General features: G+C 46.7%; 4 protein-coding genes, 1 long non-coding RNA gene and 1 other non-coding gene across 7 annotated transcripts; 5 read left to right on the plus strand and 1 right to left on the minus strand.

Moving 5' to 3' along the window:
* Positions 1-6,524: 6,524 nt before the first annotated feature.
* On the plus strand, positions 6,525-11,091 carry DUSP2 (dual specificity phosphatase 2). The gene is made up of 4 exons (XM_053401498.1): positions 6,525-6,970; positions 8,051-8,193; positions 9,257-9,476; positions 10,186-11,091. Exons 1-4 carry the CDS (start codon positions 6,583-6,585, stop codon positions 10,398-10,400), a joined length of 966 nt encoding a protein of 321 aa, XP_053257473.1. The 5' UTR covers positions 6,525-6,582; the 3' UTR covers positions 10,401-11,091.
* TRNAA-UGC (transfer RNA alanine (anticodon UGC)) lies at positions 9,974-10,046 on the minus strand. The gene has a single exon. It is a non-coding gene; the product is annotated as a tRNA-Ala (tRNA).
* An 11,214-nt stretch (positions 11,092-22,305) lies between the features above and the next one.
* On the plus strand, positions 22,306-33,148 carry ASTL (astacin like metalloendopeptidase). Its single transcript, XM_053401963.1, has 10 exons — positions 22,306-22,309; positions 22,653-22,760; positions 23,778-23,839; positions 25,091-25,181; positions 27,584-27,701; positions 28,719-28,900; positions 29,293-29,374; positions 30,077-30,222; positions 31,442-31,615; positions 33,015-33,148. The coding sequence occupies exons 1-10, from the start codon at positions 22,306-22,308 to the stop codon at positions 33,146-33,148; spliced, it is 1,101 nt and encodes a 366-aa protein (XP_053257938.1).
* A 1,311-nt stretch (positions 33,149-34,459) lies between these two features.
* On the plus strand, positions 34,460-39,214 carry LOC128420365 (MAM and LDL-receptor class A domain-containing protein 1-like). Its single transcript, XM_053401964.1, has 4 exons — positions 34,460-35,047; positions 36,112-36,234; positions 37,253-37,380; positions 39,089-39,214. Exons 1-4 carry the CDS (start codon positions 34,465-34,467, stop codon positions 39,212-39,214), a joined length of 960 nt encoding a protein of 319 aa, XP_053257939.1. The 5' UTR covers positions 34,460-34,464.
* Positions 39,215-50,762: 11,548 nt separating this feature from the next.
* LOC128420085 (uncharacterized) lies at positions 50,763-53,570 on the plus strand. 2 transcript variants are annotated; one of them, XR_008331965.1, is made up of 2 exons: positions 50,763-50,956; positions 53,462-53,570. It is a non-coding gene; the product is annotated as an uncharacterized LOC128420085 (long non-coding RNA). The 2 variants fall into 2 exon arrangements; XR_008331966.1 differs by lacking the exon at positions 50,763-50,956 and adding an exon at positions 51,480-51,568.
* Positions 51,568-53,570, plus strand: ADRA2B (adrenoceptor alpha 2B). The gene has a single exon (XM_053401500.1). The coding sequence runs from the start codon at positions 51,670-51,672 to the stop codon at positions 52,999-53,001; it is 1,332 nt and encodes a 443-aa protein (XP_053257475.1). The 5' UTR covers positions 51,568-51,669; the 3' UTR covers positions 53,002-53,570.
* Positions 53,571-69,766: the final 16,196 nt, after the last annotated feature.

A 69,766-nucleotide genomic window follows, 5' to 3' on the forward strand; every position in this document is an offset into this window, starting at 1 on the left:
GAGGGACATAGTTCAGAAGGCAGAAGCTGGGAAATACTGGATGGGGAACAACTAGGAGAAGAGACACTGGGAGAGAGAGGGTTAACAGATTCACCGCCTCTGGACAGCATTCAGCCCCCTTCTCCAAAGAAAGGAGAGCTCAGAAAGTGTTAGAACAAAAAGCGCAGTGGGTACAAGCTCAGATTATAAGACCTAGGAGTGACGTAGCTTCATAGGGACGGAAGCGGGTGTATTCCTTAACTGGGAGTACCGCCATTCTTTGTTCTATTGCTGTGATTATTAAAGTTTCTAACTGGTAAGAAGACTCCTTTTCCTTTGCCCTGCTTATCTACTGCCATGGGGGGGAGGAAGCCAATTCCCTGAAGCCTGACACTTGCTAAACAACTGTGTTCAATTTATGGTGTTTGGATTTGTTAAGCTATGCAGGAGGTTGTGGATTCTCCTTCATTGGAGGTATTTAAGGAGAGGTTGAATGGCCATCTATCATGGATGCTATAGAAGTTGATATTTCATTGCAGGGGGTTGGACTAGATGACCCTTCGGGCCCCTTCCAACTCCACAACTCTATGATTTTACACTCTCTTTCTCAGCATGAAGGGATCTAGCTTACATAAGATGATGGAACTTTCATGATGCTCAATCAGGCTGACTGTGCTGGGCATGAGGAAATCCAAATTAATGACAAGGATCAATTATTCCAATTCAGCTCAGAGGTAGAGTGGAGTTTGGAATCCCACATTTTGGAACCTTTTGCACTTTAAACGACACTTTGCTTCCAGAAAAAGTTGGTGAGCTTCTCTTGTAACACGGGGACATACACTTTGTGCAAAAAAACGAAAGAAAGAGAAGAAAAAAGGTTGGCAAAGGTTGACATGTAGTTAATGGAAACCAAGGGGGTGGGGAGAACTATAAATGGCAGAAGGAATTTATTTAAAATTGGCAGTGGAAGTGTTGCTAGCAGGAAGCAGGTGGGTAAGATTAATCTGAAAGCTGCAGAGGCTGGAACTGGGTGGAAGTGCAAGAGAGTCACTGCGGCTGTGAAAGGAGGAGGGGACAGGAAGGAAACCACAAGCACAGGTGGTACCAGAGATGTGTTTTAACTTGGCAGTGGGGGCGATGAGACGTCATCACTGGAGTTTTGCATTTGAGCTGCTGCTCTTTGCCCTTTATCTCTTCTCTCTGCTTTTGGGGGCAATAGGATTGTTTTTCATGGCTGAAGTGTTATAAAAAGGTGGAGCACAAATGTTTTAAACCATAAGTAAACAAGCAAGCAAATAGGAACAGAGGCAGCCCCTGATATTTTCCAACCCTATCCGAGAACACACACCCCCCCCACGCAACCCCACCTCATTCCTGCTCATCTTATGAGTGTCATGGAGCAGGCTTTAGAGGGAACATAACTTTAAAAGGAGGGACACGGGTGGTGCTGTGGGTTAAACCGCAGAGCCTAGGACTTGCCAATCAGAAGGTCGGCAGTTCGAATCCCCGCGACGGGGTGAGCTCCCATTGTTCAGTCCCTGCTCCTGCCAACCTAGCAGTTCAAAAGCACGTCAAACTGCAAGTAGATAAATAGGCATCACTCCAGCGGGAAGGTAAACGGTGTTTCCGTGCGCTGCTCTGGTTCGCCAGAAGCGGCTTAGTCATGCTGGCCATGTGACCCGGAAGCTGACTGCGGACAAACGCCGGCTCCCTTGGCCAGTGGAGAGAGATGAGCACTGCAACCCCAGAGTCGGCCACGACTGGACCTAATGGTCAGGGGTCCCTTTACCTTTACTAACTTTAAAAAACTATTGGACAAATTCATGGGAGAGGGCTCTGCCTCCACTGTCCAAAGCAGAAATACTTCTGGGTACCATTTGACCAGAAAACACAGGAGGACAGAGAGTTCTTATGCTCACGTTCTGCTTGCTGGTTTTCCACAGGCATCTGGTTGGCCACTGTGAGAACAGGGTGCTGGACTAGAGGACTAGTAGTAATTCATTTATACCCCGCCCACTCTGCCACTCTGGGCAGCTTCCAACAAAATATTAAAATACCGTAATGCATCACAAATTAAAAGCTTCCCTAAACAGGGCTGCCTTCAGGCGTCTTCTAAAAATCTGGTAGTTGTTGTTCTCTTTGACATCTGGTGGGAGGGCGCCACTACCGAGAAGGTCCTCTGCCTGGTTCCCTGTAACTTCACTTCTTGCAATGAGGGAACCGCCAGAAGGTCCTCGGTGCTGGACCTCAGTGTCCAGGTGGAGACGCTCCTTCAGGTATACTGGAACAACTGAAGAAGGCCTGGTGCAGTGAGCGAGAAGAGAACGAAATTCCATTCATGTTTCATTTAAGCCAAATTGATCAAATGTGCAGTTTCTGAAGCAACATGGGAACCAAAATACAGCTATTGCCCAAAATTTGCACTTACCTAAATTTTGCAATGCAGTTTGCCAACCAAACAATGAGCTTGGCAACACTTCCGCTTGTCCCATGCCTAGAACCATAGAATTATAGAGAGTTGGAAGGGTCCCTGAGAATCATCTAGTCCAACCCTCTGCAATGCAGGAAGCACAGGTCTGAGCAATTTTTCACTTGTTCCATGCTTTCTAGGCATGGGTCTAAGCCATTTTGTATTTGCCCTGCAGCTTTCCCCTAGAAAACACACTCTTTACAGCTGAATTGGAACAAACAGCAATCCTTGGAAAACCCAAATGACTTTTGCTCCAATTCAGTGTAAAGATGGGGAAAGTGCACATAAAAATGAATGTATTGGTGAAAATAGCACACAAAAATGCATTAAGTTAGGAAGTTGCTTGCAAAAAAATGTGTACATAAGTTAAAACTGTACATAAAACATGTCTATTAGAAGAATTTGGTATTAGAAGAATGCTCATGAGTTTTCATGATTCTTTTTTTTTTATTACAAAATGTGAAGAACTGAATTTAGGACTGGAGCAATTAAAAACTGAGAGGACCAAAATTGACAGATTCTTCCATCCCTTGCCTGGACTGAAATGACTCAGGGTCAGATAAGAAGTGGCATTTTGACACACCATTTCCCCTTGTATGGTAGGTTTTGTTTTCTGTTTTTTTAAGAAATAGGCACCAAGAGACCTTTTCTTCACATAGTGAATAGCTGGTGCTGAGCAGAGGGACTGTGATAGAGACAAAGGTTTAAGCTTGCCCTCCCCAGGTCATGGTCCTTATCCTGCTCGATTTCCTAACTCCACCATGTGACAGCTTTTGTTTTTTTCAAGGGCAAACTATAAGACATTTCACCCCCTGAGGCAAAGGGCAAGATGACAACTTCCCATGTACAAAAGTCAACTGAACTGGTAACTGCATCTTCCTTCCGTCTCTGATGGAATAGCACCTCCCACCCCATCTATAGCAGCCACTGACAGCTGGTTTAGGGTGGCCAGGACAGGGGACAGCAGAGGGGGCCAACCAGGGAAGAAAAGCCATGGGGCTCTTGCCTTGGATAACGGTCGGGACAGTCCTAACTATACGGCAAATGTAACATATTGTTTGACTCTGAATGGCCACTGGGAAACAGATACAGTCATAACTCAGGTTAAAGACGCTTCGGGTTAAATCTTTTAGGTTGTGTCCCGCGGCGACCCAGAAGTAACGGAACGGGTTACTTCCAGGTTTTGCCGCTTGTGCATGCGCAGATGCTCAAAATAACGTCACGCACATGTGCCGAAGCAGTGAATTGTGACCCGCAGATGCAGGTTGCATTCTGCTCAGGTTGCGAACGGGGCTCCAGAACGGATCCCATTCGCAACCAGAGGTACCACTGTATGGCTTTATATTTGGCTGTAGGGTGGCTAGTTGTAAAGTGATTTGAATTTAGCCTCATAGGCTTGTTTTGAGTTGTGTGCATTTGCCCTTCCCTAGGCACCAGGTTCATGCTCTTCCTCAAAGGCCACTGTGTAGGCCTGCCTGAGTGTTCATTCAGTGCATCACCAGCTTCTCATGGAAATCAGCTGAGCATACATTCACATGACCTTGTGTGATTCCTCGAAATGCATTTTATTGTCCTTCCTTAGTCCCTATTGCGCAGACCAGGCAGACATTTAAGAAGCAATATAAAAAGCAGCAGCATCACCTGATCTAAAAACATGGATCGGAAAATATTCCAGTTCAGGATCCAATTTTGCTCTATATCCTAATTGATTAAGAAAAATGAACAAGGAGTCTCCATTCTGCAGTTCCAAGTTGTGTTTCCAATATCCTAAATGCTACTGTGGAATTCCCTATAAAAGTCAGAGGTTGCTTATTAAATGGTACTCAATACGTACGATATTTATAACCCTCATCAAAACCAATAAAGCATGTTGTTTATTGCCTTCAGTTTCCGGTATACAAGAGTTAAGAACTCCACACTGTAGCTACCAGTTTCACCTCCTTCTCTTCTCTGGGATGATGGAATTCACATTTGTTCATTAAGTCTTTAGCTTAAGCTTTTAGTTCTTATTCTCAGCTGAAACTCGCCCTCAGGACCTGAATCTGCTCATATTCCTCCCTTCTATTCTGTCCCTTGTTGACTGAGCCCCACCTCCCAGCAGATTTGGAATAGGCTTCAATACAGCAATTTACAGTGGAATCTTGCACTTGTCTACTCAGAGCACCATTGAGTGCCCAGGGCTGTAGTCCTAGGCTGTATACACATTACTGTTTACTCTGGCTCCAGTGTGCTCCCCCACTGGTGTTTGAAGCGGAGTACACGTAACATTTGCCACAATCCGTGTCTGTTCTGTAGTTTCTTATGGAATACTGCTGTTGGATGCATTTCACCTCAGTCCAGCTTTTATCTGAAATAACAAAACATAAGAAGCCACATTCACTTTGCAGTTAAGCTGAGGTGTGTACATTTGGGAGACAGCTGTTGTGTATGTTCAGGTGGCACAGCTTCATTGAACAGGAGTTCAGGAGGGCTGCAGGTTGGGGAACACATATCAGGTAATGCATATCAGGAGAGAACATCCTAGATTATTTTGCAACACTGCTGTGTCTTAATCTCTTGAGAAGCATATCCTTGGATGACTGAATCACTTAATGACTGCAGCACTACCTGCTGGCAGGAGGAGAGGATGATCCTTTTGGCTGAATTCTTTCTTCCCATGGAGCCTGTACAGTGGTACCTCAGGTTAAGAACTTAATTCGTTCTGGAGGTCCGTTCTTAACCTGAAACCGTTCTTAACCTGAGGTACCACTTTAGCTAATGGGGCCTCCCACTGCTGCCACGCCACCACCGCATGATTTCTGTTCTCATCCTGAAGCAAAGTTCTTAACCCGAGGTACTATTTCTGGGTTAGCGGAGTCTGTAACCTGAAGCGTCTGTAACCTGAAGCGTCTGTAACCCGAGGTACCACTGTATGTGCTAATTTGTTATGACAAAGCAGACAACTAGCGAAGGTGAGGAAGGGGAAATAATTCCCAAGCATAATGTTTACATGATTGTGATATGGTGGGGGCACAGGATGGAAATACAATTGATGGACATCTCTCTCTCTCTCTCTCTCTCTTTCTCTTTCTCTTTCTCTCTCTCACACAAACACTCCTTTTGTGTGATCAACTAGGCCCAGCACACCAAAAGAAAAAAAGAGACAAGACTTTATCAGATTTCTTGACAACAGTTGAGAATCAAGTAAATAAATAAAAGCACTTAATTATCCAAATATCTGAAGGGTTGTCCCATGGAAGACGGAGCAAATTTGCTTTCTGCTGCTCTGAAGGGTAGGACCCAAACCAATTGATTCAAATTGCAAAAAAGGAAATTCCAACTAAATATGAAGAATGTTCTGAGGCTAGGAGCTGTTTGACAGTGGAAGGGACTGCCTTGGGAAGCTGTGGGAAGCATTGGAGGTTTTTAACAGCGGTGGGGGTGGTCATCTGTCAGGGGTTTCTTAGCTGTGATTCCTGCGTTGCAAGGGCTTGGAACAGAGGACGCTCGGGTCTCTTCCAAGTCCACAGACAGTTAATTGATTGTTGGCTGCTAAACGCAGTTCACCGAAAAGAGCCCTTTGAGCTGAAGGAAGGAAATATGCAAAATGTTTCTGTAGTGTATGATGCCTACAGTGGCCCATTCACACATACATGTAGTCCTTTAGTGTCTTAAGGGAACTATTAGGTGCAGATTCCCGTTCTCAGGGGCCAGGCTGATCCTCTTAGCAGGCGAGTCTCGAACTTCCATCTGCGGCTGCTTTGAGGTCTGGTGACGGAAGAGATTGGCACGAAAAGGAAACAGTTCCTCCCCAATATGGGCCAAGGCGGATAATCTCATTCCGTCTGGCTGCCTCCGGATCCACCGCCGCGGCCCGAGCGCGGCTCCTCTCCCTCCACGTGAGGGGGAAGGGCCCGGCCTGGGAGTTCCTCGGTGACGCACACTTCCATATATGGCAGCCCGGGGAGGAGCGCCGCCCGCGAGCGGCGCGGTACTTAAGCTCCCGCGCGGAACTGGGCTGCAGACTGGGACCAAAGTAGGATCCTCCGCGGCTTTGCAAGAGAGGCATCGCCGGGACTGTTGCGCAAAAGCTCGCCCGCTTCCAGCCACCTTTATTACTATTGTTTGCAAGGATTTCCTGGGCCAGTGCAAGGATGGTGATCGAGGAGGTGGTGCCCCTGGAGAGCTCCGGCCTGGCGGCGCTGCTGCGGGACCCCCGGGAGAGCGCGCGCACGCTGGCGCTGGACTGCCGGCCCTTCCTGGCCTTCTGCCAGGCGCGCCTGCTGGACTCGCGGCCCGTGCACTGGAACGGGCTGCTGCGGCGCCGCTCCCGCGGCCGGAGCGCCGTCAGCCTGGACTGGCTGCTCCCCGACCGGGCGCTGCTGGCCCGGCTGCGCAAGGGCGAGCTCAGCCACCTGGTGGTGCTGGACGAGGCCAGCCGCTCGCCGGCCGCGCTGCGCCCCGACAGCCTGGCCCGCCTGCTGCTCAACGCGCTCCTGCGGGAGGAGCGGGCCGGCACCTCGCACATCTACCTGCTGCAAGGTGAGCACCGCCGCCAGGTGGGCTTCCGGGGGGGGAGGGAGGGGGGAGTCTTTCGGATCGGGCTTGAAGGAAGGGAGGGGCCTGTAGATTGTGGCCCCCGGAAGGGTTCAGGTCCCCACGCAGGACCGAAGCTCGCTAGGTGACGGTGGGTCAGTCACAGCCTCTCTATTTGCCCACTCTACATGGACATACATGATAGGTTACATCAAATGCTAGGCCTACTCGGAGTAGACCCATTGGAATTAATGGACATTACTGTCTCAGGCCTATTAATTTCAGGAGGCCTGCTCTAAGTAGATCTTAGTCAAGAGGCAATCCATTTATATTTATTAAACTTTTATCCTGTGCTATTTTGGGATGGAGAGCAGGATAACATTAATAATTATAATTATTTTGGGGTGGAAAGGAGTTGCTTCAAGTTCAAACACCCCGCTTTGACTTGATAGGAAAAAATAAAAAGCCTTGATGTATTACGGCAATCTCTCTAGAGGCTTTAAATTGCCAAGACAAGTTTACACTTAGCTGAGTTCCTCACCTTTTCCCTTTGAGTCCGACCGCATCTTTAATTGGGAGAACTGAAGAAAATTCAGTTTTAGGGGGGATTTTTTTTTTTTAGTTTAATTAGGAGGCATTAACATAAAGCCAGGATAGCCCTGGAATAGAATTGCTGTGTCCCAAGCAGACTCATCCCAGCTGTTCCCAAGGTTACTTGCAGCTAAGTCTGACTGCTATAGTGGTAACTAAATTGGAAAACACAATGCCAGATACCAAATAAATACATTTGTTACTGACAGCAGTAAATCTGGGCCTATCCATGCATAAAATAATCAATCATACAAGATAGCACAAACACAAGTTAAAGTTTGTGGCCACAATAGTGGTGTCACTGCAGGTACTTTTAAATGAGTACCTGGCAAAGTAAAGGCAAAGTAGATTAGTCACTATTATGAATAGATCTGAATGAAATGTGTGGGCACTATAAACTATTCCAATCCGATATGTCCTTAGTGGTTGCATATGTATAACATTCATCCCCAACTGAGATACACACTAAAAACTCTCCATTCGTCTGATGTTTAGGTGGCTTTGAGAATTTCCAAGCCAGTTTTCCAGAACTGTGCTTGACGTCGCCAACACCTGCTACATCGCCTCCTTCTCCATCTCCTGCTCTCCAAAGCCCTGAAGACAACAGCACAGAAGCAGTTACTCCCTTGTATGACCAGGTAAGTTCATGTGAATCTGGAGACCAAAGCAGCAAGAAGCCGAAATACCAATTCCCCCCTCCCCCATATTACTCTAAGCAGATATTTTTTAAAATTAATATTCTGGGCCATTTAATTGCACTGTCTAGACTTTGCTGTGTGAGTAATCTTAGTAAAATTACTGCTCACATGACAAAATACAGTTGAGACGGCATAAAGGTATATTTATTCAGGTGTTCTTGTCCATCCTCTCCCTGAGGCTTGGAGCTGTCGTCTACTTTAAGGATTTCACCTGATGCACTGTCTGTCTCAAGTGTGCTGCCTTGCCCCCGCATTTGAGGGGGCCGGTACCACGTGACGTACGCAAGTAACACCGGCATGTTGTGTGATGTGCTGATGTCAGTCGTGCGACATGTTAATGTGTTGTGCACATGCTGCACAGGCTCCATGATTAAGGCAAGCATATCACACAGCATGCACACACGGCAACTGCAGATTTTTTTTTTTAGGCCCAGCTCTTAAGCATTTTGGGGGGCCCCCAGCCCCCCTTGTTGGTGCCTGTGGTCTGTCTAGTAACAGATAAATTAAAAAAAAAATTTAATCAGTTATTCTTTTTTACGATTGCATATTACCAAAACCTCAATATAGATGGTTGTGAAGATATCCAAGGAAGTCCAAGAGTTTATAGTTTAATCAGCAAAAGTTTTGTTAGAAGGAAGGGTTATCTGTAATGGTTTTTTCTTTCCTCCCCTTTGCAGACACATACAAGACTCAAATAACCTTTTTTTAAAAAGCCGAAGTGTCTTCATCTCAAAGCTCTTGCCCATTAACCAACTAAATGATAGAATCATAGAAATGTGGGGCTGGAAGGGACCCTGCGGGTCATCTAGTCCAACCCCCTGCAGTGCACAAATATGCACGGGGATTGAACCTTTGGCATTATCAGCTTCGTTTATTAATCTGCTAATAAACCTTGATAGCATAATAGTAACAGTACTTGATTCATCCCTACAATATTCACCATCAATCCTATTTTGGCACAAAGGCTGATGGGTGCACTCTCCTTGTTCTTTCTCTTCTGCAGGGGGGCCCGGTGGAGATTCTGCCATTCCTCTACCTGGGCAGCTGCTACCACTCCTCCAACCGGGAGGTTCTGGAGTCCCTTGGAATCACTGCTGTGCTCAACGTCTCCTCCAGCTGCCCCAACTACTTCGAAGGCCAGTTCCTGTACAAGAGCATCCCAGTGGAAGACAACCACATGGCTGAGATCAGCGTGTGGTTCCAGGAAGCCATTGACTTCATTGGTAAGTGCAGGTGGCCAGTCAGGCAAACCTTTTCTGCACAAAGAACTCTCGTTCCCTGATGGTGAACTTGGTTGTCTGCACCATCTTGCCACTTTGTAGGGAGGGTTTTGCCACAAACGGGGGCAGATGTGTGGTAGAGAAACTGTCATCCATACCTGCCTCATATTCCAGAGGATTAAGTTATCCCTTGTGATAGTGGAAGAGATTTTGAGAGATTTGCTATTCCCATGGCATACTGAGATGCTTTGAACCTCTATTTTGCTTAATATTGTGAGTGACAAGATGGTTTTGTAGACGGTTGGGGGTTGACCTCCAAAGCTGTACCACACAGAATGCCAAGCAAACACACAGATGCACACCCCCCCCACCCTTCTTTTGAGAAGTAACTTGGTAGAAGATTCCCCTTCTTATAGATTAGGAACACCAGCAAGCTGCCTCATGTTGGCCCATCTAGATCTATATTGTGCACACTGGCTGGCAGTGGCTGCAGCCCTACCTGGAGATGCCAGGGATTGAACTTGGGACCTTCTGCATGCAGAGCAGATGCTCTACCACTAAGCTACATCCTCCTACCATGCAGGCAACAAAAATGCCCCCCCTTGCCCCATAAATGCACTTGCTCCTTGGATATGTCTGCTTCTGGCTCTAGGGCTGCGCTGCTCTTGTGGGCTGTCTCTTACGTGGCTCTTCTTGCTTGCTCCTCCTGCAGATTCGGTGAAGAACAGCAGCGGGCGCGTGCTGGTGCACTGCCAAGCTGGCATCTCCCGTTCGGCCACCATTTGCCTTGCCTACTTGATCCAGAGCCGCCGGGTGCGGCTGGAAGAGGCCTTCGACTTTGTCAAGCAGCGCCGTGGGGTGATCTCTCCCAACTTTGGCTTCATGGGGCAGCTCCTGCAGTTCGAGACGGAGGTGCTGTGTCATTAGCCCAGCCGCCCCACAGACCCAGCTGGGAGGGTGGGGCAACCTTCCTCTCTGCGGACAAAAAGACTAATAATGTGTGTTTTTGTTTACATATCCAAGCGGGTGCTGCAGCAAAGGACAATGTTGTGGTTTTGGTTCATTTGTTTTCTATTGCACTAAATCCTGACTTCAATCTCATGACTACAAAAGCAAAACAAGAGTGTATCAGGAGTGAAGAAAAGAGGGTGGCTCCAACTGTGTGTTGGGAAGCTGTCCTGTCCCTTTGTTGGGGAAGAGCTTTAAGGCCAGATCTCTTCAGGTGATGCATTCTCTCCTTCTCTGCTACAGTCCAAAGCCAGTGCTTATTGATCATTACTGTCCACACACACCCCAAACGCAAATAATTGCAGCTTAACACTGTGGCATCATATCCTAGCAATGGCAATGCAGCTGTGCTGCAAACTCCTGATAGTATTGTCAGAAGGTTTTCTTTTTTTGAGGTTGAAGCTACTTGGGGAAGTGGGAACTGATTATCGTAATGCAATGATATTGTGCTAATCCAGCCTTCAGCCGTCTGGTGTTCTCCAGATGTTTCGGACACTGGGGGAGTTGTAGATCTGGAGGACACCAAGTTAGCAAAGGCTGGGTTAAGCCATTGTACCCTATATGGTATGCTGATGTCAAAGTGAAGTATAAAATGTGAACAAGCCAGTGAGAGGCTGTTGCTGGTGTGTATCTCACCCTTCCTTCGTGGAGCTTAGGGTGGCATGAACAAGGCTCTTCTCATTTGATCCTCACAACAGCTTTTGAGAGAGAGGTTAACCAGAGAGGGTGACTGGCATCTAGACACCCTCTAAATTCCATGGGCTGAGTTGGCCTTTGGGAACCTGAGTCTGCCTTGCTCGTGTCCCAACAGTCTGTTCACCATTGTGCCATCCCTTCAGCTGGTGCACTGGGAATCACTGCTGGGTTGTGGCTTGGCCAAAAGGACAAAACAAGTATGTCCCTCAATGCTTGTTAGGAATTAAGGTGAGTCCCAGGTTTGAAAAAGCTGAAGAAGACTTAACTGCAACTGGCCTAATTCTCCCTTCAGCCTGAGAATTCAGGTTGAATGGAGGTGACTTTATAGTCCTATGGCTAAGGCACTCCAGAATCCCTCCTTTTCTACATCTTGATCAGCTGGCCCTATGCAGGAATTGATAGCACACTTCCCCATTTAAAGGCTTCTCTCTGCCTTCTGTCAGAAAAAGTGAAGCTGTTTCACTGAAGCTTTAAAGACTGAGTAATATGTGAGAGGTCCTTTTAAAAAGAAGCTTGGTTGGCTATCTTCACCTGACTATCCTCAAGTCAACTGTAGACCAGATTTTATTTTAAGCATAGGAAGTAAGATTATACACTTGAACTACTGTATCTCCATTGTCCAAGTGGTACGAGCTGCTTGCCTCTGGTCTCCAGCCTTATGCAGGTCAGCCATAGATCGCCAAGCTCCATCCGTAACGGATTGCTCGTTATTCATATATGCTGTGAAACTGGGAGTCAATAAGCTTTATTAGGGTGAGAGTTGGGTTCCGCATCCCCAGATCAAGAGGGGAGAATTCACTGCCAATTGTACAGCTGTCCCCCTCCCCCAGCCCTGGGGGAAGAACAGGCAAGTATCCTGCCTTCTGGTATGGAGGGGCGGTAGGGGAAGGGGCTCCCTTCTGAATGCACTGAGAATGGACAACACCCACTGCAGCCAAATAAACCCCTCCTTCCCTTCCCCAGGGTGTTGTCGTAAACTCACTGGGCTGTCCTGTGTACCTCCCACTCATTTCAATGAGGCTTGCACAGGCAAACTTTCTGGGGGATTGTGCCCAGTGACCTCTTCCCCCTCCCCCGCAATATACAGTTTGTACATTTGTGAAAGAAAGAGGAGACCCCTTTCTTGACTGACATTGATCGTAAATGTCTTTTGCACTTTATATTTATTATTACCTGTTGCAATAAACAACCAGTTTTTATATTGCTTCTTGAGTCTCTTGATGCTTGGTGTTGTACACACACACACACACACACACACACACACACACACACACACATTTTGCCCAGCTGACACAACTTCTTGAACCCTGGAAGGCAAGGCAAGCCCATTTAGCAAAGGCTAAAGTAGGATGCTCCTGCCAACCTAGCAGTTTGAAAACACATCGAAGTGCAAGTAGATAAATACCGTATTTTTTGCACCATAACACTCACTTTTTTCCTCCTAGAAAGTAAGGGGAAATGCCTGTGCGTGTTATGGAGCGAATGCATGCAGATGGCGGGGGGGATCTGCTGCAGTCGTGAGCAGAGGATCCATGGTTCCCCTTCCTTCCCTCCTCCATGGCTTGCTTTGCAACAGCAAAGCGGGAGAAGAGCCGCTGAGTGGGGAGGAGAGAGGGACAGAGAGCCTGCTTGCTTTAAAGGAGCAAAGCGGGAGAGGAGAGGAGCCTTCTCCTCTTATACCCCTCTTCTGCATTATTAGCAGCATCCTTCTCCACCCACCCCACGCGTGTTCCTTGTCCCTTGAGTGCTTTTCCTTCCCTCCCCACTTAAAACGTGGTTACAAAGCACGGATCCACATGGATCCTCAGGATTTTTGCACTGGGTCACCCCAAATTCACCATCAGATCACATAGCATGTCCATGGCTACAGCTTGCACCAAAAAAATCACGCACCCACTGTTGCCTGGGGCTGCAGTGGTGCAAAAACATGGTTACAAAGCATGGATCCACATGGATCCTCAGGATTTTTGCATTGGGCTACCCCAAACTCACCGTCAGATCACATGTCTGTGGCCACAGCATGAACCACAAAAATCATACATCCGCTGTTTCATTTAGAATATTTTTTTTCTTGTTTTCCTCCTGTAAAAACTATGTGCGTGTTATGGTCGGGTGCGTGTTATAGAGCGAAAAATACGGTAGGTACCACTCTGGCGGGAAGGTAAACGGCGTTTCCGTGCGCTGGTCTGGTTCACCAGAAGCAGCTTAGTCATGCTGGCCACATGACCCGGAAGCTGTATGCCGGCTCCTTCGGCCTATAGAGTGAGATGAGCGCCGTAACCCCAGAGTCGGCCACGACTGGACCTAATGGTCAGGGCTCCCTTTACCTTTACCTTTAAAGTAGGCTGCATCCACACTGCAAGTGGTCTCTTTAAAAAAAATAAAACCATTCAATTTGTCAAAAGTTCTCATCAGTCATGTCACCAGTCCTGAAGAGCTTATGGCTGCAGTGAGTCTAGCTCAGATGCTTCGTTGCTGTTCAGCGCTAGCTGCTTAAAATAATATTGGTGTTCCTTTGGTACAGAACTTTGATTTGATTACAGAATAAGCTCGTGGAAGCTTAGCTGTGGCCATGTGGCTTGACCTTACCTCTGATGTTTTTGTCAAGGCAGCTGGCAGAGAAAGATTGATGCCCCCTTCCTCGCAGAGGCCGAGAGCTTTAGTTGACCTCTGCTTGCCCTCAATCAGTCTATCTCTGGATCTTGGCAAGTTGCCCTGTCTAGACCAGAACCATCCCTGGGGGGGGGGGGGCGGATCCAGGCTGTCAGCAGGAGGAATTAGCTGTGAGTGGCAGGTGGGATATTGAGATGGAGGGGAGGAGGGGGAAAGAGTACATTTTCTAATCCTTCCCTCTTCCAGGAAAAAAAACAACTGATACAGGACCATGGGCATATCACAGACAGCTGCCACTAGCTGATCAGCGGAGTCCAGCAGCTAAGGTCTGGTGCTTTGAAAACCCACTGACATCCTACCTTGCGTAGAGGCAAAGCTACACCTGCAACCTCCATTAGTCTCTCAGCCATGGTTTAAGATCTCCTTCCCAAATCTGGGAAAGCACTAACTAGGCTTTGGGAAGGAGGCAGTGTTATAGATAAAATAGGGGGATTGGCTTTTGCTGTCCAAGGGACTGAGTCCCCTAAGTCCATGATCAGTTTGAGATGAATGGATGGAGACAAGATCCATAGAAAACAAGGCAGAGCTTTATTTTTCTGTCACAACAGAGTTCCCTCCCCTCCTTACAAGAAGGCAGGAGAGACCCAGAACAATGGTGCACAAGCCCCTATAAAGACTTTTGAAATTGCCCACACCTCTAACCCAAGGCCACCCCCAAAAACATCATACATACATCACTGAAGGAGGCAGTCTCCAGCAGAAATTTGAGAGTGTTGCTTCTCTCAGGTTTGCCAGGATACCTGATAATACCTTACTTGGTTGCATTTTCTGGGTAGCCTGGCCATTCCTTTGAGATGGTAAATACTTTAGTTCCTGAATCTCTTACCCATATTGATAGTTTTCTCATCTTAACAGATACTTGCCAGACTGTATTTGCAGGGAGGTGTAAGCCTCTACAGTCCAAAGACAACTGGAAGGCTTTTCCCATTTCCTTCCTCCTTGCAGAGAAATATTTGAGGTCAATTTGGGAGAGCCAAAATGGCTTCAGGATTGCTCTCCTGTACTATTTCAGATATGTGATTTATATACTTACATGTCTGTTTGCTTTGTACATTTATGAACATTTATTCTATATTTGAGAACTTAGAATTCTTATATCAGCAGGATAACTCTAAGACCCTGTCAGTGCTTTGCGCCTCCTTCCCCAAGCCCAGTGCCTCACGGACTGGGCTTGGGGGGCATCAAATGTTACCAAAGGCCGTTGAAAAAGGCACCAAGGGCCATGCGTTTGGCTATCCTGGGTTAGAGTGGCAAACTATGCCCCAGAGACCAACAGGGGCAGCACATCCCGTTTCATCACTGGCACCAATTTTGGGCAAGATTGTGCCAATTTGGGGTTTCCATTTCCTCCCCTGCTTTTTCCTCCCCTGTGCCTTTTTAACAGCAGCACCAGAGAGAGAGAGATTAAGATTACGTACCTGTGTGTGGTCTTTCACATATCTTGCCAGGAAGAGATTCACCCATTTAACTTCCGTATGTCAGATTATAAAGGCACAGGGTCAGGGGCAGTAAAAGAAAATAGTTAGCAGCCCTTCTCAGATTTGGGAGATCAGAAGTTATAGTCAGGGTGAAGAAAAGGAAAAAGCACCCTAGAACCTTCTCAAGAACTTTCATTTTTTGCTATTTCACCTCCATCAGAAATACCAATGGACTCTGTCTTCATGTCATAGGAGCCAGCTGTAGGGGCCACGAGGGCTTCAGCCCCCACAATAAAATATCTGAGGGGGCTGGGCCCCGACAAAGTTGATGGGCATTCCCATTCAAATGGTATGTGTGCACCATGTAATGTGATGTGCACACACATATAATGTGATTGTGCAGGGCAGGACTTACCTGGCGCCCCCCCCCCCCACATATTTTATTCAAGTTGGCAGCCCTGCTCTATGTGTCAGTTACCCCCCCCCCCCCAGCCAGAAACATTCTGTTTGCACTAAATTTACCCAGCAGAATTACTTCATCTCAGCCCACTCACCCAAAACAGCCACGTTGAGCTAGAAAATCCCCGCCACAGATGTTCACTCACTTGTGGGCACCAACACAGGCCCTAAAGATAGCCATGGCACATTCAGATATTCTTTCATGCTGGCCTGCTTACGCATGAATGCGTACACACAGTTCATTGCCCTCATGTGTGCACCTGGCCCCTATTTCCCTTGAAGGCAGCAATAATATACAATGGTACCTCTGGATACGAACGGGATCCATTCCGGAGCCCCATTCGCATCTAGAGGTAAATGTATCTAGCGACGGCACATCTGTGCACGCACGCGTCGCTTTTCGCCGCTTCTGCGCATGCGCGTGACGTCATTTTGAGCGTCTGTGCCTGTGCAAGCGGCGAAACCCGGAAGTAACACACTCCGTTACTTCTGGGTTGCCACAGAGTGCAACTCGAATGCGCTCAACCCGAAGCGCATTCAACCCGAGGTATGACTGTATTTCAAAGAACATTACATACCACATCGCGATCATTTTCTCAACCACACAAGGCCAGCATTATAAACCTCCATGAGGGCTTGAGACTGATACAACAAGGCACTCCCAAAGGCTACTGAGGCAAGTGAATAGCTTAGGCGAATTTTGAACTTTGAACTTGTGGGATATACAGTGGTACCTTGGAAGTCGAACGGAATCCGTTCCAGAAGTCTGTTCAACTTCCATTTTTTAAAAAATGATATTTATTAAGATTTTTCCATTATCAAAAAATCAAAGAAAAACACTAAAAAGAAAACAAAACAAGAAAAAAAAATTAAATTTTTTTTAAAAAAGACATGAAATTCAAAGTCCTTATTTTCAATAACATATTTTCCTGACTTCCCCACACCTCCCCCTCTTGTATTCCAGTTCAAATTGTTGGTTCAACAAGTTCTTGTCCCCAATTTTTAACCTTTTTATATTTCAATCATTTTAGAAAAACCAATTTTAACTTTTAAACTTTTAACTTATAAACTTATAGCTTATAAACTTCAATAATTATACATCTGTTCTTATTCTTAAAGCCTTTTTCTAAAGTCGACCTAAATTCCCTTCCACGATTTCCTCAATTCTCATACAAATAACAAAACAAAGTAAAAGCAAAACAAATTATACTTATACACCCTTTGGATTCCCAAGCTCCACCACCCCCTTTCCCGGTTCCAATCCCCAATAATCGTCCATCAGTCAATCTACTATCAGCCTGGAGACCTCACGTCCGATGCTCTTAATTCTCTCTCAATTCCTCTCTGCTGGCTTTTTGGATAGTCCTTAGTATTAAACACCAAATCTCGGAGAAGCTCTAGTCCAATAAAGTCCATATTTCTTCCAACCAGACCTCCATACTCAAAAGTGGAGCCTAAGTCATGTTTCTTACTCTTTTTAAGCCCAAATGTCCCGAAAGCTCCAGCTTCCACCTTAATCAGATTTATAATCCTTAGGTCTTCAGATCTCCACACAAGAAGATCTCTCCATTCTTCAGTCTCCAATTCAAACCAAATTTTCACCATCGAGTTCTTATTTTCCTTTGCAGCCATCATGCCAGGCCTCTGGCTCTCCTTTACCATCTGTAAAATTACAGCTCCTCCTTCATTTTTCTCAGAAACACCATATATCTCTTTCTTCCCACTCTCAAAGCTCTCAAGTTTCTCTTCTTGTTCAGCTGCATGAGCTTCCTGAGTCGGTTCCTTGTCAGATTCAATGAATTTGTTTACTGTTAAGTCCAGAGTTGTAACATTTGTAGCCAAAACATCAATTTGGCCTTGTAACTTTCCCAAGAGAACAAAGACTCTGTCCAGTTCAACTTGAATTTCCCCTCCTTCAGCCATTCTTGTAATGTCCCAAAACCCCCTCTAGAGGGATTTTGGTTACTTAGTGTTCTTTCCAGTTCAAATCCAAAAATCAAATTAGTTTGTACCAGTTCTTCCTTGTTTTCAACAAAATATAGTCAAATTGTAACAAGTATAGCCAGCAGAAGCAACAGAAACAAAGTTCTCTTTTTCCGTCTGACAGCTAATTTGACAGCTGTCAAACTCTTCCAATACCTTCAACAGGCTCTCTCGCGGATCACTCCCGGGTCCGGGGGTGGCGGCACTTCAACTCCCAAAATTAGCTCTTATCCTCCAGTAAGATTTCTTCTAGTGCCAAATCGTGAAATTAATGTCTTTTGCCAAATGATAAAAGAAAAAATTCTCTCGACCTTAGTTAGCAGGTCCTTGCATTAGATTATTTACAGGAGGAGGAGGCTGACTTCCTGTTTACACCTCCCCCGATCGTACCTAATTCATCAAAAAAATTTCTTTAAAAATCCAATTTCCGTACTACTCACGGGTTGTTATTTTGAAGTCCAAATCACAAAAAGAAGTCAGCGCTCTCCGGCCATGGCAGTGCGGCTTCACTCCACAGGAGAAGCAGACGACTCACAGCACCGCGCTGCTCACCCCGTCCCCCGTTCCGGAGCCTTTAAAAAGGCTCCTTCACAGGTCGGGGGGGTGCAAATGGTGCCCGCCGAGTCACCAGGTTCACAGGCTTCTCCGCCTGTGATTTTTAAGGGTCTCCGCGTCGCCGCAGCGGCAAGACCCAATCCTGCGGAGCCGATTCTCTCCGGAGCTCGGAGGGAATCTGCCATTAGCCTTTGGCGCTAACCTGGAAGTCTCCCAGAAGTCTGTTCAACTTCCATAAATGTTCAGAAACCAAGGCACAGCTTCTGATTGGCTCCAGAAACTTCTAGCCATGTCAAGTATAGATAATATCAGCTTCTTAAAAAGTCTTACTTTTCTGATTTTGTCTAATCTCCTGTTAAAAACAATATTTGTTCTCCATCTCTTTGTAATATTGTTTAGCACATCAGAGAGGGAACAAAGACATTTGGGTTAGTATGGGGTATGTGTGTATGTGTCTGTCCATTTATATTAGCCTTTGCCAACCTGGTAACTTCCAGATGTTTTGTTTCAGACAGCTGTGCTGGCTGACTGGGGCTGATGGGAGTTGGAGCCCCAAACATGATGTATAGAAGCATCTCTTGCACATCCTCTTCTGTTTAGCTGAGTCTGACTGCCCCCATGTGGCTAAATGCTGCTTGTAAGAGCAGGAAAACAGCGACACGGTGCATCCTTCTTTGGACTGTTCAAAACCTTTGCACTGAAGCAGATGGACCTATGGCAGTGTTAGCTTGGAAGTGAAGAATGGGGGCTGGGGGCTGGCCTTGGGCAAAATGCCCATAGTGGGCACTGAGTGGGCTCACTTCCTTGCCACTTTCGCCACTGGCCATCTGCTTGCCCTCTCCATCATGACCTAATCCCCATCACTTCTCAGAAGGAGAGAGCAATGGCGGTGAAAACAGCTTCCTGGCTGTTGATGATGTGCTTGGATGAGGCAGGCAAACAGGCAGCAAGGAGGAGAAATAAAGCAGACCCTCCATGTCTCCCTATTTTCCAGGGACATCACTGATTTAGAGAATCTCGGTTTCTGATTTGATTCTAGATTTGATTCCACTTTTCTTTAGGACGTCCCTACCTTCATTGGGATGCGGGTGGCGCTGTGGGTAAAAGCCTCAGCGCCTAGGGCTTGCCGATCGAAAGGTCGGCGGTTCGAATCCCCGCGGCGGGGTGCGCTCCCGCTGCTCGGTCCCAGCGCCTGCCAACCTAGCAGTTCGAAAGCACCCCCAGGTGCAAGTAGATAAATAGGGACCGCTTACCAGCGGGAAGGTAAACAGCATTCCGTGTGCTGCGCTGGCTCGCCAGATGCAGCTTGTCACGCTGGCCACGTGACCCGGAAGTGTCTGCGGACAGCGCTGGCCCCCGGCCTATAGAGTGAGATGGGCGCACAACCCTAGAGTCTGTCAAGACTGGCCCGTACGGGCAGGGGTACCTTTACCTTTACTACCTTCATTGGAGAAATGTTGGAGGGTATGGAGTTATCAGACCCCGGAGCCATCTGAAGGCAATCCTGTGCATAGGGAAAGTTTTTTATGTTTAATATTTTTTATGTTTTTATATATGTTGGACGCTGCCCAGAGTGGTTGGGGCAACCCAGTAAGATGTGTGGGGTATAAATAATAAAATTATCAATATGGAATGGGACGTCCCTATTTTCTTTGGAGAAATGTTGGAAGGTATGAGAAATGGGGGAGTGAGCACCAGCAGGTCCCTGACAATGCCAGCCCCAGGTCCTGATCCCTGGCCTCAAGTTGCACCTGCTGAAACACTCCCTTTTACGCCCCCTATTATTTATTTCTTTAAATAACTGTTTGTTTGTTTATTACACTGCTGTGTCAGCAATCCAAGCACATAATCTGGGCCGTTTACATGAACAGTGAAATATAAATGCAATTCACAATAAACACACTAAAACCAGAAGCAAAAAAAAGCTGGGCTAGGGGGCCTGATCATAGCTGTCAACTTTTCCCTTTTCTTGCAAGGAATCCTATTCGGAATAAGGGAATTTTCCTTTAAAAAAGGGAAACGTTGACAGCTATGGGCCTGATCCAGCAAGGCAATTCCTGAATGGGCAAAACTTTCAGTACATCTCTGTAATTTTTCTGGGCACCAGAAATGAGGAGCAGTTTTATAAAAGAGGCTTTATTCAGAGGAGCCTCTAAGACCCTCTGCTAGAACTGAAACGGAAGGCAGGCAGCTCAGTTGGCTAAAGAGTGTTGATAACCAGGTTCGATCCCCATATTGGCCACCTGTATATTCCTGCATTGCAGGGGAATGAATGAGATCATTCATTTAAAGGAGCATCAACAAATCACAAGCTCTGTCATTACAATCCCCATGACAGGAAAAGGCTTCACCTGCTAATATCCAAAGTGCCAGGCTGCTCTTAAAGGCCCAGGAGCAGACCCAGACGGGGAAAGGTGGCAATCTGATCTGTATTGGTTGAGTGAGCTCTTCAAGCTGTAGACTGTAAGAGGAAGCTGCAGAAGGGCTTCATCACACAAGGGGTTAAACTGACCTCCTAATGAAGAGGCTTTTGCCAGGTGTTGCCGTTTCCCTGCCCCTCTATATAAAAGATCCAGGGGTCCCCTTTGTTTGTGGCCTAAGTATTGTTTGCAGTTTGTTTAGGGGAGATTTATCGTACTTATAAAAATACACACGGTAGCAGTGGGCTTTTTTCTTCCGCTATGGCTGTATTCCTTCATTTTTGGACTGTGGTTCTAAGTGTTTTTTGGCTGCTTTCAGGTAAGGGCTAATTCTTTTTAACAACGAGGCATCAGTGCGTCTGCTTGTCGAAGAGGAAGGGCCTTAGCTCAGGGCTAGCTGCATGCAGAAGCTCCCAATTTCAGTCCCTGGTATCACCAGGAAGGGCTGGGAAAGACCCCCCCCCCGCTTGAAACCCAGGAGAGCTGCTGCCAGCCAGACCAATGCTCTGACTCAACAAAACATGGATTCCTTTGTTCCTAACAGTTTGCAAGGCCCCACCACTTGGCAGATCCTGGGACCCAGGCTGCTGCTGCTGCTCCTCAGTTGAACCACTTACTCACTGGGTGGGTGGGGGGTCTGCTGCTCTGGAAAGTAGCGTGCTTTGGCCTCCCTTGGCCAGGGGCTCTCTCTGTGGTATGACTCTTAAACCTTTTGGTGGCCATATGTTTTAGGCAAGCTGCTATTAAGGAGGGGTGCTATCCTGGGGTCAAGAGCAGCTACTGAGCTGAAGGGCATGAATAGCTGTCTCGGTTAGGTAGCATGTTCAGCTAGGCTGTTTTCACACTCCCTGCCTTCTATTTGCACAATGCTTTGCTTAAGGATGACTGCTGCAAAAATAGAGTAATGTAGGTACTTGAAGCAGCAAAAAGTATGATATAAAATGCTCAATAATCTGTGTCTAATTCAACCAGTGTGTTATTTGCAAGTTTGCCATCCTGTGGTGAAGCCTAGTATTTATCTTCTTGACAAATCAAACTGAACAGCAAAGGTTCTTTTTTGGTCACTGGTGGCAGAAGAGTGATTAGTAGGGATGCCGAATTAAATTTACATTATGTTTATTGTGCAATTCAGCCCTGGCTGTGGTGCAGATCTAAAACTGGTTTTAAAATGGTCACAGCTTCCCCTTAAGAACTGATTCCCATTAGCCCACCAGTCTCAGGACTTGTTAGAAGCCCTGCCTGTCTTCAGAAGCCCCGAGAGTAGCCATAAATCTGTAATGCCTTAGTCACTTTCACGCTATATGCTCAGAGCACATTTATACCTCTTCAAACAGTAATGGTTCTCCCCCCCCCCAAAGAATCCTGGGAACTGTAGTTTGCCAAGAGTGCTGAGAGCTATTGGGGCACAGTTCCCAGCACACACAGCAAACTACAGTTCCCAGGATTCTTTGAGGTGGGAATCTCTGTACTTTAAATGTATGGAGGGGATGTGAGTAAAGCATCAACCTAGGCTGTTCTGCATCCTGAAACAGCAGTAGGAGGCATAGCTCAGGGGCAGAGCAGCTGATCTGTATTCAGAAGGCCCCAGGTTCAATCGAATGGTCCAGGTAACAGGTGATGATGGGTGAGACTCTGGAAAGTCAGTGTGTAGTTGGTAAACTAAATGAATAAGAAGCCTGACCTAGTATAAGGCAATTTCCAATATTTATTGAATTTATATCCCACTTTTTACTTCAAAGAGACCATAGTTCTCCCTCTCAGTTAATCCTCACTACAACCCTATGAGGTATGTTGACTTGAGAGGCTGTGACTGGCCCACCCAATGAGTTTCATGGCTGAGTGGGAATTTGAACCCAGGCCTTCCAGGTCCTGGCCTGGGTTCCTTCTGGCTTCCTATGTGGCTAGCCTCCTCTTGGGTCCTTCCAACAAGGTGTGGATTTTGATGCAACGGGTGTGCCTCTCTCTAGCGCTGCCCGTACATGGCCGGGGAATCACCTTCTACATTGAGCATGCCCAAGGGAGTGACTGGGATGAGGCAAGGGATCCCCCTGATGACATCCTTGACATTAACCAAGGTAAGTACTTCTGCTGACTCTGAAGAGCACATGCCCCCACCCCCCGCCTATAAATGATGAAACGCTTTACTTACCATAGTAGCAGGCACTTTAATATGCTGATTTATACATTCCCAACCCCCATTGCCCTGCTTCAGTCTGCTGTTTTTGTAAGTTGCAAGGTTTGGCTCACTTTCATGAGTAAACTGACCCAAAACTAATAATCACTATCATGTTTCCCACTATTCCGCCTTGTGTTTCTTTATTTTGCCTTGTGTTTCTTTTAATGAACTGCCCCTTAAACAGAGGCTGCCCTGCCTAAGGCGGCGGGGGGGGGGGTTCATGGCCCTGCCATTTGCAGGGGTGCACTGAAACCACTCACTCAACCCTGGTCACTGGGAACCTTATTTGGCCACGCTTTGGGCTTGATATTGCCATGCATGCATTCAAGGATAGCTGCCAGTCATAAGGGCTGGCACAGCTGGTGACTGGGTGGAACTGCAGCACTAGGGTGTGCTGGATTTTTCAGCTTTCAAATTCCAAAAATTCTACTCAAGTGCAGATCCCTGCTGCATCCAGCACAGATGGTTATTGGGACACTGTGTGCAACTTTTGTTCTCTTGCAGTGGATCCCATTGCATAGCTGTGGTTACATCCACACCACACATTTGAAGCCCATGCCCCCCCCCCAAGTCTGGGATCTGTAATTTGTTAGTTCTGTGAGAAGCAAACTTCAGTTCCTGGGGTGCTTTTTTAGGTGCCATGCTCTTCAAACATATGGTGTGGGTGTGATCTATTAAATGTAGCGTTCACCATCTAAGACCTCTGATGCTTCCAAAATCAACCCAGAGATGGAAAAATGTGTATGATAAACCTGAATTTTGTTAGAAAATGTTGCATCCAAAATGTGAGTGACCAAAGTGGCAGGTCTGAAGTTAAAAACTGCAGCAATTTGCTTTCAGCTCTAGTCTGTCGTATTAGGCTACTTGATCAGGTAAAGGCCTCCACCAGGTTCTGAGCCCATTTTTCTCTTCCCAGAGCTGATTTTTCCAGGGGCGCCAGAAAGCAGTTTTCTGATCGAGGGGGATATCGTCAAAGCGGTAGGTAATGATGGCAGAACTGGTGCAAGAGACAGACTCTTTCCTAAGGTGACTTAGAGGAAGATCTGAGTGTGGCCAGGCCACGGGTGTAGCCAGGATTTATTTTAGGGGGCAGGGTTTATGTTGGGGTGTTCAGAACCGAGTTATCTGCAACACAGTTGGGCAGTTAAGTATTTTTATATATTTACTTGATTTACCCATGGGCCTCTACATCAGGAGTGGCTGCATGGTGCCCTTCAGGTTACAATTCACATCAGCGCCAGCCAGCAATCGCCGTGATCAGGGGATGATAAGAGCTGCAGTTCATAAACATCTGAAGAACACTGCTCTTGCTATCCTTGCTCTCTACATCCTGTTGCATCCTGTTGAATCTGGGTAACATGAGCAGCTTGCTTGCTTACCAAACTACCCGTATGGTATGATTGCCATATGTCCAGAATTTCCCAGACATAGCTGGGATTCTGTTGTCAGAAAATGTGTCCTGGCGGAAAAGGCTGAAATCTGTATGTAAGTGTAGATTTTGGTGAATTTCCTTAAAAATATATTCTTTAAAAACCTCCTTTTTTCCTCTCTCAACAACTTTTGTGTCCGGATTTTCACATATTGAAATATAACAACCCTACAGTGTGGGAGAGGAGGATGGCTGATAGTTTGCATGAATTCATCTGCTGCAGTCCTGAGAAAAACTCTGAAGCTGCTACGTATTTGCACTGCTGGGAAGCTCATTCTCACCAGCCCAGGGTATTCTGTTAGCTTTGTGCCCCTAGAATACTGGTGCCTAAAGCAAGCCTTTTGCATTTCTATCCTGCCTGTTTTCAGTGCAGCTCAGAGAGCCACGCGTGAGGCTTCCAGGTGCTCTGCCCAGCCTGCTTTGCTTCAGCAACTTGGCACTGTGTTGGCAGCCTTTGGCCCACAATTTGGTATTGCCTGCTGGGTTGCTTCTGTAAACTAAAAGAGTAAAAGAACAAGCAGGGCATAAAAACTGCTGTCCAGAGACCAATGAGGTCACTGCAATCCTTGGTGTGACCTCGGGAGCATCCCTAGCAGGAGAACTTGGCATTCTGTTGATAGCAAAATGGTTTGTGGAGGGGCTGCTGCAGCTCAGTGGGCAGGCAAGCTGAAGGTCCCAGGTTCAGGCCCTGGAAAAGCTCTTCCTTGGAACCCTGGAGAGCTGCTGCCAGCCAGTGCTGGCAATGGTCTGGCACATTACAATGCAGCTTCTGATGTGAAAGTTGATTCTCTCCCATCTAGAGTCCTTTCAGGCTGTTCCCATCTGCCAACCCAAGATGGCCAAAGAAGAGAGGGATTGTCCAAATTCCCTATGTAATCTCCTACAAATATGGTAGGTGACAAACTTTGGAACCTCTTCCAGTAGGAACAGGGCATAGATGTTATGAATAACTTAGGCTCTTTTATCTGTTTAAGTGTTTAGCATAAATGAGATTCAGTGCACTCCAGGAGGAACACAAGTAAGCAGTCAGACAACCAATATGTTGGAATTTCTACGTAACATTTATTGATTAATGAACATAACACATAACAAGACGAGGGAACGTGCACTCCGTCACTCACGCAAACACACACGCAGACATACTCACCGTCTCTTCCCTGGAAGTGATCAAGTTCTGGTTAGAGTCACTGGTGATCAGACAGTGAGGCCCCAGCTGCGTCTGACAGACTCATCTGAACAGTCTCAGTCTTGCGTAGGTTTTTTGGTGTTCATCTGAATCTTAGCATTTCTCACTGCCTTTGGCATGTTCTTGGCAGTCCTCTGTCCTTAGCATGTTCTTGGCATATCACAACTCTCATTGTTTGTACCTGGTCTTCTGTAACTTTTGGCACAGTACAATACTCATTGTTTGCAACTAGCATTGCATAGTCTTTACGCTTCCTTGCAGGTACAGTACTTTAGCCAGAACATGAACAGTCTATTAGCTCTTCGATCAACATAGTTCCTCAATTGTTTATTAACAGCATCCATTTTGTGTGGCGTTCTTCAGCCATCTTGCGGCCCATTTAAACATGGCATTTGTTACACAGAGATAAGGTAGAAACCTGATTCAGGGCTTGCCCATACTTTACCTTTTGCCCTGCTCTTTCCAGGCACAGTTCCACACTTTAATGCTCTCTGTTTGAGAACCCCCTTTTTTTTTTGCCCCAGAGCTTTCCCTGTGAAAACCTCTTTAAAGCTGAATTGCAGCAAACAGCAGTTGGGTTTTCTGCAGATTGCCATTTGCTAAAGAGCAGGGGTTTTCATGGGGAAAGCTCCAGAGCAAAAGGGGGGGGGCGGAATTTGGACATGGAGCTATAAAGCATGGACCAGGGAAAGGTAAATGTGGATAAGGCAACAGTTTGCATTTATAGGCAAATTTTGCTCATTAGCACTTTCCAAAATACACAAGTGGATGGCCATCCTTCAAAATTAGCACTTCTCTGACTGTTCAGTGCAGTTTTGTAGGCTGGTAATACCTGCAAAAATGTGTACACAAGGTGGGTGTGCATAAAAACTTATGTGCTTGTGAAACTAACATACAGAAAGACATTAAGTTGGGAAAAGTGCATACAAAGATGTGCCTTTTGGGAGAAATTAGCAGTGAAATGCTGATGAATTTTCATGAGCAGTTTTTAAGTCATAAACTGATGTGGAGAATTGAACTTGGGATTGGGACAGTGCGAGAATAAAGATACATGGATGGATTCGCCCAGCCTTGCTGCTGAGGGAGAGGTGATGGAGGCTGGATGGAGTCCAGTTAAGGAGCAAGTGGATCCAACTTCCAGCTTTCTGGCAAAACAGCCTTCTCTCCCCAAGCAAGTGCTCTCCAGATGTTTTGTACTTCAGTTCTCACCAGCCTCAACCAGACATAGCCCACAACATCTGGAGAGCACTGGGCATGGGCAATTCCATGGGGACAGACGGGCAATCACCTCTCCCTAATTGCTGGACTCCTGTCATTAACATTTACTGTTATTTTTCTTTCAGAGCTCTTAACAGCTTGTCCATCTAGAAATATACTTTGCCCCTTCTGTGCCCCCCTCCGTTTTTTTTCTGGGGCTGCTACTGGTGTTGGGTTGGGAGGGCTGTGGTAGACCAAGTTTTGAATGACCAAGGTGCTGAATAACTTAGCCCCCGCCCCAATCTGTGCTATGCATCCAAAGCACTAGGAACTGTAGTATTTTAAGGGTGATGAGAGTTGTCAGGAGACCCCTATTTCCTTCACACAGCTGCAGTTCCCAGAGTTCCCTGGAAAAAAGAGAATGGTTGTTAGAACTATAGTTCTCATAGTAGAACATGATGGGGATTCTGCTTCCAACACAGCCATCGTGGCTACTAGTCATTGTTAGCCTTATACTCCATGAACTTGTCAAATTATCTTCTAAAATTATCTAAGGTGGTGGCCATCATGACATCCTGTGGGAACAGATTTCATGACTTAATTCTGTGGCTCTTCGCCGCCAGTACTGGCTCCAGGAAATCCTTGTTGGTTCTCATTGGAATGAGAGCAAGCTACCAGGATAGTGTTGACTCCCCTGGATGACTATGATTGGGGGGCAGGGACGAGGGAAGGAGCTGAGGGTGTGTGGATGTGTGCAACAGGAGGGGACAGGCCTACTTAAATGTCTTGCATTTGATTAATGGTGTAGAAAATAAGCTGAACTTGCTAAGTGCTCTTATTCTGAGGGGAAAGGATTCTGCTCTGATCATTCTGACCCTGCTCTTGCCTGTATTCTTATTGTTCCTGCCAGACGAATCCAGCGTGAAGATACTCAAGGGAGCATTTGAAGACTTTTCAAAGTTCACGTGCATCAAGTTTGTCCCTTACTCCAACCAGAGAGATTTCATTGCCATTGCCCCGCTCTCTGGGTTAGTAGTGACTTACAAGATGTATCTTACTGGGGAGTAATGGGGTGGTCTCCTAGTGGGTGATCCACCTCCTGCAAAAGCTAGATTCTCTTCCTTCCAGTGCCTCTGCCTCCTCCAGTTTTGCTCTGCAGCTCAACTTCCTGGCCTAATATGCAGATAACTATGCCGGCTGTGGACGATGGAAGCTGTAGTCCCAGATCATTTGGAGAGCACCAGATTGGGCAAGCCTGTGCTAGAAAGGCAAAATCAAAATTTTGGGATGGGCCATGTGCTGAAAAGGATCTTGGAAATGTTGACTTTTGGATATTTGCAGTTATGCTAGACATGCAATGACATTCTTCAATAATAGCCAACTCTGGGTAGTATATGGGAGCTGCTTTTAACAACATGTAATACACTTCTGTAGAAAGATTTTAACCAGTTGGTAGAATTTCCCCTTGAACAGATGAGGAACAATCAAATTTTGAAGTCCTGGTTTCAAATTCAAAACTTCATTTGGGGGTGCATGTCAAAAGTTAGCAAATTTGAGTGTTGGCTTATAAAGTTTTCTGTACTTCATATGTATGGACCTAATTTGTGGATCAGAAGTTGGTTATTTGCTGGATGTTGTATTTATAAAATATTCTGATTCAGTTCATGGAATATTTTTTCAGTGGTGGCACCATGGTTGTAGAATTTCCTCTCCAGCGACATCCAAAAGGCCTACCGCACTGATGGGTTTGAAGATTACTTCTCAATGTTACTAGAACATTGTTCTTTTTGTGGCTCTTGGAGTTTACTGGAGGGTTGTTATCATTTTAGCATATTGCTTTTGTTTTTTATTGCTAGACCTTTCTGTAGATTTCCAATGCAGATTTTATGTACTGTTGTGTTCCCTTGCTTTTTCTACCACAAAGCAGCTATCTATATTTAAATAGGCAGGCTGGTACCCTATGAGCCATGGCTCCTTAGGCATGGGATAGGTTGTTTGGTTGCAATACAACTTCTTAACGCGTCTCTTTCGCTCTCTTTCTCCAGCTGCTTCTCCAGTGTTGGGCGCATTGGTGGGATGCAGGTGGTTTCCTTAGCACCCGCTTGCCTCCGCAAGGGGAAGGGGGTGGCACTGCATGAGCTCATGCATGTCGTGGGCTTCTGGCATGAGCACTCCAGAGCAGACCGGGACAAGTACATCAGCATCTCCTGGGATGAAATCTTGACTGGTAATGGTTGCTTCGGCTTTTCTAGCTGGCTCTGTGTGGCCCCAGGTGTATTTTTTTGAGGGGGCACGACCGAGCACCCCCACAACAGGCTGCCCCATTGGACCCTGGCTCCAGCGCATGAGGGAGGGAATACCCCCTGCCTGAAACCTGGAGAGCTGCTGCCAGGCTGTCTCAGTGACCAAATGCAACTCTCTAGTCTCTCTGCTGAGCTGCTGGGACTAGGGGTGGGGGGTGGGGGTGGGAATTAAACCCAATTCATTTTTAACGCCAAATCTATCAAATTGACTTGGGACTTCCTCCCCTGCGGTGGGACCAGGGACTCTGAATGCTTGTTATCCACTGCTGCTGAGACCCTCCTGCTTGTAGACCTAATCCCCTTCTTGGATTCACAGGCTTTGAAATAAACTTCATGAAGTCTTGGAATACCAACATGCTGGTGGATTATGACTACTCCTCTGTAATGCACTATGGCAGGTAAGCAAACCTACAAGAAGGCTGCTAGGTATTATAGAGAAAATATTGGCGACATGTGAAGCACCCTGTGCTGCCTCTAGTTGGCAGTGGAGTGGGGCCAGGGCAGGTATTTCCACATTGCCAAAGGGGTGTTGCATGTTCTGGGTGACTGTCTGCAAAAGCAGGGGCATTTCTAGTAAGGGCAAAATTTTCCAACCTGTTTGGAGCCTGCCATTCATGCTCCTTGTTCTTACATGCATATTCTTTGGTAAGCCATGGGACATGTCTGAGTCACTGTCTGAGGAACGTGACCTACACTGGCTATCTGAAGGGATGGCTGGTGATAGGGACCCTTGTGGTGGGACCATGACTTGGGAGCAAGAGTGCATTGTTTGCATGAAGAATCCTGGCTATGGGCGATTTCCAGTTTGGAGGCAGTAGTGCTTCTGAATACCAGTCACTGGCTGCCACCGACGGGATGTGCTCTTGGACGCCAGCAGGCTCTTCTTAGCTTCTTACATTCCAGTTCAAAGGGTTGAGTAGCAGGTAAGGCCCTTCTGTACCTGAGACTCTGGGCTGCTGCTGCCGGTCAGAGTGGGTGGTACTAAGCTTGATGGAGCTAGATATAAAGCACCTTCCTATGTTAAGCAGAACCAGGATAGTCCACCTGTGTATGTACAAGAGTGGCTCACACTGCTTTATCTTGTTCTTTGCCTCCACTAGGAATGCCTTCAGCATGTCTGGCTCACCCACCATAACACCACTCTCCAGTTCCCTGACCTTTCTTGGACAAAGGTGGAACCTGAGCGATTCAGATGTTGCCAGAGTCAACAAGCTTTATAAATGTTCTCAGGCTGCAGCACAGCCAGGTAAGAGAATGAAGACTCAACAAAGCTTAGTTTCCCAAATCCTATATTTTGAACGCTCATGCGTGCGTGCAGTTGAGTTTTCCATATGTTGACCATTTGCTTTGATTTAGTAGTAAAATGCGGGCTTTCCCAGGGAAGGCACTGGGACAAAAATAATAAAAAACCCCAGACACAGAGCTTTAAAAGAAGTCTGGATGAACCCTCAGTTTCTTGGTTTCTCTACCCCACAAAGCTAAGGTTGTTTCTCACCTTAAATATCAAGGGAGTCGTAGGTTGGCTCTTGAGTGTCCCCAACAGAAGCCAGCTATGATGCTCCAAATGTGTCTGGCATGATAAACATAATTGTGTTCATATACACATCTCTTTTGATGCACACAACTTAACAATGGGTGAAGCAGTGCTGTGCTAAATTTCTTATGCCTTTTAAAAAGCCATTCTCCCTCAGTTAATGAGAGAAGGAACTGCATTTGCAGGTTATTAAAAGGGAGAATAGTTTGGTGAAATTCTCATGGGTGGGGAGCAGGGGTTGTGTTGCACTTACTTCTGCCTTACTTCTGAGTTTAGCCAAAGGGTGTTGTGGGCGTGTCCTTTCTTTCATTCTACAAATCTGCTCACCAGAGATCTGTACTCTGCAGCCTTCCTGGGTGCCTGTGAGATAATACCTCCATGTAGCTTTTCCAGATCAGGAGGTTTGAGCAGCCAGGAAGGCTGCAGACTGCTGAAGAAAGGTTTATGGGAAGAAAAACATTAACCATAACAAAAGTTAAGCTCAAAAACACCATTTCTGCCAAAATTCTATAGTGGCCTGAGAATGAGGGAGAATAATTGAGGGTTGTATCCAACTAAGTTTCACTGAAATTAATGGAGCTGAGTTAGTCATGTCTATGCTGTGTACATGCTATACCTTGAAAGCATTTTCCTTCCCTCAAATTATTCTGGGCACTGTAGTTTAAGGGTTTCTGGGAATTGTAAACTCTACTGTACCCAGAATTCTTTGAGGGAAAGAATGTGCTTTGAGTATAAGTTGCGTACACAACCAATGACTTCAGTGGGTCTGCTTTGACTAATGTTGGCTACAGCACAGAAGCATCTTTCAAAGGGGAAGAAAACTTTCAAGAAATTGGGAAGATTTTGACACAGGACATGTGACATGACACAGGAACATGTGGCTGGGAACATGTATGATAAATGACAGAAGTTCTAATTGCTTTGTTTTCAGAGGCATCTACCAAGGGAGTCATCAAAGAGAATGTAATGGACTTCATGCCAAGTGAACCTAAGCCCCATACAACGCAAAACAAATCCAAAGTATCTACTACCTGGAATCTCAGTTCTATAGTGTCTTCCAAGGAAATGCCTCTGGGGACCATCACACCATCAAGCAAGGTTGCTGGTGAAAACATTAGTACCACAGAAGCCCAGACAAGGGAGGTTTGGTCACCTGGGCCAAAGATGCAAATGCAAAGGACAATGTCTCAACATAGCCCTGGTAAAGCAGAAGGGAGTAAAAAATCTCTAGTGGTTACAGAAGAGATGCTGCATCAAACCGTATCTGGAGAAATGGCAGTGAGTGGTGTTGCCCAGAAGACTTCTGAACCGCAAACTCTGCAGAATCCCACCAGTAGTGCAAGGGAGCTGAGAAGCCAGACTCCAAGCTATGAGGAGGTCTACATACCAAGTGACCAAAGCCCCGTAGAAGTAACGACAAGTAGTGCTCCAGAGGTGGAGCTTTCGCTTTCCTTTCTGACCAAAAGCCCAGACGCTTTTCCAATGAAAACGGTCCAGGGAGCTGCCACAAGACTTGGTAAGAAAGCTCTGGACTGGACACCTTCTAGAACAAGAGCTATGCACATAGAGCATAGAACAGAACTGCCTACTGCTATGGTGAGAGGAGAACTGTCTACTGCTGTGGAGATTGGAAGCTCCCCATTAATGAGAAGCAGTGAGGCCGAGGATAGACATGGTTCCCCAAGCCCAGCTGAGGACCGCCCTTTCTCTGCGATGGAAAACCAAACTGGGAAACAGCTGGCTGAGCTATTTCTTCAGACCATAAGCATCTTTAGAAATGAAACAGGTAGCACTGCTTCTACAACCCCCGTAGTCCAGGCTGAAGCAGGGTCTTCATACACAACAGCCTCTCCAAGAGCCTCTAGGAACTTGATCACAGCCTCCAGTGTGGTGGGACTGGAAGAAACCAAACACGGTGAAGTGGAAAGCCTGGGAAGCTTTGGCACAACTGAGAGCCAGAGTGAGATTATGAAAAAGGAAACGGAAAGCTTCCACACCAAGGAAGGGAGCAGGCCAACCGACGTGCTATCTTCTAGTGGCAAAGAACAGTATACAAGACATAGATTGGAACCTGGCATGTTTGCTACCCAGGGGCTTCCCTCTCTTGGAAGTTCAGAGGCTCAGGAAAGCCACCTTAGTCAGGCAACTGCTGGAGCCCCATCCCCTTGGGCTTCTGTCCTAGGCCCTCTTGCCGTTTCCAAGCTAAATGTAGAAACTTACTCAAAGAGCAACCAGACCCAAGTGGAACAGTTTGATCGGTCAGCTGCTCAGCTGGCCAGGAAGGGCTACAGAAAAGAGGCACTTACAACACACATACCACCAGGGCCTCTCTTAGTGCAAGTTACTGAAGCTGAGCTGGAGGCTGAGGAGCAGACCCTTGTCCATGCAGAACTGCCAAGCCAAACTCCCACTTTACAGGATTGGGCTTCACTGGCAATGGAAACCAACCAGGCTATACATCCTACAGAGGGAACATTTCCTCTTCCTCTGTCCCACACCCCTAGACCCGCTGAAACAAGACACAAAACTTCATGGTTGCAACAACCAAGCAACACCAAAGTCTATGGCCCTAGTGCCCACGTTCCAGGATGGGGCCCCTTTGCAGATCTACACGGGGAAGAATTGGAACACACTTTAGAAACAGCGCCCATTACAACAATGTGGCCATCTACAGCACATGAATTCAGGGTGAGCCATGAAAAAGAAGTTAGAACTGGACACTCCGAAGAAGCCAAGACTCATTGGAAAGCATCTTTGCTTTCCCCTGAGCCGTTTGAGGACCAGATGCCCACCCGACCTAAATACCGGGTGGCAGGTCCTCCATGGCAGCGTTCTTCTACCCCCTCAGTAACAACTGGCCTCCCTGGTGTGGTGCAGATCAGGAATCCTAATGGGCCAGGAGCAGCAGCACCCCAAAGACCATGCAATGGGGAATCAGCAGGCTCTTCACCTGGGACGGAATATGGACTAACATCCACACGCGTGTTGCCCAAATTGGAAACTACAAGCCAAGAACATTCAGGTTCAGAAAAGAGAGATCATAGCCCTACCTCCAAAGGGGACTCTCTGTCAGTGAGAAGAACAAGTCCTCCTCCTAAAGACCACACTTCATCAGCAATGGTGAGTCAACTGATGCAGACAAGGACCCCAAAGAGGACTGTGGCAAGTGAGGAAGGATCTGTTACTGCTGGCTCTTTCAATTTATCCACCATTTTGCTTTCTAGCAAACCAGCTTTAAAGGGACCCCAAAGCTCTTCTCCTTTGAGGAGAACAGAGCCTGTGATGAAGACTGAGAGCCCACCTACACAATTCTTGGAAACAGCCATGGAAACAAAACCTTCCTCTAAGCTTAAAGAAACCCTTGCAGAAGGGGAAATGACTGAACCAGCAAATGCCACAGAAGACATGTCCCTCCATGTGATGAACTTGGCAACAACTCCTACTTGGAAAGCCACAGCTGGCAGAAATGGGGCACAATCTCCCTCATTAGATATGGAACCAACAGGATTGCCCCAAGTTGCTGCTGAAGGGACGGCTCTGCTCCTGGCTACTGGCTCGCTAAAGTCTCCCAAACACATAAGAGGACAGCCTACCAGTAGCCAGCCCAGGAAAGAAACCATGACATCTATGGCAAAGATTCTTGCAGTGGACATGGTGTCAGCATCATCAGCATCCAGTACCAGTCCTCTAGACACAAGGGGAAACCAGGCGACCTTATTGACAGGTGCAAAAGAGGCTACAAGGAGATCTTCCAAGAAAAGTGGAGAAGCTGCTCTAGAGATCTATGCCAGCACAGCAGCTCCTGAATCGCACAAGACAGCTACAATTGGAGTTTCCACCCTGGGATCCCGTGAGGAGCATGCTGTAGCAACTAAAATCACACAATTCCAGCCTGAACATGGAACCCAAAGACCAGAGGTGGGGTATGAACACAGTAGCTTTCCTCTTGTAGGAATGGGAGATGGAGAGCTACAGGCTCCCTCTACAAAATTTCCCAGGCACTCCTCCAAGACCCAAATTGTAGTGAATCTGGAGGAAATGTCTGGAAACCATACAGAGAAAATGAAGTCCAAGGAAAATGGGGTGCCCCCTATAGACAACCCTAACTTCTCCCACCGTGTTGGCAAGAGGTCTTTAGCAGAGATAATGGCAACTCCAGCATCTCTGAGTGTTGCTCTGCCAGAGGAAATTGATCATGAATTTATAGGCCACATGGATGAGGCTTCCCCAGTTGAAAAAGTGGCAGACAAAGTGGAGGCAGCAGAACCATTGCCATTTGGAATGTCCAGGCTGTCCACTCTTCTCCAAGGGCTGCCTTCTGCTCTGAAAAAGGCAGGAAATAACCAAGTGGCCCCCCCAAGAACTGTGAAAGCTCCACAGCCTCTGACCACTTTTTGTCCCTTTGAGAAGAATTTGTGTGGCTGGGAGCAAAGCAGGGAGGATGACCTGGACTGGGTGCTTGAAGAGGGGCAGGATCAGCTCGTTAGGACTGGGGGAGGAGGAAGCCCCCCTGGAATGCCTTGCACAACCTCAGGTGGTAAGTGACTCCTGCGCTCTCATGCAGCTCCTGCTCCACTTTGGGGTCTTCTGAGTGGTGGGAGTTCAGGACAGACCAAAAGAAATGCTTAAGGGATTCACTGTAGCAGGATTGTGGTAGTGACCACCAATTTGGGCAGGTTTAAAAAAGGACAAATCCACGGAGGATAAGACCATTACTGACTACCGGCCATAGAAGGGCTATACGTTACCTGCGCTCTCAGTAAGTCTCTGGGTCCCAATTGCTAGGAGAACTCAAGTGAGAGAGTGCTTTTCACACAAGTGGGACTGGGTGCTGGACTATATGCACCTTTTGGTCAGATCCAGCAGGACTCTTAAATCAGGAGATGGTGGAGTTTCCATATCCGTTTCTACTTGAGCTCTCTTGGTGATGGCCAAACTCTGGCCCTCTGCAAGGACTATGACAAACACAGTGGGGTTTCCCCCCTGCACCTGACTCTGCTATCCTCTCTGGAGGGTCAGGAGAGCCCCATAACAGCATGTGGAGGGAGGATAGGAGAGGTTAATAATAATAATAATAATAATAATAATAATAATAGATACCTCGCCCTCCCCAGCCAAAACCGGGCTCAGAGCGGCTAACATCAAATGTATAACACATTAACATAAAACCAGGCAATCAATTAAAATATATCCTAAAATCAGATCAGGATCAGAATAAAATCCAATCAGATGGCAACCCCCAGATTAGTATTGGGAGCCTTAAGTGTTCACCAGGCCCATCTGTTTGTGCTGAACTTATATGGGCCTGTGAGAAAAATTCTATATGGCAAGTAGAAATCTGCTGATGAAGCAACTGGAAGTGTGTGGTGTTGAGTTCCTCCCTTTGCTGTGAGAAGCAGTTACTTCATTTTGCTTTGTGGCAGTGACCTCTGCTTTTGGGAACATTTTAATGATTGATGTCTCATTCTTCCTCCCATCCCATTTGCAGGTTGTCTTGAGTGGGGGGGTGGGTGGGGGGCTTCCCAACACCAGCTCCAGATTGTTAGTCTTATGTGAAGGGTCATGATGGTCCAAATTATACCTGTTTCATCTTTTCACCAGGTGGCTACCTTTCCCTGATGCCTTTGGCCCACAATTCCAGTCAAAAGGCTGTTCTGGTCAGTCCAGTTGTGCAGGGCATCAGGTGCCTCAAATTCTGGTACAGCCCAGGGGACCTTCTCATGAGTAAGTGGCTTCTGTATAAAAGGGAGTGTGTGTGGATGAGGCTGCCAGTAGGCGGCTGGCTTGTCTGTGTGCAACAGTTCTGGACTGCCAGCTGAGACCCTAATTCCCAATTTCCCAAAACTGGGTGACCCAGAGTTCTCTAAGGCCCTAGTGCTGATGAGGGATTTTACGTTTGGAATAAATGAAACACAAGCACCTTAGTCTGTAGGTAACCTGTTGCTGGCATCTATCTGTCTCAACAAACAACGGAGTGTGCCTCAGGGAGAAAGTAAAACTGCTGCGTTATCAGCACCAAAGTGATCTCCCTGGGGCACAATCCTAGGCGGTGTGTATGGAGGTCCTGGGCTATACAGACAACAAGGCCCTCATCTCAGCCTCACTGATGTGATCCAAATGGTTTCTGGAGTCGAACGGACTCCCAGAATGGATTAAGTTTGAGAACTAAGGTACCACTGTATAAAGACTGGCAGTGACTCTCCAGGGTTTCTGAAGGGGAACATTCCCAGACCTACCTGGAGGTGCCATCGGGGGCAAACCTGGGGTCTTTTGCAGAATTATCCACTTACAGTGGTACCTCAGGTTACAGATGCTTCAGGTTAGACTCCACTAACCCAGAAATAGTACCTCGGGTTAAGAACTTTGCTTCAGGATGAGAACAGAAATTGCACAGCAGCGGCATGGCGGCAGCGGCAGGACCCATTAGGTAAAGTGGTACCTCAGGTTAAGAACAGTTTCAGTTTAAGAACAGACCTCCGGAACGAATTAAGTTCTTAACCTGAGGTACCACAGTACTCTCCTACCTTCCCTGCCCCCCGTGAGTGAGTGCAGTTTCCCTTTTGACAATCCTGTTAGATTCCCCACTCCTAGTGTGCATTTTATCCAAACCTGGAAAAGACATTTATAGCTTAGTGTTGAACATTTGTGCCAAATCTCTGTGTGTTGAACTTTTAAAAATGCTATTTGGTGGCGGTTTATCATTCAGCGTGACGCCTGTTTCTGAGTGGCCTTCTCTTTGCAGGTGAAATCAACGTCTACATAAAGCTCCAGAATTCCTCTGAATGGCACAAAATGTGGTCTGTGAGGCGGAATCAAGGCACTGGCTGGCACCTGGCGGCTGTAGCCATTTCCAAGACTTGTGAGCTACAGGTAAGTATTTATGGTCTGCCTTCAAGACACAACTGGTTGGAATAGCTTAAGAAGACCCTTTATGGAAAGTGCATCTCTGGTAATGGCAGAGTCGATGTGAGCTGACAGGATGGTGGTTGCTTAGAAGACAAAAAGGTCCCAGAGTCCATAAATTCTAGACTTCAGCTGGTTAAGAAAAGTGTAAATATGTACTGGGATACAAACTAACTCTGAAAATGCTCTGGCAGGGCAGCCAGCTCTGTCCAGCTGTCCAGCTCTAAGGAAATCAGAGACTGAGTACTATGCTAAGTTGGTGAAAACTGGTGTGCCCCACTGTAACAATACTGATTTGGGTACAACTTGTGGAAAGTTAAAGGTAAAAGTAAAGAATGCTTTAGCTGAGATTCCTGCTTTGCAGGGGGTTGGGCTAGATGACACTTGGGTCCCTTCCAACGCTAAGATTCTATCATTCTATGACCCCTGGACAGTTAAGTCCAGTCAAACTTGAGCATGGAGTGTAGTGCTCAACTCTACTTTCAGGCCGGTGTTTGTCTGCAGACAGCTTTCTGGGTCATGTGGCCAGCATGACTAAACCGCTTCTGGTGCAATAGGACACCGTGACGAGTGCCAGAGCACATGGAAACACTGTTTACCTTCCTGCCACAGCAGTACCTATTTACTTGCTCTGGTATGCTTTTGAACTACTAGGTTGGCAGGAGTTGGGACAGAGCAATGGGAGCTCACTCCATCGCGTGGACTCAAACTGCCAACCTTCTGATTGGCAAGCCCAAGAGGCTTTGTGGTTTAGACCACAGCACCCTTGTGGAAAGTACTACAGAGTGTATACACTCACCATCATTGACCCAGGTGATTCTGACATCATTAGAAGCACACCAGAGCAAACCAGCGAGAAGCAGACATTGCTGAACTTTAAATTTTGTGTAATAATACTGGCTACAAATAAAAATAAATAAAACAAAAAACAAAAAACCTGCCAACCTAGCAGTTTGAAAGCACGTCAAAGTGCAAGTAGATAAATAGGTACCGCTCCGGCGGGAATGGCGTTTCCGTGCGCTGCTCTGGTTCGCCAGAAGTGGCTTAGTCATGCTGGCCACATGACCCGGAAGCTGTACCCTGGCTCCCTCGGCCAATAAAGCGAGGTGAGCACCGCAACCCCAGAGTCGGCCACGACTGGACCTAATGGTCAGGGGTCCCTTTACCTTTACCGTTACAAATAAAAATAAGGCCCTTTACCAAATCCTCAAAGCTCTTGTACGTATGCCCAGCAGGTAAAACAGTTGGGGATATGAGTAGATTTGAAAGGCAATCCCACTGGGAACATCTCCTGCTGAAGCTGCCTTGTGTTGCATGGGAACTGTACAAGACCTTCTGCAACAGAGCACTTTCCGGTGGCATCACACTCCTGGGGTGCTGTTAGCCCTGAATGAGATGAGAGGCTGCTGCTGATAGCGATGGCAACTTTCCTCCAAAGACAAAAAGCAGGGTTTTTTTGGGGGGGGGCGGTATTTTCTGCTGTTGTGTCAGTACTATAGTCAGGGCAAGGGTCTCAAACCCTGGGGAGTGAGAGGTGCTGCTGCAGAACTTTACGCTTAAGATGCACACGTTGCTGCATTCTGTTTGGCTCTTAATTCTAGGACTTTGAAAAGGTGCAGGCAGTTGAGCTTCTTCAGGTGGCTGAATGAAACTACAGACTCTGCTCTCTCTGCAGGTGGTGCTGGAAGGTGTCACCGGCCCCAGAGGAAGGCATAGTGCTGGGATTGATGATCTGCTTCTCTGCAGGAAGCCGTGTGGCCAATGTTACAGCAATACGACACGTTCCTTGTGCAACAAGTGAACAAAATAAACCTAAGTATTCTCCAATGTTGTGTTGAACACCGTTTATTAAAATCAGTTCAAGATCAGAATACAATGAAAAAATACAGAGCACATAATAAAAATAAGTGAAATCTGACAATCATGCAATATTGCATCACAGCACCATGGGAGTGACAAAGCATTTACAGGAAACTTAATCAAACATCTCTAAGTAGATAAATATGTCTGTACCAGAGGCCTAAAACCTATTGGCATCAATCAGATCTGTGTATTCCACAGTCAGAGTGCCACTGTAGAGAGTGCCTCTTGCTGCATATTGCACCATCGGCCACTGTGGGCCTCTCCACTTGGTTGCAAATATGGGGTGGTGTATAGGAGAGGAGACAATCTAGAAAATACTTAAGTGCTACATATAGGACATCTCCACATTGGCAGAACACTGATACAAAGTGAATATGGGGTGGAGGAAAGAAATTGGATTCAGTTGGCGTTTAAAGGCAACTCTCTTGAATGAACATTTTTGAAGCAATATGCAAACCAAAACACAGCTGTCCTTCAAAATTCACACTTGGAGTCTGCTGGGGAGAATGCTCTGTTACCACCTGTAGCTCTTTACAGAGGTCCTCCAGGTAGTGCCTGGGTGGAGGTGTTGAGAGTCTGGCTCTTAGCCTATGACGTGAAGCCTGTGGCATCAATCTATGATCTGCAGAGAAAGGAGCAAGTTACTCCTGGCGATGATTTGCTGCTGCCACTACATCCCTTTCCCACTTTACCAGAAACATTAGACTTGCTGTGTGTGCAGTTGGGGCTCTCAGAGGAGTGCACTGGAGCTGTGTCAGAAGTGATGCTTTTTATTGGGAGCTGGATGGACTTACTGGTCTGTTTGTTTGCCCTGGTTTTGCTGCCTTGCCCCTTCTTGGCAACCATTCTCCTCAGTGTAGCAATGCCTGGAGGAGCATGGAGGTTGGAACAGCACAGGGTGAGGTCCATGTGTCACAGAGGCCATTCTCTTGAGATCAATATTTCTGTGTAGCCTCAGCAAATGTGTGTGCAGGACCTTCCAAGCAGAGTTAGAGGGAGCTTTGTAGACAATAGAAGCTGGTCCATCAACCTCAGTCTGCCCTCAGCCAGACCTGACCTGCTTGCCTTTTCATCTACAACTAGGCCAGGGGGCAGCACCGGTTGTGAGCTCCCTCTTCTTCCTCTGTCTCAGTGTAGCACCTTGTGGAACTCGGCAGGAAGGAAAGGGGTGGGTGACAAAAGTAGGAGGAGTTGGCTCTGGCGCCACCTGCTGCTGGGCTCCCTGCCTTCTGCCCTAACAGTCCAAATAGGCACCAGCCACCACTGCTCGCTGGCCATGTAGTATTAGTAAAGTTATCACTTGCCCTTTTCCAGCAGGTCCTGTGGTTTCTAGTCAGGGGTCCAAGAGACTGGGTTTTTTGTCTCACCGCTTTCCTCAGGAAAACCAGCAGTTTACTGCTGAATCAGAAGAAATGTCAAATGGAAGTGTGGCTGGGGTTGGGGAGGGGAGAGGGCGTCCGTGCCGTTTGAAGGCTGGTAAAGAGCCATGAGCCTGGAGAGAGAGCTTTGGAGGAGGGGCCCAGCAATAGTTAGCATGTAACAGCAGATAAGTTCACTGAGTCACTGTTCCCCACTGATGAGATTTAAATTATAGTAATTATTTCTAAATTTGCATCTAAGCATAGCAAATGCAGCTTCTATGCAAATCTGTCCTCGTTCATCCTCTCTTTAGGTGATGCGTAAGTGGACACTCCAATGATGACGGGCATATATGGATATTATTTTAATGTTTGCCACATTTAGCTGCCTGAGGCAAAGGACAAGGTGGTGCCAACCCCCCATTTCTATGTACAGGATCCAATTGGACCAGCAGCTGAATTCCACTACCAACATTGGTATCGGGATAACATCTTCCATCATACCTGAGAGCAAACAGGTTTAGGGGGCCCTGGGGAAATGATTGGGAGGCTTCTAGTGCTGCTCTTGCATTTGCTGCCTGAGGCAGCTGACTCCCTCTGCCTAATGGCAGGACCACATCTGGGTGTTATTCTTACAATAATGTTAGGATGTGAGAGAGTGATTGGCTCCAAAAGTTGTTCATTGATCATCATAGCGGAATGGAGATTTGAACACCTGGGTCTTCTCCATTCAAGTCAAACACTCTTTTTTGACTGGTTCACAGAGCAAGGACAGAAGAGGGTGGATTTAGTGGACAGAGTAACTGAATCTCTTTTCAATGAGGCTCTCACAGGACAATCCATCTTCCTGGGGAGTCAGGGCCATTGTCAGCATCCTTGGGCGGTGGGCAGGGTTCTAGTGCTTGGGATCTGGGAGGCGTCCGCCATTTTAATTGCCCACAATGCCCTGGACATCAGGGACATTTAGGGTAATTAAAATGGCTGGCAGCTGTCACCAACCTCCAACGCGGCTGCTGCCAGTACTTAAGTCCCTTAAGGGGATTGCCAATGTAGAAGGAGACATCCCAGAGGATACTTGCTGAGGGTTCCCTCAAACCTAGAGCCAGCTCTGTGTGGCATGAATTCAAGGTGGGGTCCATGATTAGGCAGAGTGAAGCAGACACTTCAGGCAGCAGATGAGGGAGGGAAAAGAGACATGGTGGAGAACAGCTGTGTGCGCCATGAAGCCTGTCTGGCACATCCGAGAGCCTCCTGCCCAGAGTTTCAGTGGAAGACATTCAGCTGCCAACTTCTGTGGAGCAGGAGGGAGATGCCATCTTGTCATACACCTCAGGCACGAAAACAGTCGTTGGGAAGGGAGCCATTTTGAGTTTCCCCCTCATGCTCAAACCACACGTGACATGTTGGAATTTCTTCTTATTTTCAATTAATATCTCCCCCCTCCCCCAAAGTTGGAATCTAGAGTGGAGGGAGGGGCAGGGGAACAGGAAGGGTTGCATATCCACCCCCCTTTCACTGCTACTGATATGTCTGCCCCTGGGTAGGGTGGAAAAGAGGGGAATAGGTAAGTCCCATATTCCTCCCTATCAAAGACAGAAAAAGAGCCAAGAGGGGTAATTTGAAGCATTAAAAGCACCTGGTGGGGAAACCAGCCCTCCCACAAATTGAGTGGTGGTAGTGATGAAAGGGAACATATAGAGAGGTACCGGTACATGCATGACGTACTTTGGCACTCATTCTGGCTAGTGAACTCCTCAGCCAGCAGAGGGCGCTCCTGGGCCATTCTTCCCAGCCTATCTCCACATAAACTTTTCTTTTAAAAACAAGTTATATCTGATATTTTACCACAGTCATCGGCCACATATATTTGTGATGAGGAATTCCTGGGTTGCCTTTTTCCTTTTTAAATATGTTGGGATCCAGACGGGAGGGGTGGAGGCATTGTCAGGGTTGGCTCACTGTCTTCTCCATCATTTCTTTTGAAGCTGTTCTTTGCTCCTTGAGGGCGAAATATAAACCTGAAAAACGCACACCAAAGAACAAGGGATTCCTATTACGCTACAGGGCAGGGCCCAATACAGTTCTAGTTTTTAACCTGACCTGAGAGTAAGTCCCATTGAACTCAGGGGGGCTGGGGGCTGGCTTACCTCTGAGTAGACACGAGTAGGATTGCAGTGTTATCTCCATGGGGCAAAGGAGAGGCTTACCTCTCCCAGTTCCATGAATAGAAACCAACTAGCCTGGCAGTGGCAGTGCCCCCACTAACCCGCCCCCTGCCCCGCTGTAGATTGCCCACAACAGAGCTCTCTGCAGGGGCTGGACTCCTGCCTAGAGTATGGCATTGCCATTTTGCATACTGGGAGAGTAGTGTTGTCGTCTCTCGCTGACTAGATTGGATAGGCCAGCCTTCCCAACCTGATGCTCTGGACTACAGCTCCCATCATCTGCAGTTAGCATGGCCAATAGCCAAGGGTATTGGCAGCCGTAGGCCAAAGCACCTGGACAAATTAGGAATTGCTCTTCTTGTCTGCTTCTCTCCATGTTATTTCCTCAGGACTGTGGGAGGTAGCAGTCAAACACAGAGGTGTCTTACCCATAGAGGCTAGTGGCGCGGGGCGCCGGGGCGCCAAGTTCTGGAGGGCGCCAGGAAAGAGGCGGAGGCTGGACGCGGCGACTCCTGGCATCAGCTCTCTGCCCTAGCTCGCCTCCACCATGCCGCGCTGAAGCATTGCCACGCCCGGAGCCTCCGTCTGCCGTGGCACGAAGCGGCCAGCTGAGACAGGAGGTAGAAACCTCTTCCCCGCCGGAGGAGCCGCCCTCCAGTCGCTGTCCGCCTCCTCCAGCCCCGCTGGCAGTGCCATCCTCCCTAAAAAACCTCTGGGAAGCGGGGTGGAGGGAGCTTTGCACCACGGCGCCAGGTATGCTTAAGACGGCCCTGGTCTGTAGGAGTGCAAATATCCAGAGTGTGGGGTCAGGTGGGATTACTATGAGGAATTATAAAATATGCATCAAGCCATTGTGTCCACCATGAATGCATTGTGTTGACTGGGTTTGATACATTGACAATAATTTCTGACCAAATCCCACAACCCTCTGCACCTCTGGCCATTTCCTCTACTGCCCATTTCTCTTGCTTGACAAGGCACGTACACAGCCCAGTTGCTTTGCCAGGCATGCATCCTGGACCATAAAGATAGTGGGCAATCTTCTCTGATGTAGCTTTTCTGATATGTTCACCTTAGGATGTTAATCTTAGGGCCAGGAAACAGGTTTCACATAAAGGTGATAATGATCGCTGTCCTCCTGGCCATCCTTCTTATCATGTGTATTGATTGTTTATGACCTCCAGGGTTGCTGAATGCACTCCTTTGTAGTTTTCATTCATTTACCCAAAAGTATGCATGCCTAACTAGTGTTTGTAGTTTAACTTTGTCCCCATGTAGGGTTTGTTGAAATGCTCAGAAGAAATCTGATTGGTTCTTACAAACACTCTGTAAAAGTTCTTTTGTGAATAAAAACGACCTGGGCCGGAGGGTGGAGACAGAGATTATTATACGCACCCTTCCCAGAGTCTTGCTGGTTCAAGCATCTGTGTGTATTCTTATTAATCAGAGTTCAATCCTTCCTTTGCTTTGAGAAGGTCTCACTGGTCAAACATAACTATGCTTGAGTGCTTGTTAGTGCATGAAGGGGGAAAGATCTAGACTCAACTAGGTCACACCTTGTCTTCTCTGTGAGGGAGGAGGTGAAGCTGCCACGTAACTGACCAAGGAAGACGTGTCTAAGCAAGCAGCAAGCTTAGAGCAAGTGCTTGAAGCTATCTTTCTACCAAATAGTATTCTGCCTGTGTTCTCCTTGCTGCTGCTTGGATAAATGCATGAATCTGCCCTTTGGAATGTTTTGTAATTAATTCATTTTAAACTTACATAACTGCGTGTGGTCTGTTCATTGCAAAGGGGTAGATGAAGGGAGGCATAGAACTTTAATAAATAAATAATCTGGAGCACTTTAGAGCTTGAAATTAATAGCTGCAAATTTCTTCATGTGAATTTGTACCTTGGTGCTTTTAAATTGTGCTTCAATCCCTTTTTGGGCATTTGGGATTAGTCAGTAATATTTAGCACCTGAAAAGGACCATAGACTTGTTTGGCATCTGTTGCTTATTTTCTGATACATCAAATCTGAAGCAGCATAACCTGTCAAATACTGAATGTCGTCGTATGTTATCTGTCAAGTGGAATCAATTCTTTTTTTGAATAAATTTTATTAGAGTTTATAAAGAGAACTACAAAACAATACCAAATATCTTTTTTATCCAAGATTAATCTGAATAAAATAAAAACATAGAGGAAAAGAGGAAAAGGAGAGAAAAGAAAAGAGAGAAAACAATGAGACAGAAAATAACTTTAAAGAAGTTCCAATTCTTCGCTACATATAAACAAAAGTCCATTCATCGCAAGGTAATACCCAACAAAACTACTTTCTATGAACCAATATCAATCCCAAAATCCATATGTCATTGTTTCATTTTCTTTTTCACACAAACAGTCTATGAGAGGTTTCCAGTCTTTAGTAAATGTTTAATCAGAGAAAGGTCATTGTTAGCATGTCAATTTTGTCATCTCAGCTAAGTCCGTTAATTTTAACAACCATTCTTCCATTGCTGGTAATAATGCGTCTTTCCATCTTTGTGTATACAACAGTCTTGCCACTGTAATCATATACAGTGGTACCTAAGGTTAAGAACTTAATTTGTTCTGGAGGTCTCTTCTTAACCTGAAACTGTTCTTAAGCTGAGGTACCACTTCAGCTAATGGGGCCTCCCGCTGCCGCCATGCGATTTCTGTTCTCATCCTGAAGCAAAGTTCTTAGCCCGAGGTACTATTTCTGGGTTTGCAGAGTCTGTAACCTGAAGCGTATGTAACCCGAGGTACCAATGTATTGAAACAAAGTTCCATAGTCTTTTTCTAATTGTATATCCATGGCTGGACAGTGTTCCCGAAGCTACAAACATGAGTCTGACCAAACTGCGGAGGCAGTGGAAGACAGGAGTGTCTGGTGTGCTCTGGTCCATGGGGTCACGAAGAGTCGGACACGGCTAAACGACTAAACAACAACAACAAAGTCCAAGCAGGAAGAATTCTGGTTTCAGTTGGAAGTTAATCTTCATAATTTTCTGCATCAATCTACTACACTTGATAGTAGCCAAAAGGCTGAGAAGCGATAATTCTCTACATCAATCTATGTATTTGTAGCCATTTTTTTTTTCTTTTTTACATGTCCACCAAGCATGAGAAAATGTACCTTCTTGTTCTTTACATTTCCAACATGTATTTGGAATATTTTTATACATTCTGAATAATTTATTAGGAGTTAAATACCAACGGTATATCATTTTATTAAAAAAAAATTAAGTCATAACACAATGTATATTTTAACTCCTTTGTCCACATATGTTCCCATTGCTCCATTTGTATGTTAAATCCAACATTTTTTGCCCACTTTAAAATTATTAAATGTCACTACATGTTGGTAGTGCCCTTGCTGGTGTTAATACATGACAGGGCCTTTTGGGTGGTGGCTCCCCATTTGTGGAGTTCTCTCCCTGGCAAGGCGTGCCGGTCTCCCTCACTATTAAAGTTCAGGAAGAATTTTAAAACATGCCTGTTCACCTAGGCATTGGGTGGGTGAAAGATGATGTTCCCTGCCACCTTGGTGAGGCTATGTGATGGTTTAAAAATGCTTTTAGATGTTCCTAATGCTTTAAATGTCTTTACTTGTTTTATTTTTAATTGTGTTGCAATCAAATATCCAGAGAATAATGGGAATAATATTTCACATTTCACATTTTACATTTGTGGAAGAGAATTATGAGAATTTTGGGGAGCAAACTTCCTTTAACTCTAAGCGAGCCCTTTTGGCTGTGAGGCAAACAGTGTGTTCCTGACGAGGAAGGCAGAGGCATAAGAATTGGCAGACAAGCATCCTAACAGCTTCTTAATGGAAGTATTTAAACCTTGTTGTTTCTGCAAAAGACAGGCACTGCGCTCCAATCTGTTTGAAAGCCAATAATGGATGGGAATTTACCTCTTCGAATTCTCTGTCTCCAAAATATGAGGCAATGTGGTGAGATGAAGAGGATTTGGGTCTGGGAGACAAGCGGTTATGTTATCAATTTTGCGACCGCCAGCCTCCCAGCCCCCCATTTCCCTTTCTTCGGCCTTCCCTGTCCTCTTGGCTCCATTTATAATTGTAAGCTGTCTGGGGCAGAGACTGTCTGCCTTTCAGCGTCTGCACTTTACAGCACTTAGCACAAACAGGCTTCAATATCCCTGGGGACCTTTAATGATTATTATTACCATATTTCTGCTGTTCCCCAAACACTTCCTTTCTGCTTGATGGGGGAGAAAGTGGCTCTGACGAAAAGGTTGAGCCTGGCAGAATAATGCTGAGCTGTATCTAGAGGTTGTGGGCTCAGGTAATTTCCAATTCTCTTTATAATTCACTGTGAGGTAGGAAGAGGAGTCGCTTGCTTCTTCCCTCACTGCTGAAAAATTGTGATATCTGCTATGTAAATAAACATCCCCCTCTATTGTGTGTTTGATATCCACCAACTCAGAGAGAGTGCACAGGAATCTATTTGCCTTGTATATTTTCAACAGTTTAATTGCTCTTATCAGTCCAGCCTCCTCCTCACATGTACAAATGTTGTGCAGTGGAGAAGCAAACATGGAAAATTCAACATCCCTCCCTCCCCCCCCATGGTTACATTTCACAGGATTTGTATGCTTGTAGGGGCACATTTGTAACTAGAGTAAGCAATTAAAGGGAAACGGAAAACAAAATGTGAGGCCTCCTGCAGTGTCCATCAAGTTAGTTTGTGGATTTCAGACTTCCTTGTTCCACAGGTTCTGGAGATCTACTCTCACTCTTTGCCTCAGTCCCTTCTAGGCTGGCCAGGTGTCCTACATCACAGAGGACAGCCCTCTGTTTGAAGGAGTAGGTAGATTGGCATCTAGAGGCAGTGTGGGGTAGTGATTAGAGAGTTTGACAAGGACCTGGGAGAGCAGGGTTCAAATCGCCACTCAGCCGTGAAGCTCGCTAGACAACCTTGGGCCAGTCACTGCCTCTCAGCCTAACCTAATTCACAGGGACTGAGGGCTCATCCATACTTCTGCTTGTCCTGTGCCTACAAAGAGCAAGTCTGAGAGGTTTCCCCTTTCTCCACTCATTTCCCAGAGAAACTTTAGCTCTAAATTGGAGCAAACATCAATCCATGGAAAACCTGAATTGCTGTTTGCTCCAATTGAGCGCTAAAGAGCCGTTTTCCTCAGGGGAAAGCAGCAAGACAAGAGGAAGTGTGGATAGGCCCTAAATGACGGTGGGGAGAGCCATGTATGTTTCCTTGGAGGATATAAATGCAATAAAATAAATAAATTAGTATAAGTTCTCTAGCTGATTTCTGGTATCCCGGCACAGCTTTATGTCTGCCAACAGTTTAACAATGGCAAGGAAAATTGCAAAGAAAACCAACATCATGTGCCTTGGACCCACTAGGTCTCTATCATCCTTGGTGTTCCCTCACCTGTAAAATACGAGTATTATTGGCTGCCTGTGACCAGGCATTGACCAGTATTCCTGCAGCTTTGCAAGCTGGTCTTAGAGTTATTAGAGAAGTAAGTGAGTTACTGGTTTGCTCTTCTATATTCAGGTTTATATTCACTTTGCATTTGGCTCTAGCTGGTCCTATGCATTCTAGCAAAAAGGCAAAATCAGGGTTCAAAAAGCAAAAAAAACCGGACACATTTGGAGGTGGGAGTGGGGAGGAAGAAAAATAGTAGTAATAGTAAAGGTAAAGGTAAAGGGACCCCTGACCATTAGGTCCAGTCATGTCCGACTCTGGGGTTGCGACGCTCATCTCGCTTTATTGGCCGAGGGAGCCGGTGTACAGCTTCCGGGTCATGTGGCCAGCATGACTAAGCCGCTTCTGGCGAACCAGAGCAGCGCACGGAAACGCCGTTTCCCGCCGGAGCAGTACCTATTTATCTACTTGCACTTTGACGTGCTTTCAAACTGCTAGGTTGGCAGGAGCTGGGACCGAGCAACGGGAGCTCACCCCGTCGGATTCAAACCGCCAACCTTCTGATCAGCAAGCCCAAGAGGCTCAGTGGTTTAGACCACAGCGCCACCCGCATCCCTAGTAGTAATAGTAGGCACTGCCATTTTTGGTCTCCACTGCACTCTGCTGCCAGCCTGCCACCAGTGTCACCACCAGGCCCACACGCCTCTTTCCTGGCTCGAGCTGGCAGCGGCCGTGGCGTGCAAAGTGGCGGGAAACATGGACCGCTCGACCCCCCCTGATCGTGGGTAAGACGCTGGATGACCGGCCCATGCCTTGTCTGGCCACCGTCCCCCTGCGGGCCTCCGGAGTTTCCCTCCGTTTAGCCGGTGCGCCCAAGGGAGCTTGGGTGGTGGATGGGGCTGTGCCCAGCAGCAAGGGGCCCGGCATGCCTTGCCCGGCAGAGAGAGAGACCCCACATGTTGACCGGAGCTTGCACCCACCCAAGAACAGGACGCAAGAGACCCGGCAACGGTGTGGCACTCCCGCCTGCTGAGTCGATACTGGGTGGCTTTCGCCACCCACACAAGCCTGGGAGCTTCCTGCGCGTCAATGGGTGGGTGCCAATGGAGGAGCCACTGGCTCCCCAGGGAATGTGAGGCAGTGGAGGGCAGCACTCGCCCACCCTCTGCCTGCCCTGCCATTCTGGGCTCTGGCGTTTGCCTGCCCGACATCCTGCGTTGGCGGCATGGGCTAGGAGCAGCTCTGCATGGCATAGCCGCCGACACCACCCTCCAACCCTACTGTACCTGATCTTCCAATGGCTCTCTCCCTTCCGATGGATGCTCTGCATCCCATGGCCTCCGCATGCTCTCCTGTGGCCAAAGCGACTGCTCCACACGGCACATCCATTTCCAGGGCACAGGAAATGTCACTCCCCCCCCAAACCCAACTCCCCCCCACCAAATATTTCCTTTAAAATGCAAAAATATGCCCGGATGGCCATGTTGGCCCCCCAAAAGAGGGCATGTCCAGGAAAACCTGGACGTATGGCAACCCTAAGGCAAAATAGATTACACAAGTCTGGAGTTTGCTGCTCTGTGTTTTATTTGAATATCTGTCTGGTATCATGTTATCAATTCCTAAGAAGGGAGACCTTGAAATTGCTCAGCAGCAGCAGGCTGAGCAGGTGCACAGGTCACCCAGTCACTGGTAACATTAATTTCTATTATTATTTCTAAATTAGCCTATATACATATAAATTAGCATATGTAACTTTGATTGAAATCCATATCCCCACTGCCCCTGTTTTTGTGGTGATGTGTACATTGTTACCCTAGACTCTTCTCTCTGGACTTTCTCCCTTCTTCTCCCCTTCTTTTCACGGGGCTATTGCCTGTACTCGCCAGGGGGGCCAACTTGAACAAAATGGGGGGGCAGATAAGCCCTGCCCCACATAATCGATCACATGACATGGTGCACACACACCATTTGAATGACAATGCCCATCAACTTTGGGGAGAGCATCAAATATTTTGGGGGGGGGCAAGACCCCTTGGCCCCTGTAGTCGGCTCCTATGTTTCCCACTCTCCTTTCCCAAGACTCCTGCTCCCCTTGGCCCTCCCTCCACCCCCCTTGCCATCCCCAATGCCTCCATTCCTAGGGACCTCTTCTTCTCCAAGACAGTTCTGCCTTCCTGGCTCCTTTCCAATATCAGAGCAGGAATAGAGAATGTGCAGAGAGGAGGTGTGAGGTAAGCCAGCAGCTGGGGGTCTGAAGAGCTTGAAATCCCCCCCCATTAATCTTAGAAGTCCTTATCATTGGCTGGACTGGGCTCTGTGGTGGTCCACAGGTTACAAGTTCCATTGAAATTGTATTATAATTGCAAAAGTAGATGGCCATTTACTTGAGAAGCATTGTACTAAATTCTCACCCTGTTTTGTAAAGAGCATCCTTCCTGCTCTCTCTGTTTTTCTTTAAATAATAATAATTATTATTAAACAACCCAGTGCTGCAGTTCTTCAAAGTCCAGATCTCCCCATATCAAAGTTTCCAGAAGGGTAGATGAAACGCAGCAGGGCTCAGATGGAAAGCTTGCTGGTCTGAGTCATCATATACACAGCAGCTATCAGAGTAATTTAGTTACAGAGCAACCTGCATTGTAAAAAACACACTCGCAGGCCATGGTGGACTCTCCTGGCAGGAGGCTAGACAAAGACAGAAGAGTCAGCTGAGTAGCTGGAGGGACTCACTTGAAAGGAGGTGAGTGGCTCTTGCAGAACCCAGGACAGTCCTGACGGCTGCTAGATTGTGATTGTATGTGTGTATGTTTGCATGTTCTGCACACCCCTCTCTTGATTTCTTTCTCTCCCCTCCTGGAGCCCGACAAAAAGCTGAAAGACTGCATGACATCACATGTCAGAGATTCCTCGTGGAGAGAAAAACCCAACTCCTCCTGCAGCTCGTTTCAAAAGGCACTGGGAGGCTTGGTCTGTCCACGTCAAGCAAAGAGAGAGCGAGAGGCAGGCAGAGCGCAGTTTAGTCGCCAGGCTGCACAGATCTCTCAACTTTTCCAGCAGCGAAAAGGAAGAGAAGGAATAAAACTTCTTGGGTTATTCCGAGCCTACAGTTATCAGAAGTGCCTGGGCATTGGAGAAGCAAAAGACCCGGAGAGGGAGAGAAGGAGAGAGACATCGCTGTTGTGGACTGGAGGGAGTGGTGCTGTGAATTAGCAAAGAATTAGCATCCAGAGCAGTTTAGCATTACAGCAAGAGAAGCCGATGCTCCGGCTGGAAGAATCCCAGTATGGAAGAAGTACCGGCAACTCTGCCCTGGCAACTCTCTCCCTGAACTGCTGCTTCTCCTCTGACTCAGGTAACAATGGGGGGCTTCTGATCTGTAGACCCTCAGGCACATGTGAAACTGAGAAGGGGGGCCCCACATCCCACCTGGACCTGTAGGGCCACTCCTTCTAAATGATCATGGCTACCATGGGCGGTCATGACGGCTACAATATCCAAGCCACCGCCGCCATTGCAGCTGTCACCACCTTCCTCATCATCTTCACCATCTTTGGCAACATTCTGGTGATCATTGCTGTGCTGACCAGCAGGTCTCTGAAAGCCCCACAGAACCTTTTCCTGGTGTCCCTTGCGGCCGCAGACATCCTAGTGGCCACCCTCATCATCCCCTTCTCTCTTGCCAATGAGTTGATGGGCTACTGGTATTTCAGCAGGACATGGTGTAAAGCCTACCTGGCCTTGGATGTTCTCTTCTGCACAGCCTCCATCGTGCATCTCTGCGCCATCAGTCTGGACCGGTACTGGTCGGTGAGCCGAGCCATTGAGTACAACTCCAAGAGGACGCCTCGGAGAATCAAGTGCACCATCCTTGTGGTGTGGCTGATTGCGGCCGTCATCTCCTTGCCTCCGCTGGTCCTCAATGAAAACCCAAACAATGCCAAAGAGGATGCAAGGAGGTGTGAGCTGAATGAGGAGCCCTGGTACATCCTCTCCTCCAGCACCTGCTCTTTCTTTGCCCCCTGCGTCATTATGATCTTGGTGTATATTAGGATCTACTTCATAGCCAAGCGTCGAAACAAGCAGAGGACTCAGGCTAAGAAGCCCAAGACAAAGGCAGAAGAAGGGGTGCCCCAAATCATCGCTGTTCCATCTGTTGAAACCTCTCCCAAGCAGGACCAATCCAAGCCTCAGGGAGAAGGGGAGCCAAATGGACATCAGGTACCCACTCAGGAAAGTGACCAGCCAGAGACCCATTGCCTCTCTACTGAGAAGTTTTCTCTTGTAAGCCAGGAGGAGAAAGACCCAGAGCCAGCAACTGCCACCAGCCCTTCTCAGTCCCTGCCTGAGAAGAAGCCATCTTCAGAGTGCTTTCCCCCCAGCAGCATCAAGCGGGGCAATGGACCCCCCCAGAACTCCCCTCAGGGCATGGACACCTTGGCCACTGCGAGAGGGGAGGTCCTGCTGGTGAGAAGGGTGAAGACCCTCAGTGCCAACCCCTGGAAGAGGAAGACGCACCTCAACCGGGAGAAGAGGTTCACCTTTGTCCTGGCTGTGGTGATCGGGGTCTTTGTCATCTGTTGGTTCCCTTTCTTCTTCCTCTACAGCCTCCGGGCCATCTGTCCCCCAGAGCACTGTCCAATCCCAGATAGCACCTTTAAGTTTTTCTTCTGGATTGGCTACTGCAACAGCTCCTTGAACCCTGTCATATATACCATCTTCAATCAGGACTTTCGTAAGGCTTTTAGGAAGATTCTCTGCAGGCAGTGGACTCAGACTGCCTGGTAAGAGAGGCTGGGTGAGGGCAAGCAAGCAAGCAATTCAGAGTGCATGGGGACCCTTGTGGAAACAGAACTCATCATGCTATTTAAACTAAACAAGGAAAACTATATTTATTTGTTGGCTTTTGTGTTTGTAGAAAGGGGAGTGAGGTGAGTGCTGGATAGAAACTGGCTTTTCAGGCAGTCGATTTTAGTTCAGCTATCTCTGTCTGTGTGTGTATAATGCAGACCCACACCCATATGTTCCGCCAACATATTTTTTTTCACCGAAAGATTATGTGCCAATGCCAAATATCTTCTGATTAGTTGGGTCAAAGGAACCTTTCCCCCCTAAATCCTGTGGCTGAATGAGAGTGTGCTCAAGGGTTGCCAGCTTTGCAAACTACCCCTGTTGCTGTGCCTTTAACAGCAGCTTGATCTGCAGGGATTAGTAGGTGATAATGTTTTTGTCTCCATGCTGCAAAAAGCTTCCTGTGCGATTCCTGCAGACTAAGATGCTGTCAAGGCAAAGGAACAACCTTGGCAAATTTCCTCACCTCCTGACCACTTGGCAGCCTCCTGTGCCATCCAGGTAAGCCACAAAAAAGTAATCAGTTAAACAGCCTAAAACTAATCCATTTATATCTGTAAATGTTGAACATGCTTCAGAAGAAATCTGCAAAGTGTCTATTTCTCTGCTCAGGAATCTAGGACTGAAAATTCTCTTTCAGGGGCATGTTGGCAGCTATGAAGGCATGATAGTCAGGTTGCCAACTGGCCAAAATAAAATGGATGGGACTGCTCCTGTGCCTTTGACAGAAAATTTGTAAAAAGGTGTCGGCATGGAAATAGTGTTGCTCGCTAACGTCTGCACATTGAAATGCGGCTCTTAAAGGCACAGCGCAGGCAGGGTTGGAAGCAAAAGTTGGTGGTTAAAATGGTCTGATTTTTTTTTTAAAAAGGGTGATTTGAGCCAAATGTTGATGTTTGTTGTATTTGATTGCAACCAGCTATTGGGAAATTCCCTGGACGGTGCTTTTTGACATGGTAGGGTTGTTAACTTCTAAAAATCAGCTCTTCTCCTGTGCCTTTAAAGGCAAAATGATTTGGAGATATTTAGAAAGGCAAGCTTTTGTAGCTCTTTCGGTTCCACATCAAGAAAAACTTCAGCTGTTACATTTATGCAAGTTAAGCTGCTGTTAAAAGCACAAAAGCAGCCCTGTTTAAAAATAGCAGCAGCAAAGTAGCAACCTGGGTTGTTTTTATTGTGTTTCCTATTCCTTTGCCTCTGGAGTCCTCGCAGATTACGTCAAATATTTCTGCATTGGAGGTGGTTGGACTAGATGATCCTTGGGGTCTCTTCCAACTCTATGATTCTAAATTCTTCCCATGGAACATGTGCATGGAAGGGTAGGCCCTGGCTTCTAAATCAGGAAAGCAAAGTCCTCTAAGACACCAGATGCTTTTTGCTACTGTTTAGGGTTGGCAACTGACTCAGAAGAAAACTCCAGTCTGGTCTGTGTTTTGACCTTCAAGAGCAGCTTGATCTGTAGAAATCAACAGACGAAGTCCCCTTGAGCTATAGACTGCCTATTGCACACAGTTTAAAGGGCTATTGAAGGCACAGCCGAAGTAGCCCTTTGAGGAAGGGTCCAGGTGTGCAAAATTGGCCTGAGCTGTGTTAATGTGGAAGGAGGAAACACATTCGCACGTGGAGGTGGGCAGAAGAGGTGGGTTCCCGCAGCAGCACAAAGTCCAGCTTTGTTGGTATGGGTTTGTAGTAGTCCTATTGAAATTAATTGGCATGTCTAACTTAGGTCCATTAATTTCAATGGGTCTACACTGAGTAGAAGTTAGTTGGATGCAGACCTACATCCCCAAGGACTGCAGCATTGAATGGAAGCCTTTGACTGACTACTGCCCCCCAGTTAAAGAAATCATAGTTGATTAACTTATGAGTTTTAGTTGATCGCTTAACGAAGCTGCTATATGTATGAGAAAAGAACAAAGTGCTTTTTTTTTTGGAAAAGAATATACTTTCTTTGAGTTTGGAGCAGCTTTTTGGAAAACTTGTTGTCTTTCAGCGTTTGTTGGCTCTCCATTATCCAGGCTCCTGGGAACTGGAGGCCAACAAACTCAGGATGGCCACAGGTTCATCAACTTTGGTTAGTGGATGCCTGTGTGGATCACAGCAGACTCCATCATAAAGGCGGCCTTCTCCCTCTTCTCCCACACAGCCAAGAGCCTATCTAGTCCAGGATTCCATTTTCACAGTAGCTGGCCAGATGCCTGTGTGAAGCCTGCAAGCAGAACAAGAGTGTGAGAGCCCTTTCCACACTTGGGAGTCTCAGCTTTAAGTTTTATTCAGAAGCATCTTACCTCTGATAACGGAGGCAGAATATAGCTTTATTCTCATGAATTTATCTAATCCTCTTTTAAGGCTGCCCTCTGTGCCCTGGGTCTAGTCCTGGGTAGTTGATACCAGCTAAAGAGCATATATGTGAAAGAATGTTTTTTTGCCCTCCCAAGCATCACTTCGCGCTGGCCTACTTTGAAGTGCATTTGCCATTTTGCTTTTTATGTTTTGCCTGTGCTGAGCAGTTAGTTATCAGCAAACTTTTCTACCTCACTGATCACCCTTAATTCTTGATTGTTTATGAACAACTTAAGAAGCACAAATCCCACTTCCAGTCCTTGGGGTCTCCTTTCTATATCACTCCACAGGGAGAACTGTCCCTGTATTCCTGCTCAGCTTCCTGTTTTGTTCTGATCCAGAAGAGGTCCTCTCCTTCTTTACTATTGCTAAGCTTGCTAAGGAATCTTTGGTGACAGACTTCACAAAAATCCTTAGCAAAACTACACAATGTTGATGGCTCAAGCACCCCACCCTCTAAGCTTACTGACACTCTCAGAGAACTCTGAAAGGTTAGTGAGACTATTGCAGAAACCGTGCTGGTTTTGCTTCAGCAAGACTTACTGTACTCTTCTATATGCTTGCCAATTCTATCTCTAGTAATGCTCTCCCCCAGTTTTCCTGAAACAGATGTTAATTACCCAGATTCCCCCTGGATCCCTTTTGGAAAATTAGTGTTACAGTCTGAAATGGTGCTTGACACCTGCAGTATTTTTAAGTACTTACATTTAAATAATGTTTAAAATGTTAAATCTGCTGATCAGTTACATGGGGGACTCCTTTTAATCAATCAAAATGTTGTAATTAATCAGTCTGATTAATTTATTAGATGCCACAATCTGTCTTTAAAAAGTGCCGAGATCACTTGGGGAACAAAATGATGATTGCAATGAGATGTGTGTGTCTGTGTATAATACACACATTTGAAAAAATGAGGATGAAATTTCATTCTCTTTTCCCTCATCTACTCTGGAGGACAGAATGCCTCTCCTCAGGGTTGACCCAAGACATTTTGCTGCCTGAGACAAAGGAGAAGATGGGGTCCTCCCGCACTTCCACATGCAGAAGCCAAACAGGACTGGTAGCTGAATCTTACTTGAATATTGGCAGGACTATAGCCGGTTGTGTGGCTCACGCAGCTCTTGTCTCAAAAGGGGGCTCAGGAGGAACAGCCATGAGGCTGCCCCACTGCCCCCCAGTATCTGCCACCTGGGACAGTTTCCTAACTCTGCCTCATGGTCAGTGTCAATCTTGCCTTGCTTTTAGTTGATTAATCAAGGTCGTAGTCCTGTGCTGCCAGCCACGGCACAGCTCAGTGGAGGAAGAAGCCAGCCAAACCCGGGGGGACTTGTCTGGAGGCAGAGTCCTTATGCAAGGTCCGGTCCAGTCCAAAGGTCTGGAGTATCTCAGTTCACATAGTCAGACGATCTGGGGGTCAAGAAAGCTGAGGTTCTGAAGTCACGAGAAGCAAGAAGCAGCCCAGTCTGACCAGGAACAACAAATGTTTCCAGCAACTGGCTGAGGCTGGAAGTCCTGCTTAAGAAAGCTGGAGCCTGCTGGTTCTCCTCAGGAGCAAGAAGGCTGATCAGCAGCAGGTGGAATCACTTCACCTTCTGCTCCTTCAGGCTGCTGCTCAGCAGGTGAAGCCAACTCCTGGCCCATGACAATCAAGCATGGTTGAAAGCATAAGCACACTTTCCAGGGAATATATTCCACTCCAGGCTGGCCCTACCATTAGGCAGAGTGAAGCAGCCACTTGAGGCAGCAGGATTTGGGGCATCACGAAAAGGCAGCAAATTGTTAGCTAATTAATTTATTATAATAATTGTAACTATATTTCAGGGAGAGGAAGAGGGGCTTGTAGCATTTTCTACCTCATGCGCCAACATTCCAGTGGGGGGTGGGGTAAATTTTCTGCTGTTCCTCAGGCAGCAAAGTGCCTGGCCTGAACCCATTGAAACCAATGAAATTTACTTCTGAGTAATACTTGCAATTGTACTGGAATATTTATTTCATCAGCTGATAGCCCTAATTTCTAGCTTTCAGTTAACCCTGAACAGGTTGCTGCTGCTGCTTTTTCAAAATGAGTGTCCTATCTCATTCCTACTAGCTATCCACCATTTTGAATTAGAAACTCTTTTCCACTGGAGACTAGCACTTTCCTCTTTTGCCAGCCAGTTCCATGAGGGGAAGAAGTTCAACAGGTGCCCCTTTCCCAAACTGTACCGACACAGAATAGCCCTGCAAAGTAGGGGGGAAGCCCTCTTTCCCCTTAACAGCGTTGTCAGCTTTCTAATGGTTTTGCTCCTGTGCCTATAAGGGCAACTTGATGTGGAAAAGTGAACCAGACAAAAGCTTTTCCTCAGCTGGAGAGAGTGGAGGAGAAAGCTTTGCCTGCTTAATTTTTGTCCTGAGGTACAGGACAAAAGGTCAGTAAAAACATAAAAGGGTGGAGGTCCGGCCCTCCTGATGCAAATGTAGGTTTGCCAACCTTTTTGACAAGGTTCCTTTGTCTTTAACAGATATATAGCATACAGATTTTTCCCCATCACAACAGGTCAGCCAAAAAGTTTCTCCTTCAGAGTTTGGGGGTGGTGGTGACTGAATGAAGTCACAATGCCAATATTTTGCAATTTGAATTCTAGAGATTTGTACTTTTGACCATTGTCATTCGTCTAAACTAGCCTTCCGCAACCTAGTGCATTTCTAGTTTGTTTTTTATTGACAGCACAGCTGATGGCAGTTGTAGTTCAAGACTTCTGGGGTGGGGCAGGGGGCACCAGGTTGGGGAAGACTGAGCATAAGAAAACTGGAAACCTCTGCTGATGAAGCCTAGCTTCTCATAGTTTTGTTCTTTCTATGGGTCATTAGAGAAAAAATTGAGGAAACCAATTTCCTGAAATACTTCTCTCACATCTGAATATATAAATTTGCTAACCGTTTCTTTTCAAAATATGTGCCTCATTTGTATCTGCATGATTATGTTCCACATGGGTCCTATTGATCTTTTTTCTGAGTCCTAAAAGCAAGATTTGTACTATGGATCTGTCTCAAATCTCCTCTCTCCTCCACCCCCAAAATAAATGCAACATTATTTTTTTTTTTCAAAATGCATTTTACATCTCTGATATACATCTCAGAATAATTCTCTGAATTCTGTGTGGGAGGCAAATATGAAACGGATAAAGTGATTTCTATATTCTAAATTGGGACTTTTGAGATTCTGCCCCATATGATAAACTGGCTTAATGAGGCTTCCTCAGTCAGAAGGTGGACAGCTAGTGATAAAAAAAATAGCTAGCAGGAATTTTTTTACAATCAAGGCCCAGCAGAGTTGGCTACTGTTAGAAGTGGGTCCTGAGACCCACAAAATAAATTCTGAATGAAGTTGGTGAAGCAGCAAAAAGTTTATTGATTATAAAATGTTCTTGCAGGAGCAGGTGTCCAGTAGGCACACTCCAAAATTAGCAAAACACAAGCTTATATCCGGAAGCGCAGGTTCCCTCCCTTGTTTCCCCATTGGCTGGGTATGTGCAAGGTTTACGACCTCCTAATTCAGGGGTCAGCAAACCTTTTCAGCAGGGGGCCAGTCCACTGTCCCTCAGACCTTGTGGGGGCCGGACTATATTTTGAAAAAATAAATAATGAACAAATTCCTATGCCTCACAAATAACCCAGAGATGCATTTTAAATAAAAGCACACAATCTACTCATGTAAAAACTTGCTGATTCCCAGACCACCTGTGGGCCAGATTTAGAAGGTGATTGGGCTGGATCCGGCCCCTGGGCCTTAGTTTGCCTACCCATGGCCTAATTAGACTACTAAAATCCCCGCCCTTGTTGATATCTCCCATTACTCTGAATTCGATAGCCATCACCCATTTATCTTTCTCCTTATTTGGTCCATGTCTCTATGTTTTTACACATTGACTCAAACGATAAAGCCACGTCCGGACCACTAACGAGTTCTTTATCTGCCGAAGCGTACAAATAAACCGTAATCCAACTGCAAGCTGTCCTATCTATGAGCACCCGAACCACAAACCGTTATAAAGATAAGTACAATAGTACCTCGGTTTTCGAATGCAATCCGTTCTGGAAGACGGTTTAAGTTCCAAAACCAAAAATTCAAAACGGAAGCTGTGTTTCATGTTTGGCTTCCGAGGCGCGTTCGAAAACAGAGGTACCACTGTATAAGCAGGACTGTGCTTTCTGCGGTCATCTAGCAGTTGCAACATCTGTGAAAAAGCAACATTATTATTCCTCAAAGCTACACACACCTCCACTGTTGGAGGCAGTACAGTAGGCTTCTCTGAATTTCAGTTGATGGGAATCACAAGTGAAGGGAAGGCTGTTATTGTGCCTGGCTTGCAGGCTTCTCACAGGCAGCTGGTTAGGGCTGGGTTGCCACCTTTGTTCTGGCAAAATATAGGGTGGGGCAGGGCAGTTGGTGGACAATTACCCCCACCCCATCTGGCGCTGAAGTGACTTCTGGCAATCCATTACAATCTATTGCAGCCTAACCGGACGGTCCCTCTGGAATTTGTCACACACGCACACATACACATGAATGTGTGAATCTGCCTGTGCTTTGGCTACCCAGAGCTTAACTACATGACCTTTCACACACCCTTTCAAACACAGGCATTTGTAGAGGATTCCTAACTTGGAAGACCTGAAATACAGTACAAGACAAAACTGTTTCAATACAGTTTTAAATCCTCCAAGGAAAAAGAATCCACTACTGACCAGCTCTCACTGGTGTTTAGTCTGAATCTCCCTTCTTGTAACTTGAATCCGTTGGTCCATGTTCTACCATCCAGAGCAGGAGAAAACAAGCTTCCTCCATCCTCTACGTGACATAATAATAATAATAATAATAATAATAATAATAATAATAATAATAAATAATTTATACCCTGCCCATCTGGCTGGGTTTCCCCAGCTGCTCTGGGCAGCTTCCAACAAAATATTAAAAATACAATAAAATATCAAACATTAAAAACTTCCCAAAACAGGTTACCTCAGATGTCTTCTAAAAGTCAGATAGTTGTTTATTTCCTTGACATCTGGTGGGAGGGCATTCCACAAACCTGGTGCCACCACCGAGAAGGCCCTCTGCCTGGTTCCCTGTAACTTCGCTTCTCGCAGTGAGGGAACCGCCAGAAGGCCCTTGGAGCTGGACCTCCCTTTATATATTTGACAGCCCTTTGTATATTTGAAGATGGCTATCATATCTCCTCTCAGTCTCTTTTCCAGGCTAAACATACCCAGCGCCCTCAACCGTTTCTAATAAGGTTTGGTTTCCAGACACTTTATCATCTTGGTCGCCCTCCCCTGCATACATTCCAGCTTGTCATTATCCATCTTCCATTGTGGCGCCCAGAACTGGACACAATTGTGGTCTGACCAAGGCAGAACAGAGTGGTACTATTACTTCCCTTGATTGAGACACTAGCGCTGTGGTCTAAACCACTGAGCCTCTCGGGTTTGCCGATTGCAGTTCAAATCCCCGCAATGGAGTGAGCTCCCATTGTTCTGTCCCAGCTCCTGCCAACCTAGCAGTTCAACAGCATACCAGTGCAAGTAGATAAATAGGCACTGCTGTAAATGGTATTTCCGTGCGTTCTGGCACACACCACAGTGTCCCATCGCACCAGAAGGAGTTTAGTCATGCTGGACACATGACCCGAAAAGCTGTCTGCCGGCAAATGCCAGCTCCCTCAGCCTGAAATCGGAGATGAGCGCCACACCTCATAGTCAATTTCAACTGGACTTAACTGTCCAGGGTCCTTTATCTTTTGTTGTTGTTTAGTCGTTTAGTGGTGTCCGACTCTTCGTGACCCCATGGACCAGAGCACGCCAGGCACCCCTGTCTTCCACTGCCTCCCGCAGTTTGGTCAAACTCATGCTGGTAGCTTCGAGAACACTGTCCAACCATCTTGTCCTCTGTTGTCCCCTTCTCCTTGTGCCCTCCATCTTTCCCAACATCAGGGTCTTTTCCAGGGAGTCTCCTCTTCTCATGAGGTGGCCAAAGTCTTGGAGCCTCAGCTTCAGGATCTGTCCTTCCAGTGAGCACTCAGGGCTGATTTCCTTCAGAATGGAGAGGTTTGATCTTCTTGCAGTCCGTGGGACTCTCAAGAGTCTCCTCCAGCACCATAATTCAAAAGCATCCATTCTTTGGCAATCAGCCTTCTTTATGGTCCAGCTCTCACTTCCATACATCACTACTGGGAAAACCATAGCTTTAACTAGACGGACCTTTGTTGGCAAGGTGATGTCTCTGCTTTATCTTTACCTACCACTTTAAACAGTCACGACTCCTTCTAAGCAATTCTGAGACCTGTAGTTTGTTAAGGATGCAGAGAGTTGTAAGGTAACTCCTATTCCCCTCCCAGAGCTACAGTTCCCTGAGTGCCTTAGCAACCAATTCTTCTTCACAGGGAACTCTGGCCCAACAGCACCAGAGAGCCAAGTGGTTGTTTTGGGCAACAGCATTTTGGGCAAGACCAGTGAAAGAGAGGAAGCCAGAGACTTGAGTAGCTGATCCCTTGCAGAGGGGGCTGCTCAGGATGAGTATGCTTCACCAGTATCCATCTAGGCTGGCAACCTGTGAGCCAGCAAGCTGCATTTTGGCACAGGGATTGGAGAACCTGCAGCTCTCCAACTGTCATGGGACTATTGTTCACATTGTCCCTGGCCATTGGTTGTGCCAGCTGCGGTTGAGGGGAGATGGAGTCCCACAGTGCTCCATCCTTGGCTTAGTAGGTCCAGTTTGGCCCAGTGGACAACGGTTGCCAAACCCTAACAAAGGAGGCTGTTTGAGCTTGCTCTTAAAGTGTGACACAGCCAGTTAATTATGCTGAGGACGAGATCTGCTGTTAGGAGAGAGCACATTCATTGGGCATACAGAGTAGCTTGGTGTATCTGTTTATTTCTCGTTTCCTGCCCTCATCTACTAAGCAAGATGGTGGTATAAGATTGTATTGCTATAAACAGCAGGGAATTCATTTCCGTTCTGCATCCTCCATCATACTTGTAGCAAAATCAGAAGTGTTCCGTACAAATAATGGCTTTCAGAGCAGACTATAGTGACTGCAGTGCTGTCCCTTTCCAAATCTGTAGAGTTCAATGCACTTTACAGAGCAACATTCCTTGTATAATAATGAGTGATTGTGGCAGAAGTGTTTTTCCCCATGTCAAGTGTCAAGCTGTATAATCATGGCAGTTCATGCTATGTGCCAAGACATATTCTGAACCAAAGAAGCCTCAAAATTCTCTGCTCAGAGTAAACAAGGCAGGTTTGCTTATTTTCTGCAAACTTTGCTTGGAAGTAAGTGGAAAGATTTGCTCTGGAAGTGCCTCACTCTTGCTCCTTGCTAATGGGATGAGGTTGCCAACTTCTCAAGTGACATCTGTAGCTGTGCCATAAACAGTGGCTTGAGATGCAAGAATTTGCAGGTGTTGTTTTTTAGGGCCTAGAGCCTGCTAATTTCTGCCTTTCAAGCAGTTGTAGGTGGCAGTCAGGGGAGAGGGGTCCCTTAGGGCAAGTGGGGTACCGCTGCCCCACGAAACACTGTCTGCCCTCAATCAGTCACCAGCTGCCTGCCTTCTTACCTGCATCCATTCCAAAGGAATGGCACTGCTTGTCAGCTCTGTCCTCCTTAGTCTATGAGTCGGCTCTGCCTATCACTGGCTCTGGCTCCTCCTACTGCTGGTTCCCCTGTCTTCTACCCTACAAGCCCAAATGGGCAGCACCCAGTTGAGCAAATCTATTTATGTTGAAGACTTTGGACGTAGAAGAGTGAGAGGAAATGGGAGAGGAAAGAGGGAATGTCACCTCTGGCAACAGGACTTCAGCAGCCAGCATCCTTTAGGAAAACGATTTACCAAGACTGATTTTTAGGGGATTTGTGGGTATTTGCCTTGATTCTATTAATTTTGCATGCTTTACTCTATACATAGAATTCAAGAGGTTTTAGGATTTATTTTTTAATGGCCAGTGTTGTGCGGGTCATGTGACACCTGCAATGGAAATGGAGGTTGCCTGGAGATTGCATCTACCTTTTAACAAGGTGTATGCAGGTGGGGCTGAAAGACAGAAAAAGATAGTGAGTGTAATGAGCTACTCTGCCTCCTGCTTTATTTGTGCATTAAAAAGTAAATGCACACTGTCTAGGTTGTCACTTAGCAACCTTCCCTACTATGGTAGCAGGGGCAAAAAAACCCCTCTCTCTTGCTTTAGCAGACATCTTTCTGTGGAGGCAGCCCGTGAGTCCATCTGGCTTACTGCTGTCCATATCAGCCTTTGCCAGCCTGGTGCCCTGCAGGTGTAGCTGGACTGCAACTGCCATCGGGGGGCCATGGGACTGGCAAAGGCTGACCTGTGTTGAGTAGCAGTAGATCCCAAGCAGTTTCAGAAAGGAGGGGGAGTGATGGGACTTTGGTGAGAATGAGGAAGCAGTGAAGTGGCAGCCATCTCTCTGCTGCATATACTTGGTTAAAGATCACAGTGTAATCCTTTGGTTATCGCCTGGCCAACCCCCAATCCTTTTCCAATCTGGTACCTTTTCAGAGGTTAAGGACTACAACTCCCTTCAGGCCCAGCCAGTGAAGCTACATGATGCTGGAGTTGATGGGAGCATAGCCATGCTGGCTGGGGATTATGGGAGTTCTGGTCCAAAACATCTGGATGGTGCCAGGTTGGCAAGGGCTGTTCTCACGGGTAATGGCCAGCCTGTACTTAGTGTATCTGCACCACAAGCTTAAAATGCAACGACTTCATTCCTCTGCTACTGCATTCAAGGCTGCATTTGCACAGTGTGGCTCACATCGGAGAGGGGGCAGGGGTGTCTTCACCTGATGTGTGTGACCTTTCTGGTACCCTCCAGGCCCTCAGAAAATCCTAACCATGAAAGCTGTTGTCTGCACACATGCACTTATCTGAGCATGCACAACGGCTGTCTCAAATGTACACACTATCCTTAAGTAGGAAGTGAAGGGGGCTTAATTTTTCTAGTTGGATTGAAGCTGGTTTGAGGGGGGAATGCATCAAGCAGCGGTACTTGTCAAGAAACTATGGGATTGATATAGATTGTGGCTAATATTGCAATATGTGGCTTCAGAAAGTGGGAGGGCACAGGATGCAGAGTAAGCTGCGGTGTGAACATACCCACAGTCATACCCCTTTGTTGATCAGAGGGGGCATTTGGTCTCTGAACTAAACACACCTAGAAAAATTATGCTGCCATTCAGATCATCCAGCCAGATCACCAACAAAAAGTCAGATCACTGAAAATAAGAGGAGACTCAAATCACTGCACCAGCTTTTGCCTCCGTCTTCACCTGTGTGCTGGAGAATGTGTAACGGTGGGGTTCTCTTAGCCCTCGTATGTACTCCGTGAATGTGATTTTTCTCCCACCCCCTTGTATGTACAAAAAGAAAATGGGGAGGGGGGAGTCCTACAAGCTATTTTAACAATAAAAGATATTTTGTAATAAGTAAGTGTTGAGTCTCATTATGGGAAGGTGATGATATTTGTCTCTGTGTGGCCGTGAGTGGCTCAGCTGTTTGGTTTAATATGAGGTATAATGCTTTGTGCCCTCTAAAGAGGAGTTAATATGAAGGAAATATTTTAATGTTATCTTTCAAATTTTCTTGCACAAATTAGAGTTTATTTTCTCTGAATGGGAATTGCAGTTGACAACAAGGATGGATAGTGCAGGATTTAAGGATTCTGGGTAGCAAGTCTGAGAAGGGAGGTACAGAATTTGCTAGGCTACTTCTAAATAATAATACTTTGCATTTATGCACCACAATTTTTGCCAACGTCATGTTCTCCAGGTGGTTTGGACCACAACTCCTGCCAGCCCCAGCCAGCCTGGCTGTATATTTCTGAGTGTCTGAAGCTGGTCAGGTTGTGGGTGGCTGCCTTTCTGACAAAGCAGAGCTATGAAGGAAGTGGGAACTAGAACTCCATGAGTGTACTTAGAAAATAGTTCAAAGGGGCAGAGAGAGGACAAAGCTGCAGGCACCTGAGGGTGCAAATTCAGGTTGCGCAAGTATAGGTGATTGGGAGTTCTTGCACAACAAACCCACTTCCCCCCAAAAGATCAGACTCTTTGCAAAACAGAAAATGATGGGGAAAGGCACTGGAAAGTGTGGGATAATAACCCTCGCTTTGACAGAACTCTCTGTAAGCAAATTGGAATGAATGCTCAATAAACAGGTCACCAGGGAGCACCCTTGGTCTCTGGGGTTGGGTTTGTTAAGAGGTTGCAAAGGATCGCTAACTGGAGTTTCTGAATCCACACCAAATTATAATCCCCAGTTCCTTGGGCGAAATCATGACAGCTAGTGGATTGAAAACCAAGATACGGTGGTAGAACAGCTATGCCTGTTAAATGGGATTGCACCATCATTATTTGTTTTGCTGTCTCTCCTGGGGAGACATCTGTCCCTTTGGGACAGGCCAACAGAACGTGTGGCTGCTGGCCTGTGCTGATTTCAGTCTGGTGACTGGCAGAAATCCAACAAGTGCAACACTCCCCAACAGTGATGGGGGAAAGTGTCATTTGTTTTATTTTTGCCTGTCATTAAGCTGCTGAAAGAGCTCCTGTGGATGATGTTGACCACAGTGTGACGTGTGATGACCGGTACATGACCTTGCTTGAAGTCAGCAATTGGCCATAACCTGATTCCTTCATTGACACCCCTCTGATACTTTCTGGAGACCTTTCTGTTTATTTAAAGATAAGCACATACATTTCAGTTTGCTGATAACACAGCTCTGCAATGTAACATGGGAAGAGAGCCGAGAAGAATGCTTGCAAAAATAATAATTATATATACACATTTTTTTAAAGAACAGAATGTTTCCATGGTCAAGATGAGTTATTTATAGAATTAACTACGAGCATCACATTCAAGGAGCCTCCAAGCCTTGGACAATCTCAGAATCCAAATTGTTCTCAAGGAGTCTTGCATGTCAGCAGCTTGAGACCCAAGTGCTAATTATCTCTATAATCAGCGCTGCTCATTATCAGGGGTGGAGAAGCTTGTGTGGAGTGTCAGATACAGCTTTTCAGCACTTGGCTTCCTTCCTTTCCCTTTAACAGGCAGTGCATCAAGTTTCTAGACCTCAGGATTCCCTGATATATTTGGGCTGCATTCCTACTGATAAATAAGGGGGTGGACTTTTGCTGCCAAACTCCCCAAGCGACTGAGTCCCCTGAGTCCATGATCAGCCAGAGATGAATGGATGGAGGCAAGATCCATAGAAAGCAAGGCAGATCTTTATTTTTCTGTTGCAACCGAGTTCCCTCCCCTCCTTGCAAGGGGGCATGAGAGGCGAAGAGCAAAGTATGCAGGAACCTTTAAAGACTTTTGAAATTGCCCACCCTTTAGCCCAAGACCACCCAAAAAGCATACATACATCATAGAAGGAGGTGGTGTCCCACAAAAATTTGAGAGTGTTGCTTCTCTCCTGTCTGCCGGGTACCTGATAATGGTATCTGAATGCATATCCTGGGTAGCTGGGCCATTCTTTTGAGATGGGAAATACCGGTACTTAAGTTCTTGAATCTCTTATTTACAAATTCATACCTCTTGATAGTCTGCTCAGCTTAACAGAAACTTGCCATTCTGGATTTGCAGGTAAACCCCCTAGATTCCAGGCAGTATTGTTAATGGGATTTGCAAGTGAAAAGACAATTGGAAAGCTTTCCCCATTTACTCCTACTGCAGAGGAACATTTTAGGTCACTTTGGGAGAGTCAAAATGGCTTCAGGCAATGGCAATCTTCGCGGAGCTCTGGCCCAATGGTTGCCATTGGTTTGATTTGAATTAATTTTATAATGAATGATTTTAGAGTGTTGCGTTGTGTTGTACCGTTGTACTCTTTTATTGTTGTTAGCCGCCCTGAGCCCGGCTTTGGCTGAGGAGGGCGGGATATAAATAAAAATTATTATTATTATTATTATTATTATTATTATCATCATCATCATCATCATCATCATCATCATCATCATCATCTCCTGTAATATTTCAGATGTGTGGTTTATATATTTATGTACGAGTGTTTACCTTGTGCATTTATGAACATTTACCGTATTTTTCACTCCATAGGGTGCACCGGACCATAGGGCGCACCTAGTTTTTTTTGGGGGGGGGAATAAAGGGGAAAAAATTATCCCCCCCCCCAGCCCCAAGGAGCAAAGAAGCCGAGACAGCGAGCGGGATCCATCCCGCTGGCTGTCTTGGCTTCCTCTTTAGCCATGCACAACCTCTCCAGCCGGGAGGCTGCGCACGGCTTTGGCAGAAGCCAAGACAGAGAGCGGGATGGATCCTGCTCACTGTCTTGGCTTCATTTTTAGCTGCGGGGCTGGGGTGGGGGAAACGCTCCCGGAGCTTGCTGCTATCCGCAAGCCTTCGGAGCCCGGCGGGAACTCCCACCGCGCTCCGGAGGCTTGCGGATAGCTTCCTGAAGCCTGGAGAGCGAGAGGGGTCGGTGCGAAAGCCTGCATTCGCTCCTTAGGACGCACACACATTTCCCCTTCATTTTTGGAGGGGAAAAGGTGCGTCCTATAAGCGAAAAATACGGTATTTTATATACCGTCTGCAGAAGAGGAGGTTAAGGGGTGATATGATAGCCATGTTCAAATATATAAAAGGATGTCACATAGAGGAGGGAGAAAGGTTGTTTTCTGCTGCTCCAGAGAAGCGGACACGGAGCAATGGATCCAAACTGCAGGAAAGAAGATTCCACCTAAACATTAGGAAGAACTTCCTGACAGTAAGAGCTGTTTGACAGTGGAATTTGCTGCCAAGGAGTGTGGTGGAGTCTCCTTCTTTGGAGGTCTTTAAGCAGAGGCTTGACAACCATATGTCAGGAGTGCTCTGATGGTGTTTCCTGCTTGGCAGGGGGTTGGACTCGATGGCCCTTGTGGTCTCTTCCAACTCTATGATTCTATGATTCTATGATTTGATACCTTAGATACTTATAAAACTATATTATCACGGAGCTGCAGGGTGGAAAACAAAATGGTCAGCAGAAATAGCAACACATAGTTCAGGAAAACATGGTCACTTTAAATAGCTTCCAATCCGAGCCATTCAATGCCTGTCCCAAATAGAAGCGTATCTGGTGAACTGCCAGGGGAAGCAACTTCCGTAAACACGAAGCAGCAACAGGAAATACCTGGGGGGGGGGAGTGGGGGGCTCATGCAGCTTGAAGTGTTAATAAAAAATATTTCTTTTCCTTTCAATCTGAAAGATCCTAGTGGGAGGGAGAAGAAGCCTTGCAGTGGCTTAAGGCTGTCTTCGGCAACCTGGTGCCCTCCAGATGTTTCTGGACTCCTCCTCCCGTCAGCCCCATCCAGGAAACCTGTTTAACTGTGACTACTACCGAACTGAAGAACTCTGGGATTTGTAGTCCTGTCCTGTGAAAGGGCCTACCAAAAATCCCTGCACCACAATTCCCAGGATTCTCTGGAGAGCATCGTGATCATTAAACTGGTCTGAAACTGTTTTAGATTTGGAGTGCAGTTTTTCCCCATGCATTCTCCCTCCATGCAGAAAGATTGAAGGAGAGGCTGCAACTGTTATTTTCAAGTTTCTCAAAGCAGAGCATGCATCCCTCTCAGGGGTTAAATCCTGAAGCTTGGGGGCTGGTGCTTTCCAGAATGCAACAACAGGCGCTATGGGAATATGTGCTCTGAGCAAGCAACAACTTCCCACACAGCTTCCCCGTTTTGCAACTCTGAGGGTTCCCACAGATCCTTGAGGAATCCCTTCTCCACCCCAGAGCAAAGAGCAGCTGGCAACACCCACCAGCTCCTCCAAGTCACCCCTCTGCCCCAGAGGTGGGTGCCACCACTTGAAACAGGCTAGGGGCTGTTTTCTTGGAAAGACCTGAAAACCTTGACTGTTGCCACTGGCTTTTCCTTGAAATTGGGTGGCCTTGTATATATTACAGGGTGGGGGGAGGACAGAATAAGATACAGATTAGCATGCAAATTTAGAAATAATTACTATACCTCTTCATTCTTATGTCTGTTAATTGTGGGTGGACAAATTCAAGGCCCAGTCCTCTGAACATCTCCCTTCATAGGGTTATCTTCCCATAAAGGTAAAGGGACCCCTGACCATTAGGTCCAGTTGCAGACAACTGTGGGGTTGCGGCGCTCATCTCGCTTTACTGGCCGAGGGAGCCGGTGTACAGCTTCCAGGTCATGTGGCCAGCATGACTAAGCCGCTTCTGGTGAACCAGAGCAGCACATGGAAACGCCGTTTACCTTCCCGCCGGAGCGGTACCTATTTATCTACTTGCACTTTGACGTGCTTTTGAACTGCTAGGTTGGCAGGAGCAGGGAGCGAGC

Source organism: Podarcis raffonei, chromosome 8 (assembly GCF_027172205.1).
Source record: "Podarcis raffonei isolate rPodRaf1 chromosome 8, rPodRaf1.pri, whole genome shotgun sequence".
In the NCBI taxonomy this organism is placed as follows: domain Eukaryota; kingdom Metazoa; phylum Chordata; class Lepidosauria; order Squamata; family Lacertidae; genus Podarcis; species Podarcis raffonei.

Excerpts from the sequence above, each read along its gene's own strand:
- DUSP2 (XM_053401498.1), top strand. The coding sequence starts at position 6,583 with ATGGTGATCGAGGAGGTGGTGCCCCTGGAGAGCTCCGGCCTGGCGGCG. Across the intron at positions 6,971-8,050 it reads GCACATCTACCTGCTGCAAG|GTGGCTTTGAGAATTTCCAA; the intron begins GTGAGCACCGCC and ends TCTGATGTTTAG. Across the intron at positions 9,477-10,185 it reads GGAAGCCATTGACTTCATTG|ATTCGGTGAAGAACAGCAGC; the intron begins GTAAGTGCAGGT and ends CTCCTCCTGCAG.
- LOC128420365 (XM_053401964.1), top strand. The coding sequence starts at position 34,465 with ATGGGAGATGGAGAGCTACAGGCTCCCTCTACAAAATTTCCCAGGCAC. Across the intron at positions 36,235-37,252 it reads CCCAGGGGACCTTCTCATGA|GTGAAATCAACGTCTACATA; the intron begins GTAAGTGGCTTC and ends TTCTCTTTGCAG. Across the intron at positions 37,381-39,088 it reads CCAAGACTTGTGAGCTACAG|GTGGTGCTGGAAGGTGTCAC; the intron begins GTAAGTATTTAT and ends CTCTCTCTGCAG.
- ADRA2B (XM_053401500.1), top strand. The coding sequence starts at position 51,670 with ATGATCATGGCTACCATGGGCGGTCATGACGGCTACAATATCCAAGCC.
- ASTL (XM_053401963.1), top strand. Across the intron at positions 22,761-23,777 it reads CATCCTTGACATTAACCAAG|AGCTGATTTTTCCAGGGGCG; the intron begins GTAAGTACTTCT and ends TTCTCTTCCCAG. Across the intron at positions 28,901-29,292 it reads CTGGGATGAAATCTTGACTG|GCTTTGAAATAAACTTCATG; the intron begins GTAATGGTTGCT and ends TTGGATTCACAG.